The sequence below is a fragment of the Nicotiana sylvestris genome, chromosome 7 (assembly GCF_000393655.2).
Source record: "Nicotiana sylvestris chromosome 7, ASM39365v2, whole genome shotgun sequence".
NCBI lineage: Eukaryota > Viridiplantae > Streptophyta > Magnoliopsida > Solanales > Solanaceae > Nicotiana > Nicotiana sylvestris.
Window position 1 is genome coordinate 69,038,237 of NC_091063.1, and position 72,089 is coordinate 69,110,325.

General features: G+C 38.5%; 2 protein-coding genes across 4 annotated transcripts; both read left to right on the forward strand.

Annotated features, from left to right (window-relative positions):
• The first annotated feature begins 27,959 nt into the window (after positions 1 to 27,959).
• On the forward strand, positions 27,960 to 39,449 carry LOC104246361 (uncharacterized). The gene is made up of 14 exons (XM_070150644.1): positions 27,960 to 28,238; positions 28,375 to 28,488; positions 28,920 to 29,030; positions 29,121 to 29,183; positions 29,315 to 29,428; positions 29,519 to 29,668; positions 29,966 to 30,043; positions 30,117 to 30,338; positions 30,429 to 30,515; positions 30,800 to 30,919; positions 31,528 to 31,620; positions 31,782 to 31,972; positions 32,178 to 32,301; positions 38,034 to 39,449. Exons 1-12 carry the CDS (start codon positions 28,098 to 28,100, stop codon positions 31,839 to 31,841), a joined length of 1,353 nt encoding a protein of 450 aa, XP_070006745.1. The 5' UTR covers positions 27,960 to 28,097; the 3' UTR covers positions 31,842 to 31,972; positions 32,178 to 32,301; positions 38,034 to 39,449.
• A 904-nt stretch (positions 39,450 to 40,353) lies between these two features.
• On the forward strand, positions 40,354 to 43,774 carry LOC104245575 (uncharacterized). 3 transcript variants are annotated; one of them, XM_009801196.2, is made up of 5 exons: positions 40,354 to 40,482; positions 41,797 to 42,148; positions 42,246 to 42,368; positions 42,721 to 43,011; positions 43,314 to 43,774. In XM_009801196.2, exons 2-5 carry the CDS (start codon positions 41,834 to 41,836, stop codon positions 43,518 to 43,520), a joined length of 936 nt encoding a protein of 311 aa, XP_009799498.1. In that variant the 5' UTR covers positions 40,354 to 40,482; positions 41,797 to 41,833; the 3' UTR covers positions 43,521 to 43,774. The 3 variants fall into 3 exon arrangements, with proteins under 3 accessions (XP_009799498.1, XP_009799499.1, XP_070006746.1); XM_009801197.2 differs by lacking the exon at positions 40,354 to 40,482 and adding an exon at positions 40,493 to 40,802; XM_070150645.1 differs by lacking the exon at positions 40,354 to 40,482 and adding an exon at positions 40,545 to 40,785.
• The last annotated feature ends 28,315 nt before the right edge of the window (positions 43,775 to 72,089 follow it).

A 72,089-nucleotide genomic window follows, 5' to 3' on the forward strand; every position in this document is an offset into this window, starting at 1 on the left:
CCCATGTCTCGGAATCTGATAAAAATTACATCAATAGACTCTTTATCACTCCCCGAGTTCATTCATATCAAAAGCACCAAAATCCAACCATAAATGACCCCTCAAATCCCTAATTTTAAGTCTCTAATTACAAGCCCTGGTTCTTCAATATTTAGGCTTAAATTCTACAAATTCCATGATTAATTAGGTAGAAATAACATTAGGATTGAGTATTAAGTCCATAAATCTTACCTTCAAGTGTTCTCCCTTGATTCCCTCTTCAATCCTCTTCAAAAAGCTTCAAAATTGCCTAAAAATGGAGGAACTTAGGCTAAAAATCGCGGATATGGCCTTTTAAATCATTCTGCCCAGCTATTTCAAATCCTTCTTTGCGAACGCGGTCAAAGGCTCGCGTTCGCGAAGCACAAACTTAAGTTGACCAGAATTCCTCATACACGAACGCGGCGACCCATCGCAAACGCGATGCCTCAGCAACTCAGACCATCGCGAACACGTTTGCTCTATCGCGAACGTGAAGCTTCCTGACTCCAACCCTTTACGAACGTGGGACCTCCATCGCGAATGCGAAGGACCAACCTCCAGCCTCTCATCCTAACCCTTTGCGAACGCGAGGGTCCATTCGCGAGTGCGAAGGCCAAAAGTCTGCAACACTCACAGCAGATTTTCTGCAATTTTTCTAAACTTGAAATGATCCATTTAACCACCCGAAACTCACCCGAGGCCCTCGAGACCTCAACCAAATATGTCAACCTATCCCATAACATCATTAAAACTTGATCCAACCTTCGGAACACTCAAAAAAACATCAAAACACCAAATTTGCATTGGATTCAAGCCTAAGAATTCCAAAATCTTCCAAATTCCGCTTTCAATCAAAAAGTCTATCAAACCACGTCCGAATGACCTGAAATTTTGCACACATCCCAAATGACACAACGGACCTACTGCAACTCCCGGAATTTCATTCAGACCCCGATATCAAAATCTCACCATTTAACCAAAAAATGCCCTCCTTACCTCCAAAACACATTCCGATCACGCTCCTAAGTCCCGAATCACCTCCCGAAGCTATCCAAACCATCGAAACTCACATCCGAGCCCTTTATCACATAAGTCAACATTCAGTTAACTTTTTCAACTTAAGCCTACTCAAAAGAGACTAAGTGTCGCAAACCTTACCAAAACCTCTCCGAACCCGAGCCAACCAACCTAATAACACATAATACAGCTGAACAAGACAATAGGAAGCAGAAATGGGGGAAACGGAGCGGTAACTCATGAAATGACCGGTCGGGTCATTACATCTCCCCCTCTTAAATAAACGTTCATCCTCGAATGGGTCAAGAAACATACTTGAAGCCTCAAATAGGTGAGGATATCTTCTCTGCATCTCTCGCTCGGTCTCCCAGGTAGCCTCCTCCACAGGCTGACCTCTCCACTGTACCTTCACTAAAGCTATATACTTTGACCTCAACTTCCGAACCTGACGCTCCAAATTAGCTATTGGCTCCATATCATAAGTCAAATCATCATCTAACTGAACCGTGCTGAAATCCTAAATATGAGACGGATTGCCAATATACTTCTAGAGCATAGAAACATGAAATACCGGATGCACACTTGACAAGCTGGGTGACAAAGCAAGCTCATAAGCCACCTCCCCAATCCTTATGAAGCACCTCAAAAGGCCCAATGAATCGAGGACTCAATTTACCCTTCTTCCCAAATCTCATAACACCCTTTAGGGTGAAACCTTCAACAGAACCTTCTCACTAACCATGTAGGACACATCCCTAACCTTCCTGTCAGCATAACTCTTTTGTCTCGACTGCGCTGTACGAAGCCTCTCCTGAATCACCTTCACCTTGTCTAAAGCATCATGCACCAAGTCTGTAACCAATAGCCTAGCCTCACCCGGATCAAACTAACCAACTGGAGATCTACACCGCCTCCCATACAAAGCCTCATATGGATTCATCTGAATACTCGACTGGTAGCTGTTGTTATAAGCAAACTTTGTGAGTGGCAAAAACTGATCCCATGACCCTCCAAAATCAATGACGCAAGCACGTAACATATCCTCCAATATCTGAATAGTGCACTTAGACTGCCCGTCCATCTGAGGATGAAAAGTTGTGCTCAACTCAACCTGAGTACCCAACTCTCACTACAAAGACCTCCAAAACTGCGAAGTAAACTGAGTGCCCCTATCTGAAATGATGGAAACTAGGACACCATGCAAATGAACAATCTCCCGGATATAGATCTCTGCCAACCGCCCTGAAGAATAGGTAGTACATACAGGAATGAAGTGCGCGAACTTGGTCAGCCGATCCATAATCACCCAAATAGCATCGAACTTATTCAAAGTCCGTGGGAGCCCAACAACAAAGTCCATGGTGATTCGCTCCCACTTCCACTCTAAAAAATCCATCTGCTGAAGTAAGCCACCCGGTCTCTGATGCTCATATTTCACCTACTAACAATTGAAACACCGAGCTACAAATCCCACAATGTCCTTATTCATTCTCCTCTACCAATAATGTTGTCTCAGATCCTAATACATCTTCGCGACACCCGGATGAATAGAATACCGCGAGCTATGGGCCTCCTCCAGAATCAACTCCCATCTACATTGGGCACACATATCTGGCCCTGCATCCTTAACACCCCATCATCACCAATAGTCACATCTCTGGCATCATCATAGTGAAATCTGTCCTTAAGGACAAGCAAATGAGGATCATCATACTGGCGCTCTCTGATGCGATCATATAAGGAAGACCGAGAATTCACACAACCCAATACCCGACTGGGCTCTGAAATATCCAACCTCACAAACCGATTGGCCAAGGCCTGAACATCAACTGCAAGAGGTCTCTCCCTAACTGGAATATATTCCAAACTCCCCATACTCACCGCCTTCCTACTCAAGGCAATGTCCACCACATTGGCCTTTGCCGGATGGTAAAAAATAGTAATATCATAATCCTTTAACAACTCCAACCATCTTCGCTGCCTCAAATTAAGATCCTTCTGCTTGAACAAGTGCTGGAGGCTACGATGATCAGTAAACATCTCACAAGACACACCATACAAATAATGCCTCTAAATCTTCAGTGCGTGAACAATGGCAGCCAACTCCAAATCATGAACATGGTAGTTCTTCTCATGAGTCTTCAACTAACGAGAAGAATAAGCAATAACTCTACCCTTCTGCATCAATACACACCCAATACCAACTCTCGAAGCATCACAATATATAGTATATGAACTTGAAGCTGATGGCAAAACTAACACTGGAGTTGTGGTCAAGGCAGTCTTGAGCTTCCGAAAGCTCTCCTCACACTCATCCGACCACCTGAATAGAGCACCCTTTTGAGTCAACTTGGTTAAAGGCGATGCGATAGATGAGAATCCCTAAACAAACCGTCGGTAATAACCCACCAAACTAAGAAAGTTGCGAATCTCGGTAGCTGAGGACGGTCTGGGCCAACTCTGAACAGCCTCTATCTTCTTCGGATCAACCTGAATACCCTCGCTGGACACCACGTGCCCCAAGAAAGCCATTAAACTGAGCCAAAACTTACACTTGGAGAACTTTGCATAAATCTTCTCATCCCTCAATCTCTGCAACACAACTCTCAAATGCTCTGCGTGCTCCTCTTGACTACTTGAATACACTAGAATATCATCAATGAAAACTATGACAAATAAGTCGAGATAGGGGCAAAACACGATGTTCATCAGATGCATGAACGTTGTTGGGGCATTGGTCAGCCCAAAAGACATCACCAAAAACTCATAATGACCATATCGGATCCTGAAACCTGTCTTAAGAATATCTGAGTCCCTAATCTTCAACTGGTGATAACCTGAACGGAGATCAATCTTGGAGAACACTCTCGCTCCCTGAAGCTGGTCAAACAAACCATCGATACGAGGCAAAAGATACTTGTTCTTGATTGTTACTTTGTTCAACTACTTGTAATCAATGCACATCCTCATCATGCCATCCTTCTTCTTCACAAATAGAACTGGCGCACCCCAAAGCAACATACTAGGCCGAATAAATCCCTTATCAAGGAACTCCTTAAGCTGCTCCTTCAACTCATTCAACTCTGCTGGTGCTATACGATACGGTGGAATAGAAATGGGCTGAGTTCCCGGCACCAGATCAATACCAAAATCAATATCCATGTCCGGTGGTATGCCCGACAGGTTTGTAGGAAACACATCGAGGAAATCCCTCACAACAGGAACAGAATCAATACTAGGAGTCTCTCCACCAACATCCCTCACAAAGGCTAAGTACGAAAGGAAACCCTTACCAACCATACGTTGGGCCTTCAAGAATGAAATTACCCTACTAGGAACATAATCAGTCGAACCTCGCCACTCAATCCATGGCACACCCGGCATAGCCAATGTCATTGTCTTATCATGACAGTCCAAATAGCACGACACAGAGATAGCCAATCCATGCCCAATATAACATCAAAGTCTACCATACATAACAACAACAGATCCACTCGGGTCTTCAGACCCCCAATAATCACCACACATGACCGGCACACATGGTCTACAATAACAGTATCATCCACCAGAGTAGATACACGAACAAATGAAACAAGAGACTCACGGGGCATATCCAAATAACGAGCAAAGTATGATAACACATAAGAATAAGTGGAATCAGGATCAAATAATACAGAGGCATCTCTATGGCAGACTAAGACAATACTTGTGATCACGGCGTCTGAAGCAATAGCATCGAGTTTAGCTAGGAGTGCATAGAAACGAGCCTGACCGCCACCTGATCAACCTACCCCTCTAGGGCGACCCCTAGCTGACTGACCTTCACCCCTAGCTGGCTGGGTGGGTGGTGGTGAAGTAACTGGCACTGAAGCCAATGGCTGACTTCTCTACTGAGATGAACCTCCAAGACGATGAGGACACTACCTATACATATGACCCATCTCTTCACACTCATAGTAACTCCCGGGTGCTGGAGACGGGGACTGAAGGGAACCCCTAGCACCAGAATGACTAGCAGATGCACCTGACATAGAAGAGCCCTGAACTGATGGAGCACGGGACGAACTCTGAGTTGGAAGGGCACTGAGTGATGACTGGCCCTGATGAGAACTATGAGAACCATGACCCGATGACGCCCCACGATAACTTGGGCAAGCTGGCTGAGCATGCCTGAATGGACGGCCTCTATCGTGCTGAAACTGACCTCTCGAAGGAGCACCACCATAACTACCAGATCCTTGAGGCCTCTTGGCCTCCCTCTCATCTTGCTCCTGGCGACGAACTGACTCAATATTACGAGCAATGTCTACAACCTCCTCAAAAGTAGCACCAGACACCCTCTCCCTAGTCATGAGAATACGAAGCTAATAAGTGAGGCCATCAATGAACCTCTTAATCCTCTCTATATCTGTTGGAACCAACCAAACAACATAATGCGCTAACTCTGAGAACCTTATCTCATACTGTATCACAGTCAAATATCCCTGACGCAACCACTCGAACTGCCTGCGCAGCTCCTCTCTGCGAGACTGTGGCACATACTTCTCCAAAAAGAGAACGGAGAACTGCTGTCAAGTAAAGGGTGCTGCACCAACAGGCCTATGCCTCTCATAAGCCTCTCACCAAGTGAAGGCTGCTCTAGAAAAGTGAAAAGTAGTGAAAGCGACCCCGCTGGTCTCTAGAATACCCATTGTATGAAGAATCCTCTAACACTTGTCCAAGAAACCCTGGGCATCCTCGCCCTCTGCACCACTGAAGGTCGGAGGCTGAAGTCTACCAAACCTCTCCAACCTGCATTGTCTGTCCTCTATCATGGTAGGAGCTACATAGTCCTGAGCAGCTATAACCGGCTGGGCGGGATGTGCCCCAGTGTCTGAAGCCCTTGCACGACCTGCTCGGGTGTGCGAGCGGCGGGAGTCTGAGTGTCTCCCCCGGCCTGAGAAGTAGCTACAGCTGTAGTAACTGAGACCACCTGAGCTAGGCTAGTGCATACTGATAGAATCTGAGCCAGGGCCTCTTGAAGACCCGGAATCACAATGGGCACAGCTGGTGCTTGAGTTGGTGCTGCTGGAGCGTCCACCACTGGGACATGATCCTGAACTGGGGCGGCTGGTGGATCTGCAGGTGCTGCCCTAGCTGCTGTGCGGGCCACACTCCTGCCCCTACTACGGCCTTGACCACGTCCTCAGCCTCTAGTGGCCACAGTTGGTGGTACTGGTGGTCATCCATCCTGACTGGTCGCTCTGTCCTCACCATTTGTGAGAGAATAAAATAACAGAAGTTTAGTACTCAGATCAACAGATTCGCACGACAAGAATTTCAAGAATATGAAATTTTTCCTAAAGGTTTTGCAGCCTCTCTAAGATAAATACAGACGTCTCCGTACCGATCCGCGAGACTCTAATAAACTTGCTCATGACTTTTGAGACCTAAACCTAGGCTCTCATACTAACTTGTCACGACCCTAAACTCGGATCCGGTCGTGATGGCACCTATCGTAAAATAAGACCAACCGACACAACTCCCAATCCATTTTTTTACAGTTATAATAATTCAATTTAAAACATAAACAGATGATAAATCCCAAAATGAAGTGAAATAGAACAACGCGGAAATAAACATAGCCCGACATCGGGGTGTCACCAGTCATGAGCATCTAACATAAGTTTAAGAATATGGAAAATAACTACACAGTCTATTACAGAATCAAGTACAATGGAAAATAAATAGGAGGGAGAAACACTAGGCTGCGAATGCCGATCAGCTACCTAGTGAACTCCGAATAGCCCGCTGGAAGAAATCAGCCCTCGCTAACAGGACCCGAGACTCCTGAATCTGCACACAAGGTGCAAGGAGTGATGTGAGTACGCCAACTCAGTGAGTAATAAAAGTAAAGGTATCTGAGCGATAAGAAAACATGTAAAACACAGCAAAATGCTACAAAGAGACAGTATAAAATCAATGCAATGCAATAGAACAGTGAAAACTTGTAAAAACACATCGGTTTAGTAAAACCTCTTTAAAACATCTTTTAACAATTGAACAAGTGAATGAAAAGCAACGAGAAAAGATAAACACATAAATTCAGCTCATCGGGCACAATATCAACAGAAACCAGCCCCTCGGGCAATAACATGGAATAACATCAGCCCCTCGGGCTATATCACATATCACACTGGGTACTCGCGCTCACTGGGGGTGTACAGACTCCTGGAGGGGCCCCTTACGGCCTAAGCGCAATATCAAGCCATCTCGTGGCATAATCAATAGGCTCTCGCCCTTATATCAAGCCACCTTGTGGCATACAACTAAGGCCCTCAGCCTCATAATTATGAATCAGCTCAGTATCGTTGTGGCGTGCAGCCCGATCCCATAATAACCTCACAACACAGACCCTCGACCCTACTCAGTCAGAAATCTCTAAAAGTCACTCGGGTATAGTGAAACATGATGCTCAACTCAAAATATCATTTAAGATATCAAAACAGAGTAAACATGGCTGAGTTATAAAAACAGTAGGGTATAGCATGACTGAGTACATGTATAAAGTCAAAACAGTGAGGAAAAGTAGTAAAAATCCCCTAAGGGTCCAAAACAATTGGCACGAGACTCAAATATGGCATTCAGCTCAAAACATGATGATAGCAAATAGTTTTTAATGAAATACGCAGTTAAACACTCATACAAGTTGGACTAAGTCACAATCCCTAACGGTGCATGACCCCACGCTCGTCATCTAGCGTGTTTATCACCTTAATATAGCACAACGATGTGAAATCCGGGGTTTTATACCCTCAGGACAATATTTACAATCATTACTCACCTCTATCCGGTCCAATTTCTAGCCCGCGATGACTTTGCCTCTCGAATCAGCCTCCGGGTGCTCTAAATCTAACCAAAATCAATGCACAACTATCAAAATATGCTAAAGGAACAAAGCCCACTCGAAAGAAATCGAATTACAACACAAATCTCGAAATTAGCCAAACTCGACCCCCGGGCCCACATCTCAGAATCTGATAAAAATTATATCAATAGACTCCTTATCACTCCCCGAGTACATTCATATCGAAAGCACCAAAATCCAACCACAAATGACACCTCAAATCCCTAATTTTAGGTCTCCAATTACAAACCATAGTTCTTCAATATTTAGGCTTAAATTCTACAAAATCCATGATTAAGTAGGTAAAAATCACATTAGAATTGAGTATTAAGTCCATAAATCTTACCTCCAAGTGTTCCCCCTTGATTCCCTCTTCAGTCTTCTTCAAAAAGCTTCAAAGTCGCCCAAAAATGGAGGAATTTAGGCTAAAAATTGCGGATATGGCTTTTAAATCATTCTGGCCAGCTATTTCAAATCCTTGTTCGCGAACGCGGTCAAAGCTTTGCGTTCGTGAAGCATAAAGTTAAGTTGACCAGAATTCCCCATACGCAAACGGGGCGACCCCTCACGAACGCGATGTCTCAGCAACTCAGACCATCGCGAATGCATCTGCTCTCTCGGTAACGCTAAGCTTCCTGACTCCAACCCTTCGCGAACGCGGGACCTCCATCGCGAATGCAAAGGACCAACCTCCAGCCTCTCATCCTAACCCTTCGCGAATGCGAAGGCCCACTCGCGAACACGAAGGCCAAAAGTTTGCAACACTTACAACAGATTTTCTGCAATTTTTCTCAATTTGAAATGATTTGTTTAACCACCTGAAACTCACCCGAGGCCCTTAGGACCTTAACCAAACATGTCAACCTATCCCATAACATCATTCAAACTTTTTCCAACCTCCGGAACACTCAAAACAACATCAAAACACCAAATTTGCATTGGATTCAAGCCTAAGAATTGCAAAATCTTCCAAATTCTGCTTTCGATCAAAAAGTCTACCAAACCACGTCCGAATGACCTAAAGTTTTGCACACACATCCCAAATGACATAACGGACCTACTGCAACTCCCAGAATTCCATTCCGACCCCTATATCAAAATCTCACTTATTAACCGGAAAAAGCCAAAATCCCAATTTCGCCAATTCAAGCCTAAATCTACTCCGTACCTCTAAAACACATTCCAATCACGCTCCTAAGTCCCAAATCACCTCCCGAAGATATCTGAACCATTGGAACTCACATCTAAGCCCTTTATCACATAAGTCAATATCCGGTTGACTTTTCCAACTTAAGCTTACTCAAAAGAGACTAAGTGTCTCAAACCTTATCAAAACCTCTCTGAACCCGAGCCAACCAATTCAATAACACATAATACAGCTGAACAAGACAATAAGAAGTAGAAATAGGGAAAACGGAGCGGTAACTCATGTAACGACCGACCGGGTCGTTATAGTAGGCAAATCTAGAAGCTTCCAATTGAAGAGGAATGGAAGTCCATCCTGTGTAGCCTTTATGCGTAGCCTACGCAGGAAGGTACGTAGTTTCAAAGGTCATTTTAAAGAGCTGAAAACATGGGTTTAGAGAGAGAATGTATTAGTTCTTCAACTTGGAATTATTCTAGAGAGAAGGAGGAGCTCTTTCACCATGGATACACTTCAAGGTAAGTTATATTAGTACAAGGATGATTATATAACATCATCTAGTAATAACACTAACATTATTATGGATCAAATCCATAGAAAATGGGTTGAATCTTCAGGAATACCAAAAAGAGAAAAAGTGAGATTCTTCCACCAAAAGGTAATCTCTTCACTTTAGCTTCATAAGATGTATAGTGAGTTTATGAGTTTTATTTGAAGTTGTAATGGGATATTGTATGAATCCTAAGGGTGGGTCTTGAGAATGCCATTTTGGGTAAAGAATAAGATGTATAGTGATGCATTGATATAAATGGAATTGTTTTGAGTTTCTAATGATTCCAATAGACTTGATAACTTAATTGATGAATGAATTGAATTGGGAATCACCATTTGGATAAGATACAACACTAGTTCTTGAAATGGATGTTCTTGAACCTAGAGTTTTGTTGGAGAAGGCAATGAATAATGACTTGATGATGTTGGGTAATTAACGTAGTTAATGGCTCCAAATGGGTATTAAATGATAAGAATGGAATTGAATAGGCTAATGGGTAAACCTATTGGATAATTTGGGATGATTGAATTCTTGTGGTCAGATTGTGAAGCCTAATGGATATTGATGAATCTTTTCATATTTGTTTTGATGTAGTTGGGATATCTAATGGTAGATACTGAATTGTAGGCAATATTTGGGCATTTTAATCAATTGGAGCATTGTAGTATTTTTGGATCTTGAAGGTTGAGGTAAGTTGATTAATACATACTCCTCTTGAAGGATTTTCTCTAAAATCATATTTGAGTTACTATGTGAGCTGGTTTGTAACTGTGCATCCATACTTGTAGGTAAAAGCGGGAAAGGATGACACCATGTATTTTGAATTGTGTTGCATAAAGTAAGTTTTGTTGTTTTACAATTTAAAATTCTTATTTTTAAAGATTTGATGTCAAATTATGTTTGAAGAAAATGTTATAAGTTTAATTCAAACTTGAGCATTGGAAAGAATATAAATATTTGAGGGTTAAAGATGTATTTTATGAAGAGTATTTCTTGTGAAACTTGATTAATGGATAGCACTCTTTGTATATTTGAAGGATGAATGTCAAATTGTTAAAGGCTTTAATATGAAGAAGATCATATATTTGATTGTTTTTATTCAAAATGGTTTAGTTGGCCATGAACAATGCTTTGATAAAAATAGATCCTTTGAGGCTAATATGTCATGAATCTATTTTTGAAATATCCAATGTTTTGGGAGTTACTAGTGGAGACCACCGAGATTGGTTCAAATATTGAGTTCGTTACCATGGAACTACACATGGCGGTGTAGGGAATTCTAAGGTTAAGCCGAGGTTTGTAGGATAAGGTCCCCCATTGAGAGGGAAAATGATCATTACTTAAAGTAATGAGGTTAAGTTGACTCGTATGGCACTACGGGAAGCCGCCCAGACAAGTAGGGTCAAATACTTGTTACTAGGTCGATCACCTAGTAGTTGTTTATTATATCGGTGTCGGTATAGTACTCCCGGTGAAAGGTAAAAAAGAACTTTCTTATATTTAGGCCTAAGGAGCTGAAAATAATTTTGATGACTTAATGAGATTGAAATTGATTTATATGATTTTTATTAAATCTTGGGTTAATAGAGATGTTCTAAAATTTTATAGCATGACTTACATTTCATTTGTCTTTTATTTAAAATGATAAAGAGCATAATTTCTATAATTGTTTATCACTTTATGTCCAATATTGGTTGCATAGGTTTTTATAAAAATTTGTCCTAGGAACTTGAGTTAGAGAGAGTCTATGATACTTATTGAGTATCGTTGTGGTGTACTTAGCCCTTAGCCCCCAGGGGCCCACGTACTTTACAAATTTTAGGATGAGGTATGATACGTGGCATACGTACATGGCTAGGATGCCTCTCTTTCTAAGGTATATGGCGAGGCAGCACTCCTATTTCGTGGTAGTTATCATGTTATTTCTTAATTTATGTTAGTCAGGCATTAGCCCAAATGTTTAGTTCTATCTCTTGGTATAGAGGTTCCACTTGTGAAAAGTTGTAGTAATGGGGTTGTACGCGACATACATGAAAGCATATTTATTTTACTTGGTCTCATTGATATGATTATGAGAGGCTTCATGTATGATTTTGAATTGAAAAATTGTTCTATGGTTTAACTTGGAAATATATAAAATTTTCAAAGAGCTTCCGCAATTAAATTGGTTTTCATGCGTATGGTTTGGGTGTATCATATGGGTTGGTTCGGTCGGGTAAGACAGTATGTCGAGTGCTGGTCATGTGGATTTGGGTCGTGACAGGCATCTACCAACAACATTGACATTCCAATATCAACTAATGTTTCTGTTTAGGAAATTGATTATAAGTCACAAACAATAAGATTATTAGAACTCAATGCTTTGTGTCTTCCCGAGCATATTTCAAACATAAACTCGTCTGCTTCGTCATTTACTTATTATCAGAAATCAGATGGTGGCTTCACTTTATTTAATTGTTCCTCAAACAAAAAGTACTTGGCGTCTTCTAAGCGGATCAACTGCCTTAGCTGCCCTCAATATGACATTCTTGTCTTTCGATATTACAATAGTATCTCTCAGTTCTATCTCCATGAAACTCGAAATTGAAGTAAAATGTTCAACGTATCCACCTCCGTCAATATAGCACCAACAGCAACAACACTAGAAACTCGATGATATAAATTTGTATGGTACAACAACATATGAATTAAAAATAAACTTCATACAAATTTGATACATCTACAAAAATATATAACCTAAAATTAAATTTTTTACAACTAATCTACAACTTTCAAATATTATTTTTATCCATTTAAATACATGTAAAACATCATACAACTTACATACAATTTTCATGCAAAATTTATACAATATGTCTTTTGTATATGAATTGTATATATTTTGTATGTGGTGTGTTCTTCTTCCTCTCTAAACTTCCAATCAAAACTTCCTCTCTTAATACAATTTTGATACATATCAACAACTTTATGTAAAAAGATAGTATTTATAATTTAAATACAAATTTCTTTTAATGATTCATATATTACACAACTATTTTTCAACTTTCATACAATATTCAAATAAAAAAATAGCTACAATATAATACAACTTAAATACAATTTACATACAACTTTAATATAATTTCGTAAGTATATTGTATGTCATGTGTTCTTCTTCTTCGATTTTCAATCTGAAATTCGGTCAAAATCAAGTCTAATTTTCATCAAACACCCTCAAAATTGAGATATAAACTCCAAAGAATATTCTCAATTGTTTGCAACAACACCCAATCCAAACAAATAATAATTTTTAAAAACTCAAATTCGAATTCAAAGCTTCGAAACTTTTTAATGGCTGTCAATGGTGGAGAATCAAACACTTTCAAAATTTATTGATTGACAATTTTAATTTGAACATCAATTGTGCAACATGAAAAAAATTGCTAAGTTAAAACTCTTTAGTAAAACAATTGAAATCCATTGGCGAATTCCATTAAAACTCTATACAACAAGAAAGCATAAAAAAAACAAAGAACATCGAAGGAAGAAAAATTGGCAAAAATAAATAAATATATATATATATATATATATATATATATATATATAGAGAGAGAGAGAGAGAGAGAGAGAGAGAGAGACAGAGAGAGAGAGAGAGAGAGAGAGGGGGCGGTATAAAGGGATGGAAAAATAACTAATATTCCTTATTCAATTCCTAATATAAAGGGATACTCATTTAAAACTTATTTGTATAAAATTGATAAATTGTATATGTTCATGAAATTAAGTTAAAATTTGATTAAGGAGGGTAATAAAGTTTCATATGTATTATAGGACGGTAAAGAGAAATTTTCATAAAGCACTATCTTTTGGTAGTAATTAGTCATCTATAGATATCATTTGTTATATTACGAATTATAGATACCTTTTGTGTGGTTATAAGATGTATTTGATGTATTTAAGTTATTGTATTCATGAATACAGTAGCAAAAATAGGCGTGAATCAGGGAAGTCCAACTAATCAGTTGTTGTATTCGAGTATATTCGACTGTATTCATGGAGTGAAACATGGGATTACAGCTAGACAGATTATTGTATTCGACTGTATTTGACTGTATTCACGGTGTGAAATAGGGGATTACACTATTTTTAAAACGGAAAGTGAATCAATTAACATAATAGACTCCTAATATAACTCAACAAACTCAATTATAACACACAAATTTTGTATTTTCAGTTATAAAAAAGATTCTCAACCGAAAATACTCCAAAAACATAGCAATCTTCAGAGAAATTAAATAATACATTTGAATACATAAATTATATTAATTCAAAAAAATTTATGAATACATTCATGGCATATAGCGAGACAGTGGTGTCACGACCCAAACTGAAGGGCCATGATTAGCACCCGACCACACTTGTCGAGCACCAACGTACATTTCATCTAACCTTCATTATTATCTTTTAGGGCTGACGAGATCAATATAAATGGTAGACCTGGATCATGGACAACCAGCAATAAAATATGACGGCATGAACATACAAAGCAGGGGATGACTAGACAATCAAGAAACTACATATAAGGTATGAGCTACCACGCTACTATGAAAGACTATACAACAAAAACTAGCCGACAAGGCATACCAAACTATACATGAGTCGACACCTGTCTATGAGCCTCTAAAAGAACATAAGTGTTGCAACATAGCCGGAACAGGGCCCCGACATACCCATAATGTCTATAACAAAAATTGCATACCAAGACCAAGGCAAGTCCGGAGAAGGGATCTCGCCAATCACCGCTGAACTGGACAGTCTACTGTGGTGGGGGAGCTGCACCTGCCTGTCTATCAGGACCTGCAGCACGACATGCAGCGTCCACAAATAAAAGGACGTCAGTACGAATAAAGTACTGAGTATGTAAGGCAGGGAACCATAAATACGATCAGTAATGTAAGCAAGGATAGAGAATATACAACCTGTAACATCTTAGTACCTCTGAGGGCTACTTACATGAAATGCATGATACATATGTATAAATACATAAACCTTTAAAGCATTCGCCTCTGTGGGCATCATCATCATCATATCGTACCCGGCCATAATAGGCTCGGTAGAATCGTACCCGGCCACGTGGAGCTCGGTAAAACCCAACTGATCAGTGGTTGCACAATAGGTGCCGTACCCGGCCAACTATAGCGTGGCTCGGTAGAGTAAAATAGATACATATATATAATGCATGCTCGACTCATGGAATCACATTCTAAACCTTTTGGAGTGACGTAAGGTCGGTATCCTCTGTACACGTTATTAGGACTAACTCTTCACTATGAACCTTATAAGATTTAGGAAGTACGAACAACATTGATAACATAAGAATAAGAGAAGCAACATTAACATCAATCGTTCCATAAGAGGGAAAACAATGTAAGTACTGCTAGCTTCTAAGAGTAGAGTATCTTTGGAAGCTCGTTCATTACATTATGTACAATCGGAGTCGTGCAAAAGAAGGAAAGGGATAGCCTCACATACCTTGTATATACTGCCCCAATCTCAAGCTATGCAATTGTCAAAACTCCTTAGTCTACAATAAGAGAAACGATACTATCGTTATCATTTAAGCGTCATAACTATTATGTATCGACCACAACCTATTTTACGATGAAACGGACATCACCTCCCCTATATATATGACCTCACACCATTCAAAACAGTCACCAAATAGACCAAACAACATCAATAATAAACATATTGAGCCTCCCAAAATAGTCCACACACAGCCTAATCACTCCATACATACGACGACCACCGTAGTCGTGTCAAACAACCTGGAAATGTTACGAATAACTATCAGCCCATAACCCTACATATATATGGTGTTTCTCCACACCCTTCCTCCTCCAAAACTCCACAAGATAGTAGTAAAATACGCAGCCCAACAACAACGCAAAACAGTCCACAAAACAATAACATTACTACCAAGCCTTTCGATATATATCTCACAAGTTCTAGCTTCAATGGCTTAGCCGCAACTTGGATAATCTTAAATACATATAGAGTAAGAGGTTCCTTACCTTTATACAGAAAGAAAAACTCCAATTTGACCTTAAATTTCCATGAAATATCCCTCCAATGCTGCCACAACAACAAAAAAGCGAAACTAGCGATCAATTAGTGTTTTTCGGCACTAGAATCACTTTAGAAGGCTTGAAATCACCTAGGATTGATATTAAGAACATGAGGGAGTATTTACAGAACATAAACCCTTTAAAACAACCTCCCACACGAGCTGGAACGACACAAAAATGAGCAACAACAAGAAGAACAAGAGACTTACTAGCGCCACGGAATTCCCGACACTTGATTTGTGTTGTTTGCCCTTTTTTGGGTCTTGAATCTTGAGAGAACCTTGAGAGGATGTTACTAGGGTTATAAGGTCTGAAATTAGTGAGAAGAAATGACTTAAAACGGGTTGGAGGCATCCTATATAGGTCCAAATATCTTAAACCGCCTTAGTGGGCCCCATAGAGAGGTGCTTGGCGCAGTCTCGCGAAAACGCAAATATCTCTCTACTCCGAGATCGTATCGATGAACGGTTTAATGCGTTGGAAACTAGACTCATAGATATTTAATTTGGTTGATCACCCCATAATTCCTTGTAAATTATGAGAAAATATTAGAAACATTTGACCTAATGTTTAAGTAAAATTATGAACCTAAGTTGCGACAACTTTTGTCGACTTTTGTTTCATAACTCGTTTGACTTCAAGACTTATGATACGGATATTATATGATTAAAATACCTTAATAAATTACCTCTTGAGTGTATTAAGCACCGCTAGATTACCTGAAAATACGAGTTACAACATCCTTGATTCGTTTAACTTCTAATACTGGTTAATCACCCTTATACACTCTTGTATCACTTAAGACCAATAGGATTGACTTCTTATCATCTCAAAGATAATTCCTTCTTGGATTTATGTTAACTAATATATGGCATGAACTAACACATGTGGATATGGGTTGTAACACCCTCCCCCCTTAGGAACATTCGTCCTCGAATGTAAGGGTTTATGGGGAGTTTAAATCATCGTGGATTCCAATGGAAATTTCCGATCAATTTTCCCCTATAAAATGGTCACTAGCAAAACTTGCAAGTAATTAAGCCCAACATATGGCTTCACAAGGCTACACAAAGCATTATGCGTATTTACATTATCTACATATCACCATTTTGTATTAAGGAGGAGTATTCTCAAATTATTGCTTACCTCATAGAGCCGTTTCACCTTCCAATGTATCCTGTCTTCCACCAGCATCCTTGTTATATTCATTCTGGAATAAGTAAGGGTATTTAGACTTCATCTCCTCTTCTGCTTCCCATGTCATTTCTTCCATATTTTTGTTCCTCCACAATACTTTGACGGAAGCTACATCTTTTGTTCTCAGCTTGCGGACTTGCCGATCTAATATCGCCACTGGCACTTCTTCATATGATAGGTCCTCTGTAACTTGTACATCTTTGATAGGGATGACTCGAGAAGGGTCTCCAATACATTTTCTCAACATAGATACATGGAATACCGGGTGGACAAATTCCAATTCGGATGGCAATTCTAACTCATAAGCAACCTGTCCAATCCGTCGAAGAATTTTATACGGCCCGATATACCTTGGACTCAGCTTACCTTTCTTCCCAAAACGCATAATACCCTTCATTGGTGAGATCCTCAGGAAAACCCAATCACCAACCTCAAACTCTAGATCACGACGTCGGACATCAGAATAAGATTTTTGCCTGCTTTGTGCCGTCCTCAATCGCTCCTGTATCACTTTCACCTTCTCAATAGCTTGGTGAATCAAATCTGGCCCATATAATTCTGTTTCACCGACTTCGAACCATCCAACTGGTGATCTACATCTCCTCCCGTATAGTGCCTCGTATGGGGCCATTTTAATACTGGAATGGTAGCTATTGTTATAGGCGAATTCTATGAGTGGAAGATGATCATCCCAATTCCCCTTAAAATCTAGAACACATGCTCGTAGCATATCTTCCAGTGTCTGAATGGTACGTTCAGCCTGTCCGTCAGTCTGCGGATGAAATGCAGTGCTGAGATTTACTTGTGTGCCTAAACCCTTCTGGAAAGACCTCCAAAAGTTAGCCGTAAATTGAGCTCCTCGGTCTGATATAATAGATATGGGCACACCATGAAGCCTAACAATCTCCTTGATATACAACTTTGCATAATCTTCAGCCGTGTAAGTTGTCTTCACTGGCAGAAAATGGGCACATTTTGTAAGTCGATCAATTATCACCCAGATGGAGTCAAACTTATGATAAGAGCGAGGTAATCCAATAATGAAGTCCATATTAATCACCTCCCACTTCCAGGTCGGAATCTCTATATTTTGAAGCAATCCACCGGGTTTCTGATGTTCTATCTTTACTTGTTGACAATTGGGACACTGGGCTACAAATTCTGCAATAGACTTCTTCATATTATCCCACCAATACTGCTCCTTGACATCATGATACATCTTTGTCGAGCCGGGATGGATGGAATATCGGGATTGATGAATCTCATTCATAATCTTCTCTCGCAACCCTGCCACATTAGGCACACACAATCGGCTCTGGTATCTCAGTGCCCCGTCTTTTCCGATCCCAAAAGCCATACTTTTACACTGTTGAATGCTTTCTCTTAATCGTACTAAGATAGGATCTTCATATTGTCGTGCTTTTACCTCGGCTACCAAAGATGATTCTGATGTATTCTGTACAGTAACACCTCCGTCATCAGAGTCTAACAATCTGATTCTCATATTGGCTAGCTGATGAAGCTCTTTAATCAACCCCCATCTACCTGCCTCAATATGTACTAAGCTTCCCATTGATTTACGGCTGAGAGCGTCTGCCACAACATTGGCTTTACCGGGATGATACAATATCTCGACGTCGTAGTCTTTCAATAATTCAAGCCACCTACGCTGCCTCAAATTCAACTCTTTCTGCTTGAAGATGTATTGTAAACTCTTGTGATCTGTGTAGATGTCAACATGGACGCCGTATAAGTAGTGCCGCCATATCTTCAAAGCATATATTACTGCAGCCAATTCCAAATCATGGGTTGGATAATTCTTTTCATGCTTCTTCAATTGTCTTGATGCATAAGCAATCACATTCCCACGCTGCATCAATACGCACCCCAAACCTATACCTGAGGCATCACAATATACCACATAACCTTCTGTTCCTTCAGGAAGAGTGAGCACTGGTGCAGATGTCAATCGATTCTTCAGCTCCTGAAAACTACGTTCACAAGTGTCAGACCACTGGAATTTGGTAGCTTTTTGTGTTAACTTAGTCAATGGTGATGATATAGAGGAAAATCCTTCTACAAACCGCCTATAATATCCTGCTAGCCCTAGGAAGCTGCGGACTTCTGATGGTGTTGTAGGTCTCGGCCAATTCTTTACTGCATCGATCTTCTGAGTGTCGACACTAATACCCTCATCAGATATCACATGGCCAAGGAATGCTACTGAGTTCAGCCAGAATTCACATTTGGAGAGCTTAGCATATAACTTACGATCCTGAAGCGTCTGTAATACTATCCGCAAGTGGCCCGCATGTTCCGCCTCCGAACGAGAATACACTAGAATGTCATCAATGAATACAATCACGAACACATCAAGATAGGGCCTGAATATAGTATTCATGAGATCCATAAAAGCTGCTGGGGCATTTGTTAGCCCGAACGACATCACCAAGAACTCAAAGTGCCCATATCTTGTCCGGAAGGCCGTCTTTGGAATATCCTTCTCCCTAACCCTCACCTGATGATACCCTGAACGTAAATCAATCTTAGAGAAATACTTGGCACCCTGGAGTTGGTCAAACAGGTCATCAATTCTTGGAAGTGGATACTTGTTCTTTATAGTAGACTTATTCAACTGTCGATAGTCGATACACATCCGTAACGACCCGTCTTTCTTCCGCACGAATAGGACTGGTGCACCCCAAGGTGAAGTGCTAGGCCTAATAAAGCCCTTATCCAGCAAGTCCTTCAACTGCACCTTCAACTCTCGCAACTCTGCCGGGGCCATTCTGTATGGAGGAATAGAGATCGGTTGAGTGTCAGGCAACACATCAATGCTAAACTCAATCTCCCTTTCAGGAGGAAGGCCTGGGAGTTCATCTGGGAAAACATCTGGGAATTCGTTGACCACAGGGATTGATTGTAAAGTAGGCGGTTTCGCCTCCGCATCCCTAACGCGAACGAGATGATAAATGTAACCTTTTGAGATCATTTTCCTTGCCTTAAGATAGGAAATAAACCTACCTTTCGGTGTAGCAATGTTCCCTTTCCATTCAATGACGGGTTCACCCGGAAATTGGAACCTAACCATCTTCGTACGACAGTCAACATTTGCATAGCATGAGGCCAACCAGTCCATTCCCATTATCACATCAAAATCAACCATTTCTAACTCAAATAAATTTGTCGAGGTTTGACGACTACAAATCATCACAGTGCAACCTCTATATACCCTTCTAGCAATCACAGAATCTCCTATCGGAGTAGATACCGCGAGGGGTTTACTTATCAATTCAGGTTCAATGCCAAACTTATTAGCCACAAAGGGTGTAACATATGATAATGTAGATCCCGGATCAATCAACGCATATACATCATAAGAAAACACAGATATAATACCTGTAACAACATCTGGAGACGACTCGAGATCCTGTCGACCTACTAGAGCATAGGTTCGATTTTGAGCACCACTCGAACTCGGCACTGCACCTCTACCCCTACCACGACCTGTCGACTGCTGAAAACCCCGTGCTGGAGGTCGAACTGATGAGGAAGAACCAGACACAGATCCAGTCGGCTGAGCCATACCATCACCTCCTCTATTAGGACAATCCCGCATCATATGGCCAGGCTGTCCGCACGAATAGCATGCATCAGAACCTCGACGACACAGTCCAAAGTGGGCCTTGCCGCACTGATCACAATGTGGTGTTGGGGGTCTCATCTGAATAGTATCCCTGTGATGTTGCGAGCCAGATGCCCGTGAACTCTGACCTGGACCAGAATAGGATCGATCATATCGAGGCCTCTGAAACTGTGGAGGAGCACTAGCTACAGGTGGCGCCGAACTCCTCGAAAACTGTGGCCTGATGCGGCCTCTGAAGTCATCAGAATACCCTGCAAATCTCGCCCTCTTATGCTGGCCCCTATCCTGCTCCCTAACTGCCCTCTGCTGGCGCTTACGATCCTCTAGGGTCTGGGCATAAGCTTGAATACGGGAAATATCCATGCCCTCCACCAAGGAGGCTGTCGTACACTCATTTATCAGATGTGGTCCCAACCCATTCACGAACATATGCACCCTATCACTCATCTCGGCCACCATATGGGGAGCATACCTTGCCAAAGAATCAAACTGCATATTGTACTCTCGCACACTCATATTACCTTGTCTAAGGTTCAAGAACTTATCAGCTCTAGCTCGTCGTATCTCAACTGGCAAGTAGTGACGAAGAAAGGCCTCAGAAAATTCCTTCCACACAGCTGGAGGAGGGTTCGGACCCCTGGATCTCTCCCAACTATCATACCAGAGAACCGCTAAATCCCGTAACCGATAAGAAGCCAACTCTACTGCCTCTGTATCACTAACATGCATAACCCGAAGTGTACGATGAACCTGGTCAATAAAAGTCTGTGGGTCCTCCTTGGGGTCTGATCCGGTAAACACTGGAGGGTCTAAATTAATAAAATCACGAACTCTTGTACTAACTGGTTTCTCAGCAGCACCTGTATTCTGCCTCTGAGCCTGAGCAGCTACCAAGCTAGTCAATAACTGCAAAGCACTCCGCATATCCTGGTCTGGAGTGCCAGACGGAGGAACTGGAGGCGCTGGGTGCCTTCTAATATCCTCTGGAGGAGATGGAGTAGATGAGGTATGAGAGGGCATCTCACTTTGAGCCTCACTTTGTCCTGCTCTGACTTGGGGCACCTGACTGGTACCCTCTCCCGCTGCTGTATCAAGCCGTCTACTAATCGTTTGCTTCCTAGTCGAAGGCATCACTGAAAAAACAAGGTGAATATTAGAGACGAACACTTACGACTCAACTCTACGCACGATCTAGATTCAGGAAGAAGGTAACAACCCTAGATGTCATGTAGCCTCCTGATTATAAATGTGGCGCGCTACACATCCATAATCAAGACTCTACTAGACACGGCTCATAGACAACCCCTAGGACAGACTTGCTCTGATACCAAGTTTGTCACGACCCAAACTGAAGGGCCATGACTAGCACCCGACCACACTTGCCGAGCACCAACGTACATTTCATCTAACCTTCATTATTATCTTTTAGGGCTGACGAGATCAATATAAATGGTAGACCTAGATCATGGACAACCAGCAATAAAATATGACGGCATGAACATACATAGCAGGGGATGACCAGACAATCAAGAAACTACATATAAGGTATGAGCTACCACGCTACTATGAAAGACTATACAACAAAACTAGCCGACAAGGCATACCAAACTATACATGAGTCGACACCTGTCTATGAGCCTCTAAAGGAACATAAGTGCTGCAACATAGCCGGAACAGGGCCCCGACATACCCATAATGTCTATAACAAAAATGCATACCAAGACCAAGGCAAGTCCGGAGAAGGGATCTCGCCAATCACCGCTGAACTGGACAGCCTACTGTGGTGGGGGAGCTGCACCTGCCTGTCTATCAGGACCTGCAGCACGACATGCAGCGTCCACAAATAAAAGGACGTCAGTACGAATAAAGTACTGAGTATGTAAGGCAGGGAACCATAAATACGATCAGTAATGTAAGCAAGGATAGAGAATATACAACCTGTAACATCTTAGTACCTCTGAGGGCTACTTACATGAAATGCATGATACATATGTATAAATACATAAACCCTTAAAACATTCGCCTCTGTGGGCATCATCATCATCATATCGTACCCGGCCATAATAGGCTCGGTAAAAAAACGTACCCGGCCATCATAAGGCTCGGTAGAATCGTACCCGGCCACGTGGAGCTCGGTAAAACCCAACTGATCAGTGGTTGCACAATAGGTGCCGTACCCGGCCAACTATAGCGTGGCTCGGTAGAGTAAAATAGATACATATATATAATGCATGCTCGACTCATGGAATCACATTCTAAACCTTTTGGAGTGACGTAAGGTCGGTATCCTCTGTACACGTTATTAGGACTAACTCTTCACTATGAACCTTATAAGATTTAGGAAGTACGAACAACATTGATAACATAAGAATAAGAGAAGCAACATTAACATCAATCGTTCCATAAGAGGGAAAACAATGTAAGTACTGCTAGCTTCTAAGAGTAGAGTATCTTTGGAAGCTCGTTCATTACATTATGTACAATCAGAGTCGTGCAAAAGAAGGAAAGGGATAGCCTCACATACCTTGTATATACTGCCCCAATCTCAAGCTATGCAATTGTCAAAACTCCTTAGTCTACAATAAGAGAAACGATACTATCGTTATCATTTAAGCGTCATAACTATTATGTATCGACCACAACCTATTTTACGATGAAACGGACAACACCTCCCCTATATATATGACCTCACACCATTCAAAATAGTCACCAAACAGCCCAAACAACATCAATAATAAACATATTGAGCCTCCCAAAATAGTCCATACACAGCCTAATCACTCCATACATACGACGACCACCGTAGTCGTGTCAAACAACCTGGAAATGTTATGAATAACTATCAGCCCATAACCCTACATATATATGGTGTTTCTCCACACCCTTCCTCCTCCAAAACTCCACAAGATAGTAGTAAAATACGCAGCCCAACAACAACGCAAAACAGTCCACAAAACAATAACATTACTACCAAGCCTTTCGATATATATCTCACAAGTTCTAGCTTCAATGGCTTAGCCGCAACTTGGATAATCTTAAATACATATAGAGTAAGAGGTTCCTTACCTTTATACAGAAAGAACAACTCCAATTTGACCTTAAATTTCCATGAAATATCCCTCCAATGCTGCCACAACAACAAAAAAGCGAAACTAGCGATCAATTAGTGTTTTTCGGCACTAGAATCACTTTAGAAGGCTTGAAATCACCTAGGATTGATATTAAGAACATGAGGGAGTATTTACAGAACATAAACCCTTTAAAACAACCTCCCACACGAGCTGGAACGACACAAAAATGAGCAACAACAAGAAGAACAAGAGACTTACTAGCGCCACGGAATTCCCGACACTTGATTTGTGTTGTTTGCCCTTTTTTTGGGTCTTGAATCTTGAGAGAACCTTGAGAGGATGTTACTAGGGTTCTAAGGTCTGAAAATAGTGAGAAGAAATGACTTAAAACGGGTTGGAGGCATCCTATATAGGTCCAAATATCTTAAACCGCCTTAGTGGGCCCCATAGAGAGGTGCTTGGCGCAGTCTCGCGAAAACGCAAATATCTCTCTACTCCGAGATCGTATCGATGAACGGTTTAATGCATTGGAACTAGACTCATAGATATTTAATTTGGTTGGTAGATAACCCCGTAATTCCTTGTAAATTATGAGAAAAGATTAGAAATATTTGACCTAATGTTTAAGTAAAATTATGAACCTAAGTTGCGACAACTTTTGACGACTTTTGTTTTATAACTCGTTTGACTTCAAGACTTATGATACGGATATTATATGATTAAAATAGCTTAATAAATGACCTCTTGAGTGTATTAAGCACCGCTAGATTACCTGAAAATACGAGTTACAACATCCTTGGTTCGTTTAACTTCTAATACTGGTTAATCACCCTTATACACTCCTGTATCACTTAAGACCAATAGGATTGACTTCTTATCATCTCAAAGATAATTCCTTCTTGGATTTATGTTAACTAATATATGGCATGAACTAACACATGTGGATATGGGTTGTAACAAGTGGATACAATGAAATATATATAATACAGCGGGATACATTGAAATACAATGAGAAAAAAAGAAAGTGAATACAATGAAATACATGGAATACAACGAGACACATTGAATTACAATGTAAAGGGAACGAGAAAGATGGGCAGTAAGGGCGGAGAGGGACGCGGTGGTGGTACGATGGTCAACGGAGACGACACGGTTGTCACTGCCGGCGTAGCAAAGGGATTTATCGTGGGGGCGTTGAACTATATGCCCACCGCTTGCTAATATGCATATACTCTGAAAACCGAATTGAGGTCGGGGACTTAGAGAGGAAGTGTTTGTGCAAAGTTTATGACTTTGACAAGGAAATCACCATTGTAGCACTCATAAATAGAACCTACATGACTCAAACTAGGTAAGACTCTGTGTATAGATTTTCCATATAGATTCTTAATAAGCATTCTTTATGGAAGATCATACAGTCTTGGTCATTGAATCGCATCAATGAAGCGTCGATAATACCTTCCTAGACCTTGTTGTTTATACTAAAAGAGAACGCCAGGGGAAGGAGGAATAAATACATAATTGGAGGGGATCCGTGGTGGTAGACGACAGAGGTGGGTCAATTTAGGCGTAAATGGTGGCGGGGATCTGGTATGTTAGGGAACAAAGTGTGAGAGAGGAAGTATGGGATTTTATTTACACTGAGAAATTTTAATGGGATGGGGGAAGAGAATGGGATGTATCAAAGTAGAGAGAGAAAGAAAATAGTGTAACTGATTAGCGTATTTAGTGGCTTAGGGCTAGGAGGCAACCAAAACTAAATATTTTGTTATAAACCTTAAAAGGTATCTATAGAATATATCTTTTTTAAATGGTATTTATTTAAAATAAATAAGGTGTTAACCTTTGCTATATGAGGTAAAAATTCCAAGGTAAAAATCGGGGCATTTACATCTATACCCGCTTTTTGTGTCACGTTTTAACTTGTGCTCGCTTTGCAAACAAAATTGCAAGCGTACCCGCTTTTTTGCATAACTTCAGCATACGGGGCTGAAGTAGCAAAGGCAATCACACAAAACTTCAGCATTCTAGTAGCCGGGCCTGAAGTTCAGCTCTAGAGCTAAAGTTTTTATTTTGTAACTGGCGAACTTCAGCTCTAGAGCTGAAGTTTTTGTTTTGTGTAATGGGCGAACTTCAGCTCTAGATCTGAAGTTTTTGTTTTGTGGAATGGGCGAACTTCAGCTCTAGAGCTGAAGTTTTTGTTTGTAACTGGCGAGTTTTTGTTTTGTAACTGAGGCTGAAGTTTTTGTTTTTGTAGCTGGGGAACTTCAGCTTTAGAGCTGAAGTTTTTGTTTTAAAACAGGGGAACTTCAGCTCTAGAGCTGAAGTTTTTGGTTGTAACTCGCGAGTTTTTGTTTTGTAACTGGGGCTGAAGTTTTTGTTTTTGTAGCTGGGGAACTTCAGCTTTAGAGCTAAAGTTTGTGTTTTAAAACTGGGGAACTTCAGCTCTAGAGCTGAAGTTTTTGTTTGTAACTGACGAACTTCAGCCTTCTTAGAGTTGAACTTGAGCCTGTAGATCAAGATTCAGTGGCTAGAACTTAGTTTATGTGATAGTAACAGAAAAAGTTGCAGCTTTTTTTTCCAGAAAATGCAATATGTTTTGTTGGATTACATGGAAGATATTATACTTTATTCAATTAAATCCTTTATCCATTGTTTGGAGTGTTTGGTTGGGTCTGTATCTGAAATTTTATGGAGCAAACCGTACCGAATATTGCTTCTAAGTAACTGTTATTGTATAAATAACCGCCAAAACTGCTAAGTAAAGAGCAGAGCCAAATTATCAAATATTTGATGTATGAAGATTAATCCTCGACATTGCAGATTCTGAATAAAAAGATTTACTTGTGATAAACAGTCCAAGCTGAGTCATGGTCAATCTATAAAGGACTTTTTCTTGGTTCGGGTTTTTGGTCTAATGGTAAAAGCGCAACGTCATGACGTCGACAAAAGTCTGATATTTAGGTGGATACTAAGGCACAACATCCAAACTCAAAATCCTTCTCAATCCAATTAGTCTCTCAACCAAATCTGCTGCAGGAGAAGACAAAGAAAAAAGCTGAAAAGCTTTGAATTTCTTCTAATGGAACTATCGGATTGAGGGCGGATATAATTTTGAGGAGGAGAAGGAAGAAGAGAAAGAGGGCTGAAGTTGTTTAAAAAGTGGGTATAAGTTAAAAGTTTTTTAAAAAAATGGGTATAAGTTAAATGTGGGCGACCAAATAGGGCGCGGGGTGCAATTTTTACGTAAAAATCCCTATATATATTTGGATAAGCCCAATAATTCTAGTCCTAAATAAGCCCAATAAACGTTTTATTTGGATAAGCCCAACAAGAGTATTCCTATTTGGATAGGAGAATTTGGCATTGCATAACAACTTAGTCCAATAATTGGCGGAAAATGATCTATGTTTTAGCATTTGGCACACGTAGCCTAAATTTAACATTTAATGATCTTCTTTCTTTTCTAATGGTCCAACCATCAAAAATAGGCTTTTATTTCCTTTTTGTTTAGAATTCGAAAATCTTTCAAGATTTTCTCCCAAATCTCTACAATCTTTTTTCTAGATTTTTTAAATTATTTCTCACAAGCATTAAAAATGTTAAAAATTATAAATATAGTTTGTATATCCAAGTGTATAACACAAATAAATTTTATTTTTTGTATATCATACTGTATAACATGTTAAATAACATGTATACCAATATATACATCACAACTTTATTTTTCTTCTTTGTGTATATCAAAAATTATTTTCCTTCGGTAGTTGTCGATAATTTATTATTATCTTTATATCCAAGTGTATAACACAAAACTAATTATATTATTTGTATATCACATTGTATAATACATAATAAAATGCGTATAGCAAAATATATATCACAAATTTATTATCCTTCTTTGTATATATTAAAATGTATATCAAAAAATTGCTTTCCTTCTTGCATATACCAGTGTATAATATATAATTTCTTATGAATACATATATATGTTTGGACCTCGAAGAATTGTATGCCCATGTTAATTTGTCGCTCTATATTAGAGCTTCGCTCCTCTGTAGTTGATGGGTAATACTAGAGTTAATTCATCTGACAAAAATTGCTTAATTTGTGGAATTGTATGCACATGTAAACCAATGGTAAAGTTAATCCACCATTTTAATCTCATTTGGAATAGGGAGGGAGGGAGGGAGGGGGGACCAGGGAACAATAGAGGGAGGTAGCAAACAGTTAGGAGAATAAATAATAAAATATGGTAGTTTTTAGGATTTAGCTATATAAAATTTGGGGCTGCTTTTGCCAAAACCTAATATAAGGCTAAAAATTTACCAATTCAGTGTTGTCATCAGGTGTCATTTTTTCTTTGGATAGACCCAATAAGCCAAGTCCTATTTGGATTAGTTTCACTCCATCGCTCTGTCTCGCCACATCTATTTCCCTCCCCGCAGTGCGAAAATGGCGGTGTTATGCAATGCCATCCCTGCGTGTCCTGTTACGCATACTCTGAGAGTAACATCATCTAAAGTTGCAGTGTGTTCGAGCTCTCGAGTCTCAGTTCCTCAGCTTCATCTTTCCGATTCTCCCTTTGTCCCTGAGGTAGAATGTAACACCCCAAATGCTCCCTTGATTTCTCCGAGAAGAAAATAGTACTATTAAATTTAACGTTTGACATTGTTAGACTCTGAGAAATAAATGAAACATGATTACTTTTGGTTTTTCTGTGGATGTGTAGGTTAACAAGGCAGTTGATTCTTTGTCGAAAGAGTTCAGAGAAGTTGACAATTTAGTGGCTCGCAATACTGCCCGAGTTTTGAGAGCTTTCCAAAGGGTCAGGGTTGGGTCTCATGTAAGTTCTTATTTTCTAAAATTTCCTAAATTGTACTCACTCCGTCCCAGTCCCATTTTATGTGATCTTTTGATTTGGAAGTAATTTTTATGAAACTTATGGTATAAAAATAAGTCATAGATATTTGTGTGGCTATACATTACCTTAAAATAAATGAGAAGTTTAACAAACGTGAATAAACATGGCCTCTATTTTCAAAAGTGTGCTGAACTACATTATATTATTTACACTGCCCAGATTTCTAGAACTTGAGTTCATGTGGAATGCATTTCTATATTCTAAGTGCTCAGTGGAACACAGTTCTTTTACTGAACACAGGTGAAGAGAGAACATGGTCTCAACTAGTGAAATAACATTTAGTAGGTCTAAATGTAATAGTGGCAATAAGTAGGCACTCTATTTTGTCAGTACTAAAAATGTACCTGCATCAGCACTTTGGTGGTAGCACGGGCTATGGTCATGAAGAAGCTGGTGGACGTGAAGCCTTGGACGATGCTTTTGCAGAAATTTTTGGTGCTGAGTCTGCAATCGTTCGAGCACAGGTTCACAACTTTTTCTTCTTCTTTTTTTCCTCCTTTCATTTCCATGAAAAGGATGTGTTTTCTTAATATACTTACCCACTTCACCTTCAGTTCTTCTCAGGTACTCATGCTATCACTTGTGCGTTATTCGCTTTCTTAAGACCAGGGGATGAGGTACACTTATTTTATTCTTATTATCACCACAATGTTCTGTTTCATGAATTATTGTAGTCCAGAATACTGGTTAATGTTTCAAATGTTGGCAAGTCTTTTTATGAAAATGACGTGAAATCAACTTGCTTCAGCTGTTGGCGGTGGCTGGTGCACCTTATGATACTCTGGAGGAAGTTATTGGAAAAAGGGATTCTGGTGGATTGGGTTCCTTAAAAGACTTTGGAGTAGAATACCGGGAAGTCCCCGTAAGTTGCATTTATATGTTCGATATTAGCTCCACATGGTTTAACTGTTCCGAATTTAAGAATTTCCAACTTTGTTTGGACATTTCACAGCTTGCAGAGGATGGCGGGCTTGACTGGGATGCACTTAAAACATCTTTAAGACCTCATACGAAGTGTGCACTCATACAGAGATCATGTGGTTATTCCTGGCGTCGCAGTTTGAGTGTAACTGAGATAGGTCAGGCCATCAATATAATCAAGGTAAATCTCTCCACATCATGGCACTGATGGTAATGTTATTCTAAAACAACTCTCAAATATCTGGAAACAAAAAGGAGGATGCTGGAGAATTACAAGTTATTCATAGTATACTCTTTCTCAGGCATAAGATGCTCTGTCCTTATAATTGATCTTTGCCTGATGCTTGATGGTTTGTGTTTGTAGCGCTGGCATAGTTAGTTATTGATTTTTCTGCTCCACTTATCGGTGTTTGTGTATGCCTTTACATTTGCTATTTGTAAAGATAGTTCTACCTTCAATCTATTTTCTTTGATGCAGATGCAGAACCCAAGCTGCCTGGTCATGGTAGATAACTGCTATGGTGAATTTGTTGACGACATCGAACCTCCTATGGTGGTATATAAACTATTCTTATCCTTAAAGTTCTATTGCATGTTAGAAATGTCAGAAGTTGATTTTGACTGAGCAGGGTGCTGACCTAATTGCGGGCAGTTTAATAAAAAATCCTGGTGGGACAATTGCACCATGCGGTGGATATGTTGCAGGAAGAAAAAGATGGGTGGAAGCAGCAGCTGCCCGTCTCTCGGCTCCAGGACTTGGAGTTGATTGTGGCTCGATCCCTGGTGATATAATGAGAACTTTCTTTCAGGGTTTATACCTCTCACCTCAAATGGTTGGTGAAGCAATAAAGGTATCTCATTTCTGCTCCAGTTCCAATATGGTCATAATCTTTTCTTCTACCTCGCCTTGATATATGCATCTTGCAAACTCCTGTTGCAAGGGAAGCTTTCTGATAGCTGAAGTCATGGCAGCTAGGGGATATAAAGTGCAGCCACTTTGTCGGGTCAAGCGTCATGACACTGTGCAGGTTTGTCTGTGACAGCTTGCATTAGTCAAGGCATATACACGTCGTTGTGTTCCTAACTGGCGATTAATACCCTCTGTTTGCACACGAGGATATTCAATTTACTCCCACCATTCAATCTCACTTCCTTTCACTGAGCAATTAGAACAATCTTCATGTTTTATCTATAAAGTATATCCCATTGTCTAGTACATATTGGTGCTCTCAGAAGTGTGCCCATATTTTAAGGCACAGCTGAATTTTATTCATAAACGTGAAAGTGGACTAAGTTTTATTATGTTTCTCAGGCAGTACAACTTGGAAGCCGTGAGCATCTACTTTCCTTTTGCGAGGCTGTTCAGAGAAGTTCTCCTGTCAGTTCTTTTATCAGGCCTGTTGCAGGTGCGACTGCTGGCTATGCATCTGAGGTATGACCAGTTTTTTGGGAATGACAGTATGCTGTACTTGAAGGAAACTCTTCGACTTATTGTTAACACTGTACTGGAAATAAAATTATTGAACATGATAATTACTAATGTTATGACACAGGAACCAATATGTAACCATCATGGCTGAAAGCTCACAGAGAATTAGTTGTGGTAGGAATCTAATATGAGCACATACATACTTTTTGTAGCAGGAAACAATTTTGTCTTCTTGTATCTGCTTGGGTTCGTGGGGATCGTGGAAGATTAGAGAGATGTGACAATGAACCTTAAGCAAGCTCATCTCTATCCTAACTTTTGAGCTTGGGTAGTCTGTTTAATTTTGGGTCTCGGTTGATGTCTTCAATTATGTGGCACAAACTGTTGCTTGTATGATCTTTCAAATTGTGGTTTGGTGTGACTACTTGATTGTCTTGGTCTATCTACCTTATTTACCAGCTTGATTTCTCTTTTTTTCTTCTTCCCTGTGCTTCATTTGGATGCTTATGGTCTAGTTGATATATGAAGCACATGTAATGGGTTGTTTAGCAGAGTTTATAATCTTGAGCAACTCATCTCAGCCTATTTTTGAAATGTTATTCATGGAGTAGGTAATTTTTGCTGATGGAACCTTCATCGATGGAAGTACTAGCGAGCTCTCATGTGATGGGCCGCTAAGAGAGCCTTTCTCTGTTTTTTGTCAGGTAATACTCTGTCATTTCTTCCACCATTAATTAGTTTGCTATAGGAGTAATTAGTTATATGTTTGCTTATGTAGCTTATCATGTGGGAAAGAGGGAATTCGTCTTTTCAATGAATTCTAGGGAAGACTTAATTTTGATGTCACTTGAATTTCTAATTGCAGGGTGGCACTCATTGGACGCAGTGGGGACTAGTTTTGGGGGAGGTTTTGAAATCTCTATGAAACTTGGAAAGATTGTGCATTGGTGAAATACCCTTGGCAAAACTTCTTTGTTTTCACCAAGTTCCTCAAAGTCTTACCGACATGATGAATTGTGGCCTAAAGAGAATACATCAATTTTCTCTCATTTAGAGGTAATGATAACAATTTCCGATTTGCACAGCAGAAAAGCCTTGGTCTGCCAATGATGATAATTACTGGTTTGGTCTTCTATGAACTACGAATATGTGAAAGTCTGGAAAGATAACTATGATCATATGTACCCCTTGACTATGATATTTTCATGGCTTCACTGAGTATGATTATTCTATTTAAAAGATTGCCTTTAATGATTGTCAGATTATGGACACTCATCCCATCAAGCCAGAGAATGATAACATGTGGTCCACATTGTCTTATCGTATGCAAGACGCAAAGGAGGTGAAGTCTGTTGCTCCGCCATGGAAATTAGAACAAATCTGGCGTAAGCACTTGTTAGTCTCAGTATTAATGTTTTGGTCAATACTGTTGAAATGTCAAATATTTCAGCTTCCCACATCGGTGGGTTAGCAATAGTTGGGGGATTTTCCCCTATAAAAGAAGGCTTAATGTTTAGGATTCAAACACACCTCTCATTTGCCTTCTCATTTGTTTAAGGCATTTGTATCTTCTCTCTTTAGTATTATTTCACTTGTATTTTTGAAGTGAAATAAAATATTGGTTGTGTCCGAGGAGTAGGCAAAATTAGCCGAACCTCGTAAATTCTGGTGTTCCCTTTATTATTACTTTATTGTCTTATTTATTATTTGGTGGCTGTCATAATTTTTGGTATAGTAGTTGTGACTTATTCACACTATATACATTTGGCTTCCGCAACAATTGGTATCAGAGCCAAGGTACTGTCTAAGTATGCTCTGTGGTTGCAGCATAGTCTGATCTTCCACATCAGAAAAGATTTATCTTGGTAACTGAGTCAAGGTTCTGTCTGAGTATGCTCTGTGGTTGCAGCTTAGTCTGATCTTCTACATCAGAAAGGAAATAATCTTGATTTGTGTCGTCAGCTATTAAATAATATTTGTGTCAAATATGGGAGACAATAAACAAGAAGAATCTACATCAAGTGTCAACAATACGTCATCATTGGCATCTTCGCTTATGACAAGAATTGTGTCAAATGCGAAATTTGCGGTAGAAATTTTTGACGGGTCCGGACATTTTGGGATGTGGCAAGGCGAGGTTCTAGATGTCCTTTTTCAACAAGGGCTAGATCTGGCCATTGAAGAAAAGAAACCAGATGTTATTGGAGAAGAAGATTGGAAGATTCTCAACCGTGTTGCTTGCGGTACCATTCGATCCTACCTTGCTAGAGAGCAGAAATATCCATACACAAAGGAAACTTCTGCAAGTAAATTATGGAAAGCACTGGAGGATAAATTTTTGAAGAAAAACAGTCAAAATAAATTGTACATGAAGAAGAGACTGTTTCACTTCACCTATGTTCCTGGTACCACGATGAATGAACATATCACCAGTTTCAATAAGTTGGTCACAGATTTGCAAAATATGGATACAACTTATGATGATGGTGACTTGGCCTTGATGTTGTTGGCGTCACTTCCTGATGAGTACGAGCACCTTGAAACTACTCTACTCCATGGAAATGACGAAGTTTCTCTCAGAGAAGTTTGTTCGGCTTTGTACAGCTATGAACAAAGAAAGCGAGAAAAACAGAAGGGCGGAGAAGGAGAAGCACTATTTGTGAGGGGTCGTCCTCAAAATCAAACGAGGACAAAGAAGGGAAGATCCAAGTCAAGATCCAGACCCAGCAAAGATGAATGTGCCTTTTGTCGAGAAAAAGGGCACTGGAAGAAAGACTGTCCGAAGTTGAAGAATAAGGCCAAACATAACAATGGAAAGGCCATTATGGATTCAAATGTAGCTGATTGTGATGATTCAGACTTCTCATTAGTTACAACAGAGTCATCAACATCATCAGACATATGGTTGATGGACTCGGCTTGTAGCTATCATATGTGTCCCAACAGGGACTGGTTCGTGGAATTTCAAGAAGGAGAATATGGAGTCATCCACACAGCGGATAACAGCCCTCTTACCTCATATGGCATTGGTTCAATACGATTAAGGAACCATGATGGAATGATCAGAACATTGATAGATGTTCGATTTGTACCGGATTTGAAGAAGAATCTCATCTCTGTAGGAGCCCTAGAATCAAAAGGGTTCAAAATCATTGCAGAAAATGGAGTGATGAGAGTATGCTCCGGTGCACTAGTGGTAATGAAGGCTAATCGGAAGAATAATAATATGTACTCGCTATCGTGGCAGTACAGTTATTGGGACAACGACAGTGACATCCAGTGACGACAAAGAGGCAGAAGCAACCAAGCTATGGCACATGCGCTTGGGACATGCTGGAGGAAAATCCTTGAAAACTCTATCAGATCAAGGATTGTTAAAAGGAGTAAAGACTTGCAACTTGGAGTTTTGTGAGCATTGTGTCAAAGGGAAACAGACAAGGGTTAAATTTGGTACAGCGATCCATAATACTAAAGGCATTTTGGATTATGTACACTCTGATGTTTGGGGTCCTTCCAAAACACCTTCATTGGGTGGGAAACACTATTTTGTAACCTTTGTTGATGATTTTTCCCGAAGAGTGTGGGTGTATACAATGAAAAGCAAAGATGAAGTGCTGAGAATTTTTCTCAAATGGAAGACGATGGTGGAGAATCAAACAGGCAGGAGGATCAAGTGTATTCGCACAGACAATGGAGGTGAATACAAAAATGATCATTTCAATAAGGTCTGTGAAAATGATGGCATCGTCCGACACTTCACTGTTAGACATACACCACAACAGAATGGAGTGGCAGAACGTATGAACCGGACCTTGCTGGAGAAGGTACGGTGTATGTTGTCCAATGCTGGCTTGGGCAAAGAATTTTGGGCTGAGGCAATTACATATGCATGCCACCTCATTAATCGTCTACCATCTGCTGCTATTGATGGCAAGACACCATTTGAAAAATGGTATGGAAAGCCTGCTGTAGATTATGACTCTTTGCACGTGTTTGGCTCAACTGCATATTATCATGTGACAGAGTCAAAATTGGATCCAAGGGCAAAGAAGGCTATTTTTATGGGAATTACTTCTGGAGTCAAAGGATATCGCTTATGGTGTCCTATGACAAAGAAAGTAATATTCAGCAGGGATGTTACCTTTGATGAATCTGCTATGGTAAATAAGGTAACAGAAGATACCAAACAAAATGAAGGTGCTTCTAAGCAGGTGGAGTTTGAGGGAAAATTTATTTTTCCTACACAAGAAGCAGAGGAGGAAACAAATGAAGATTACCCTCTGGAAGGAGAGCCAGTAGAGGAGATTCCAACTCAGGAACCTCAACAACAACTTGAATCAATAGCAACCAGCAGGCCAAAAAGAACAATAACGAAACCTGTTCGTCTCATAGAGACGGTTGCTTGTGCAACCTCAATTGTAGCTGATGATGTTCCTACTACTTATAAAGACGCTGTCCAAAGTTCAGAAGAAGATAAGTGGAGGATTGCCATGAATGATGAAATACAGTCCCTTCATCAGAATCATACATGGAGATTGGCCAATCTCCCGAAGGGAAAGAAAGCAATTGGGTGCAAATGGGTATTTGCAAAGAAAGAAGGATTTCCTAACCAAGTAAATGTTCGCTACAAAGCAAGATTGGTGGCCAAAGGATATGCTCAAAAGGAGGGAATTGATTACAATGAAGTGTTTTCTCCAGTTGTAAAACATTCCTCCATTAGAATTATGTTGGCTTTGGTAGCACAATTGGATTTGGAACTAGTTCAGATGGATGTAAAAACTGCATTTTTACATGGAAACTTGGAGGAGGAAATCTACATGACTCAGCCAGAAGGATTCAAAGTTGCTGGAAAAGAAAATATGGTATGCAAACTTGAAAAATCGTTGTACGGATTGAAACAATCTTCTAGACAATGGTACAAGCGATTTGACGAGTTTATGTTGCGGCAAGGGTACAAGAGAAGCAAATACGATCATTGTGTGTATTTGCACAAGCTTAAAGATGGTTCCTTTGTATATCTTCTCCTATATGTTGATGATATGTTGATAGCTTCCAAGAATTCGGAAGAAATTGATAAGTTGAAGATTCAACTGAAGAAGGAGTTCGAGATGAAGGATCTGGGTGAGGCAAAGAAAATTCTTGGCATGGAGATAATTAGAGATAGACGTTCAAAGAAACTCTGTTTATCTCAGAAAGAATATTTGAAGAGAGTACTACAACGTTTTGGCATAGATGACAAGACTAAGCCAGTTAGTACTCCACTTGCTCCCCATTTTAAGCTAAGTACTACTATGTCGCCAATGGATGAAGCTGAACGAGAGTATATGTCAAAGGTACCATACGCAAATGCTGTTGGTAGCTTGATGTATGCAATGGTTTGCACAAGGCCTGACATTTCACAAGCTGTTGGAGTTATTAGCAGATATATGCACAATCCAGGGAAGGAGCATTGGCAAGCTGTGAAGTGGATTCTACGGTATATTCATAATACTGTAGATGTCGGGTTAGTTTTTGAGCAGGAAGACAATCAGTCTGTAGTTGGATATTGTGACTCAGATTTTGCGGGTGATCTGGACAAACGAAGATCAACTACTGGTTATGTGTTTACTTTTGCAAAGGCACCAGTTAGTTGGAAGTCTACTTTGCAGTCAACAGTTGCTTTGTCTACAACAGAGGCAGAGTACATGGCTATTACAGAGGCTGTGAAAGAGGCAATTTGGCTTCAAGGATTGCTAAAGGAGCTTGGTGTTGAACAAAAAGGTATCACAATTTTTTGTGATAGTCAAAGTGCTATTCAATTAGCGAAGAACCAAGTTTATCATGCAAGGACGAAGCACATTGATGTTCGGTATCATTTTGTACGAGAAATCATAGAAGAAGGTGGAGTCACGGTGAAGAAAATTCATACTACGGAGAATCCTGCTGATATGCTGACAAAGGTGGTGACTGCGGTCAAGTTTCAACATTGTTTGGATTTGATCAACATTGTTGAACACTGAAGATTGAAGATGAAGACACAACCAAAATTTGTTATAGAGAGAAAATTGAAGACGTGGAATTTTTGCCAAGGTGGAGATTTGTTGAAATGTCAAATATTTCAGCTTCCCACATCGGTGGGTTAGCAATAGTTGGGGGATTTTCCCCTATAAAAGAAGGCTTAATGTTTAGGATTCAAACACACCTCTCATTTGCCTTCTCATTTGTTTAAGGCATTTGTATCTTCTCTCTTTAGTATTATTTCACTTGTATTTTTGAAGTGAAATAAAATATTGGTTGTGTCCGAGGAGTAGGCAAAATTAGCCGAACCTCGTAAATTCTGGTGTTCCCTTTATTATTACTTTATTGTCTTATTTATTATTTGGTGGCTGTCATAATTTTTGGTATAGTAGTTGTGACTTATTCACACTATATACATTTGGCTTCCGCAACAAGCCAGAGAATGATAACATGTGGTCCACATTTTCTTATCGTATGCAAGACGCAAAGGAGGTGAAGTCTGTTGCTCCGCCATGGAAATTAGAACAAATCTGGCTTGATGGACACTCATCCCATCAAGCCAGAGAATGATAACATGTGGTCCACATTGTCTTATCGTATGCAAGACGCAAAGGAGGTGAAGTCTGTTGCTCTGCCATGGAAATTAGAACAAATCTGGCGTAAGCACTTGTTAGTCTCAGTATTAATGTTTTGGTCAATACAAGTTGTTTCTCAGAAAAGGAATGAAAAAAATTGCATGGAATTTCAGAGGCACAACCATGAGTTTCAAAGAGGAAAATGAGGGTAGGTTTCCCCTCTTTCGATGTGCACGAGAAGATATGGTTAGAAAATTCTGTAGATTCCTGAAAGTAATAAATTATATTCTTCCTGACAAAACATGCATGATTTTACTAGGTGCTCAAATACTTGCAATGATTTTCAATTCATTGTTTATGGGTAATCCTAAAAGGATAATGAGAAATGATTAGCAGAGCTAGGAGCACTGGTGTTGTTTATCATACTGTTATAATTTAATTACTCTGTACCATGTTTAGCTCATTATGCTTTCACGTGACTGCTACTTTAAAGGTTTCACCTACTTCCTTCCGTGTAATTATTTCTTTTGGTCCTATATCCAAAGGTTGGGCTTGTAGCATGAAGCAAAGCAAATGGACTATGGAAATGGAGCCGTGGTCAAGTTTTGCCCAGAACATCATAACATCCACTTAATCACACATTGATGTAAATTTCTCTCTCATCAATATGCTCAAATGTTGGTGTCACTTGGATGGAGGAATTCATAAACTTGTTCACAGGAAAGATGATCAATTTTATTGTCTAGCTTGCTGTTCATGTTTTGTATGTTCTTTGGTGTAAATCACGCATCGTGGTGTTTTTGCTCTAGCTTCCTGCATCAATGACTGCCTATTTTCCGCCTAGTAAATATAGATGAACATGAGTTTAGTTCAAGATTCATTTTTTTTTAAAAGTATTAGTCTTTCTTATTTGGAGCTATTATGGAAGCTTCTTATTTTGTATTGTAGTCCAGTCTAAAATTGTTGAGCTGATGCCTAGAGATACCCTACTTAGTCCGATGTCGTGTATTCCTATGAATTGGCTTTGTTGATTAGGTATTATGGTAATCGGCAGGTCAATTTTAGAGTTGTCTCCGAAGCTGTTCTGGAATGTGAAATCAACGTGACAAGTGTTTTAAAGTTTCTTCTTTGTCACTAGGTTCAGTTTGGCACTACCACGTATTTATTAAATTTTGGTATGTCATTGTCTCGGAGGTGTATCCTTCTGCCATTATGGGCACTAGCGACCATTGATTGCTAGGCATTTACTGCTGCACAGGACACTGAATTTAGCGATGTTAAAGGCGTGGAAGATACTCCAATAACCCAATCAATCCTTTTTGTTTTTCCAACCCATAACCCATTCCTTCACTATAGGATGATCATGTCCATTTCTCTTACTAGTACTTAATATCTCCCTCCTCATCCATCCCCCCACACATACACAAATTTCTTTGGGTCTCCATATGAAATATTGGATTTTAGTAAAGTTCACCACAAAGATGCGGTTGGCCGTGTGGATGACAAGATGCGGGAAGCGAGGCTCAGATGGTTCGGGCACGTGCAGAGGAGAAGTATCGATGCTCCAGTGAGGAGGTGTGAGCGGTTGGCCGTGGTGGGCACGAGAAGAGGTAGAGGGTGACCTAAGAAGTATTGAGGAGAGGTGATCAGGCAGGACATGGTTCGTCTGCGGATTTCCGAGGACATGACCCTTGATAGGAAGGAATGGAGGACTAGCATTAGAGTTGTAGGATAGGGGTAGTGGAGCTTTCCTTACTGCATGCCGGGGGTGAGGCGGGGTTGGATTAGGGTTGATCTTAGATGATTTACAGTTTATGTTGAACCCACACTATTCTTGTTGTTTATCTTAGATTCCTTAGACTCTGGTTACTGTTATTGCATGTCATTCATCTTTTGATTTTTATGCTTCTGTTACTATAATGGTTTTTACTGGAGTTACTAATGAATTCTCTTTTCTTTTCTTGTTTTCCTTGTTTTTCTTTATTTTCGTCGTTCTGAGCCGAGGGTCTATCGGAAACAACATCTCTGTCCTACCGGGGCAGGGGTAAGGTCTGCGTACACATTACACTCCACAGATTCCACTATGTGGGATTTTACTGTGTAGCTGTTGTTGTAAAGTTCACCACAAAGAGCAAAAGCCAAAATCCTTTGGAATTGCAGTAAATGAACAATACAACGAGCCAACCTCCCCTCAGAAAAAAGTAAATTACAAAACGCTTTACGTGTGTCAGAACCGTGGGGGTCGGCAACTATGGACCCTCCGACAAGGTCGGATCGGACCGTGCATGACCACGTGGTTTGTTGAGAATTTCTATGCCGCGTGTTAAACGTTCTTCTAGTATTGGACCCATTAGTTCCAAGCAAATTCGATTAAACTCGCTCTGTTCAGAAAAAAAGGTATAGAGTAGGCATTTTAACCAATCATTGAACACGTAAATATTATTTTGACATATAAAAATTAATGTTCATATTCACATTGAATATTCAATATGTTGATATTACTGGTCTCAGCTGTATCATAGTTTCATGGGGCTAGTTTTCTCATCTTTTCTAAAGTTTTGAAAATTAGGAAAGGCAGGTAGCCCACAAATTGAGAAAATTTGAGGTAACTTTTTATAACTTTGTCAAAGGAAAATGGCATTTAGAAAGAGTTAACCATATTGAGTATTTACTCCAAATAAATAAATGTAAGATATATGTTTTATTATTTAATCATGATTAAGCGATAGCATGTGATTTTACTTTAATTTTTAACTATTAGGGTCAAATTGGAATAAATATTTATTTACTAGCCGCGCAGGAGGAGAGTGAATTAATTTTTAGCATCATAATATGAGAAACTCAACGTGGCGACTGGTGTGTGAATAAGTAGTCGTGTACTCGTTAACAGACTTGTACGATTTACAGGGTCTGTTTTGGTTGGTGGTGTCCAATTTAATTCACTCTCCAAGAATCCCAACTAGTTCTTCATTGCATTTGACGCCCACAAACTCGGTAAGTACTTGTCCCTCTCTTTCTTCTCTCTTCTTTAGCTCCCTCCTTTACATTCATTGGTTATGGGGTACCTTTTTTAATGTTGAAATCATTATGTATTTTGTTCGATAATCATAAAAAGTCACTTATGTGGAGAATATTACGTACTTGTTTAGATCACAATATTATTGAAAGAACATATATTTACCTAAATGCTGTTTCAGTTCTTCAGTGGAGCAGCTGCTTCTTAATGTTTGAAGCCTCAAATATCAGAAGCAAATACATGATTGTAACTTCATCTTGTTCTTGAGCCAAAGACCCAAAGTTAATCATCCGTACTAGTAATACTACGATGCTTTGGATTCCCCCTCTTTTTTTCCTTTTTTGTAGTTAGGACTAAGTGGTGATATCAACAAGTAATCTTTCTTTTTATCTTTCCCCTTACCTTTAACTCTTATGCTTAAGCTAAGTAACAGATTTATTATAGAACTGGGGCCTTTTTGAAAGCAAAGCTGGGTAGTTCCTGCAATTAATTCTCAGTTTAATTTCCATCATAAGTTCATCTGGGAATAAGGAGTGACAGTATAATTGTGTTAAAACCTGACTGGTATGAGAAGTCAGATTGGTTGTTTGGGTTTGTTAATTGTTGCAAGTGTGAAACGTCCCTTTATTTCGACAAGGAGTGAAGGTCGAGGAATAGAAATGGAAGTTGGTGGATTGAATTGAATAATGGTGGTTGATCAATAGTATCAGCATATATAAATGAATTCTGGGTAACTTTGAAAATTACAATTTTGTATATTAATGAAATTGATTCAGGAACATGCTTTATTATTAACTGATATTACCCATAACTCAAAAGTACTTGATTTCATTAATTTCTTAATGACAACCGAAATTTCAGACTCGGACATTCTTCATCGTCAAAAGATCCAGCATAAGCTCCTGACATTTACTTGTCTTTTGTTTGTTGGACGTATTGTTAAGTGAGATGGGATCTGTAGATAATGAGTATAGACCACAATAGGACTATAGGAGTCTGTATATTCCGTTTGTTTGGTGTTTGCATATTCGTCTGATTTAGTATGACATGAATATTAAGGACTATTTTGTCCACCTCAATTTCTACACTATTTTGCTTTAAACCTGAAATCACCTGTGTACTTCAGAGGATTTTTTCACTTGAGGATTCCCATGAAAAAGTCATAATGCTCCAAATCATATTTCATACAAAGCACCTCCATTTTATGTGAACCAAAAATAAGAAGTCACAGAGGATATCCTTTTTATTCTCAGACAGTCACAGTCCTGATAAGTCTTAACAACACCGTGCAGGTCTTGATCTTGATATTCTCATTGGCTAGCTACGAAGATGGAATTAGATCTTGGGCAAGTCACACTGATAGGATCCACTGATTGGCTAGCTAAAAAGATGGAATTAGATCGTGGGAAAGTCACACTGATAGGATGCACTATATGTCTCATGCTGACTATGCATTTCAGTATACAGCTAGTGACAGAGCATTTTATGTCATGGAAGAAGCCTAAAGAGCAAAAGGCCATAATCATCATCGTCCTCATGGCACCCTTGTATGCTATTGACTCCTTCATTGGGCTGATTGATTTCATGGGAAGCAAACCCTTTTTCACTTTCTTGGATTCTGTCAAAGAATGTTATGAAGCAATTGTAAGTCAATATGTAGCTAACTTACCCACTGAGCTCTGTTCTTATCAGTTGTATAATACTAGAGATTCTTTACTCACTTCTGTTCTAAGTGATACAGGTGATGGCTAAGTTCCTGGCATTGATGTACACTTACTTGAACATATCCATAAGCAAAAACATAGTCCCTGATGAAATTAAGGGAAGACAGATTCACCACTCATTCCCAATGACACTCTTCCAGGTAAAATATGTAAACTTGGTGTAGTGAAAATTAACACTGCATTCTCATGAGAGAAAATTTGTGATATTGCTGGCTAAAATCACGAACTTTTTATTCTGCAAGCTGTATTAGTTGAGTATACTGTTAAGCACAAAGTTCACTATTTCAACTATTTGCGCCTACAGCTAGGTGAGATTTAGTTGCTTAGTAATATTACAAAGCCAAATTATTGTTACTGTATGCTAAGCTCACAGACTCAGAGGATAGGCATATAAGTGTGCTGCCTCATTTTTTGCCCCCTTTCAAAAGTATCATGCCTCTCTGTATATGTTTTCTTGTACCCAGTCACTAGCTAACTGTTTTATCACTGCAGCCTCACACTGCTCATTTGAACCATCATACGTTGAAGCTTCTCAAGAACTGGACATGGCAGTTTGTTGTGATTCGTCCTGTATGCTCCATCTTAATGATTGTTCTACAACTTCTCGGAGTGTACCCTAGTTGGGTTAGCTGGACCTTTACCATGATCTTAAACATATCCGTTTCACTGGCTTTGTATTCTCTTGTGATTTTCTACCATGTCTTTGCAAAAGAGTTGGCACCTCACAAGCCACTAGCCAAGTTCCTGTGTGTCAAAGGAATTGTCTTTTTCGTTTTCTGGCAGGTACTCCTCTCATCTTTTCTTACAGCCTTATCTTTTGCTTTCTTGTAAATTACATATTGGAGTTCAGTTTTGCTGTTACTTTCTTATTGAAAGGATATTGTTCATGCCTGTGGGACCCTGAATTGTTGATTAGACATGTTCTATATTTTCAATATCCTAATGGTATTAAAATCAAACCATTAGTAAGTTTCAAAAAAAAAAAAAATCAAACCATTAGCGCGCAATTACTTTATGGAGTGGCTTTTACATTAAATTTTCTTATGCTTAGTCTTGAAAATATTAAACTTCATACCACTTTGCAGGGTATTCTGCTTGACATTCTTGTAGCACTAGGCATAATCCGATCTCAACATTTCTGGCTTGATGTGGAGCATATTCAGGAAGGTATTCAGAATGTACTAGTGATTGTGGAGATGGTTTTCTTTGCTATTTTTATGCGTCATGCATACAGTGCTGCACCATATCGCCAAGAAGCTGTTACAAGTTCAGGAGATAAAAAGAAAGAGTGATAATGCAACATGTATCGTTGTGAAAATCATCTTCAGATATCTGTCTCTTCTTCCTATTCCTTGTATGTCATCTTGAACTTGCTTGTTGATGTACACTAGATTCTTCTATTAAATAAAATGTATCCTCAATGGAGTCATAAGCATGCAGAAATTGATGGAGTATGTAGAACTAGTGTTTTATCATCAGGCAGTATAGTTGTACCTTACACCTATTTCAAGATATGTAGAAATGGAAAAAGATCTTATTAGAGCTAGACAGATCGACTAGAATATATTGTGAGACAGACTTAGAACAGAGAAGCATATGAGCTGGTAATTCTTTTCTTGTCAAGAAGACTATAAAAGCCAAAATAAACCTGATATTCTAAATTTCTCGTGCAATATAAAATCTTGTGATAAACAAGTCAAAAAGGTAAATATATCTCATCATTGCGATGCTCTTTATGCGCGCATTATGTCAAGAATGGTAACCGTTTATTTCATACTATTCTTAAATACAATGAATTAAAGATGTTGTTTATATAACATATACAAAGGATCTATACTTGGAAGGTAATAACTACTGTACATAAGTTTAGTCTATGATCTTGGAATCTGTAATTGGAGACAAATAAGAAGGAATCCCTGTCATCTCTCCCTAAAATTGCTGCACAAATCTTTTGTTACAACTCATGCCAGCATCCCCCTCAAGTTGGTGCATAGATGTCTTCAATACCCAACTTGTCTAATGAGTTGTAGAAAACCTTGCTTGATACTGCCTTGTAAGAATGTCAGCCAACTGATCTTCTCACTTTACAAATGGGAATTGAATTATTTTATCTTCGAGCTTTTCCTTGAGAAAATGTCGGTCCACTTGGACATGTTTTGTCCTGTCATGTTGAATTGGATTCTCTGCAATCTCTATGGCTGTTTTTTTTTTTTTTTTTTTTTTTTTTTTTGAGAAGGTAACAAGTTTTATAAATTAAGTAGAAAAACCTTTAGCATAAAGATTATGCTGAAGGTTAAAGATAGTTACAAGACCCTCGAAAAAGAGCAAAAACGCAAACCCAGACTTGTGGTAGTTACAAAGACCCAATAATATCCACTATAGACTCTACATCCTCTACCAAAGCTTCTTTACGCCAAAAGTGAAACAAAAATATACAATTTGTCTTGATCTTCTGTTCAGTGTTAGCTCTATCTTCAAAGCATCTTCAATTTCTCCCCAACCAAATTGTTCACCAAATACATGCTGGGATCAACCTCCACCAATGCTTCTGCCTCAGTAGAATACTTGGGTCATTTCAGCAAGCTAACATTTCTGCAGTTGTCCTAGGTATTGCCCATTTCACATCTTTCATACTCATGAAAAGATACCACATCATTCCAGAAAGAAGTTTTATTGCCATTCCCCACTTTGATACTAACATTGCTGATAAATCCTGGCCATAAATTTCTAATTGACTTCCATACACTTACACCATAGGGTCCAGAAGCTCCTGCTGTACACTACAGCACCTTCCATCTGCCCCATATTTTTCACAGATAACCTTCCTCCATAAAGCTTGATCCTCCAGAGAATATTCTCCATAGCCACTTCATAAGTAAACTCTTGTTATGTTGTCTCAAATTTTTGATTCCCAAACCTCCATCCCTCTTGCATTTTAGCAAAGTGCTCCATTTTACCAAATTGTAGGCATTCTTCTCCTTTTTCCCTTGTATGAATTTCCTCCTTTAAAGCATCCAGTCTTTTCTCAATTTTTACAAGAATTGGGAAAAGAGACATCATGTAAGTAGGAAGAGCATCTAGCACACTATTGACTAAAGTAATCCTCCCTCCCAGAGAAAGATAATTTCCTTTTCATAGAGCAAGTTTCTTTTCACACCTCTCCAGCACCTCATTCCATAACTCCTGGGATCTATTTTTTGCTCCCAAGGGCATCCCCAAATATGTTGTTGGGAGATTTCCCACTTGACAGCCTAGCATGGCTGCTTTGTTATCGCAAACAGAGTCATTGTTGAACCAGATGAATAACCAATCTCTTTTATTAACTCTTTCAACCAAAGAAGCTCACAAAGTCCTCTAGCCACGCCTCTAGATTCAGCCTCTGCACTAGACAATGGACTACCTTTTGCTTCTTACTTCTCCAAGAGACTAAGTTTCCACCAACAAAAGTGAAATATCCTGATGTTGATTTTCTGTCAGTGATACTTACAGCCCAATCGGCATCCGTATAACCATTAATATTTAAATGGTTATACTTCCTAAGCATGAGTCATTTCCCTGGAGAAGACTTTAAGTACCGTAGAATTTGAAGTACAACATCCATATGTTCCTCACTGGTGTTATGCATGAATTGACTAACCAAGCTCACCGCATATCTTGTCAAGAAGACTATAAAAGCCAACATAAACCTGATATTCTAAATTTCTCGTGCAATATAGAATCTTGTGATAAACAAGTCAAAAAGGTAAATATATCTCACCATTGCGATGCTCTTTATGTGTACATTATGTCTAGAATGGTAACCTTTTATTTCATACGATTCTTAAATACAATGAATACAAGATGTTGTTTATATAACATATACAAAGGATCTATACTTGGAAGGTAATAACTCTTGTACTTAAGTTTAGTCTATGATCTTGGAATCTATAATTGGAGACAAATAAGAAGGAATCCCTATCATCTCTCCCTAAAATGGCTGCACAAATCAACATTCCCCTCAAGTTGGTGCATAGATGTCTTCAATACCCAACTTGTCTAATGAGCTATAGAAAGCCTTGCTTGATACTGCCTTTGTAAGAATGTCAGCCAACTGATCTTCTCACTTTACAAATGAGAATTGGATTATTTTATCTTCGAGCTTTTCCTTGATAAAATGACGGTCCACTTGGACATGTTTTGTCCTGTCATGTTGAATTGGATTCTCTGCAATCTCTATGGCCGCTTTGTTATCGCAAAACAAATTCGTTGTTGAACCAGGTGAATAATCACTCTCTTTCAGTAACTCTTTCAACCAAAGAAGCACACAAAGTCCTCTAGCCATGCCTCTAAATTCAGCCTCTGCACTAGACAATAGTTCCTGATGTTGATTTTCTGTCAGTGATACTTCCAGCCCAATCGGCATCCGTATAACCATTAATATTTAAATAGTTATATTTCCTAAATATGAGTCCTTTCCTGTGGAGAAGACTTTAAGTTCCATAGAATTCGAAGTACAAGATCCATATGTTCCTCACTAGGGTTATGCATGAATTGACTAACCAAGCTTACCGCATAGGCAATATTCGGCCGTGTATGAGATAGGTAAATCAATTTTCCCACCAGCCGTTGGTACCTTTCTCTATTTGTAGGTATCTGGTTTGAGTGCACTCCGAGTCCACAGTTTTGAACTATTGTAGTGCTAGCAGGCTTACATTCAAGCATTCCCGTTTCAGCTAGCAAATCAAGTAAATATTTCCTTTGTGAGAGAAAAATGCCTTGACTTGATCGAGCTACCTCGATTCCCAAAAAATATTTTAGTCCTCCAAGATTCTTCACCTCGAATTATGTTTCCAAATGCTTCTGCAAATTTGAGATCTCCTCCTTGTTATTCGATGTAACCATCATGTCATCAACATAAATAATTAAAGCAGTTACCATCCCTTTCCGATGCTTCAAGAATAGAGTATGATCCGAATTGCTCTGTTTGAATCCATGCTTCCTCATAGCCAAGCTAAATCGTTCAAACCACACCCTCGGTGATTGTTTTAGTCCATATGGTGCCTTCTGCATTTGCATACAACTCCACCTTGTGAGGTAGTAAAGCCCGGTGGAATAGTCATGTATACTTCTTCTGCAAGGTTCCCATGAAGAAACACATTCTTTACATCAAACTGATGTAGTGGCCAATCCAAGTTTGCGGCAAGAGACAACAATACTCTTATCGTATTCAACTTTGCTACTGGTGAAAATGTCTCATGATAGTCTATACCATATGACTGCGTAAATCCCTTAGCTACAAGTCTTGCCTTATAGTGATCTATTGACTCATCTGCCTTGTATTTAATGGAGAATACCCATTTACATTGTTCTGTTTTCTTTCCTCCAGGCAGCGGCATAAGCTTCCATGTATCATTCTTCTGTAGAGTTGCCATTTGTTCAGATATTGCTTTGATCCATTCTGGATCATTGTGTGCCTCTGTACTGTACTTGGAATATAATCTGAAGATAACTTATGCACGAATGCTTTGAGGGGTTGTGATAGTCTTTGGGTACATGCATGATTAGCAATCAGATACTTTGCCTTGTTTTTTTCATGAACTGGTGAGTACCGATTTGGTTGCTTACCACGATTATGTCTGAAAGATAATATGTAACCAACAGAAGCATCAATAGCATTTTTGAGGGAGGAGTCAAGAGATTGTACCTCAGGAGTATTCTCAGGAGAGTGGTCATTTGGTACTAAAGTATGAGAGATGATTTGTCCTTGTTGGATGAGATCCTCCTGCATACTCCTTGCCTGATCATAATTACTATTTTCTTCCGAACTTGTCATTTCCATTGGTGGTTGCTTAACCAGGTCACCTTGAATTTCTTCAGGGATTGGTTGAGTCTCAACTAGAACAGGTGTTAGCAATTGAACTTCATCTGATTTAGTTGCACCATCAGTGTCATTTTTTTTTCATGTTTGTATCTTCAAAGCATGGCTAGTTTTCCCAACCATTCACATTCTTCTCTTCACTAAGAAGCTTCTCCTTAAGAGAATAATGTGAATCTAAATTTCCAAAAAAAGTTTCAGATTCAAGAAATGTAACATCCATTATAACATAGAGGCGCTTGGTAGTAGGATCATAGCATCTATAGCGTTTCTTTTGAGTCGCACATCCGAGAAACACACAACGGACAACACATGGATCAAGCTTGGTCCGCTGATCTTTATGAAGATGAACATAAGCAACACAACCAAATATGCGAGGTGGAAGCATTAAGACAGATGGCAATGGTACACGATGAACAAGAGTTTGTAATGGAGTTTCAAATTTCAATGCTCCAGATGGCATTTGATTCAACAAATAAACAGCAGCAACAATTGCATTTACCCAATAACGTCGAGGTACATGTGCTGTTGTTAAGGGCGCTCGAGCTGTTTCAAGGATATGTCTATTTTTCTGCTCCGCAATACCATTTTGTTGTGGCGTTTGAGAGCAAGTAGTTTCATGATACATGCCATATTCTTTAAAATATTCCCGTAGCTCATTACTATCATATTCCCCACCATTATCAGACCGAAGAATTTGAAGTTTAGCAGAGAATTGAGTCTTGACCATGTTATGGAAAGAGCAAAAAATTGCAAATACCTTATTCTTATTTTCAATCAAATAAAGTAAAGTCATACGTGTACAATCATCTATGAAGGTTACAAACCATCTATAACCTGATGAAATCGATATAGGAGCTGGTCCCCAAACATCCGAGTGGATCAATATAAAGGGTATCTAAACAATTTTTTGAACTTATTGGATAAGAAACACGATGACTTTTGGCCATGATACAAGGTTCACACCTAAAATCAGATTCACATATGTTAGAAAACAAACTTGAAAACAAATGCCTTAAGTAAGAAAATGATGGATGTCCCAGTCGATGATGCCACAATCAAATCTGCCATTCTTTTTCACCGGTCCCTCGTCCAATATTTGCCCAGCCAAGGCTGAAATCATCCATGTAGTAAAGCCCACATGTTTTAGTACCAAGATCAATAATCTCCTTGGTGAGAATATCCTGAAACAAACAAAACTCAGGGTAAATTAGTGTACAACAGTTCATTTCCTCGGTAGCTTGGCCAACAGATATCAATTTAGTTAAAAGAGATGGAACTAAAAGAGTGTTTGGTAGTGAAAAAGAGGGCGAGAGTGCGACTTTTTCAGCCCCTATAACTGGACATGTCACTCCATTAGCATTAGCAATGCACGTTCTTTTTGGTTGACTGGATTCAATAAAGTCTCTTGAATCAAACGTCATATCAGTCGCCCCTGAATCAATAATCCAATCAAGGTTACCTGAATCATTAAGAGCCATAGATATGTTCGCTGCAGCAGGAGAATAGTCTGTTTGTGGAATAAGTTGAGAATCAATGTTTGTCGTAGCATTAGGAGAGTCTCTGGTGTTCGCTAATGAAGCTCGACCAGCATCTAGAACCTCGCCTTGCCACATCCCAAAATGTCCGGACCCGTCAAAAATTTCTACCGCAAATTTCGCATTTGACACAATTCTTGTCATAAGCGAAGATGCCAATGATGACGTATTGTTGACACTTGATGTAGATTCTTCTTGTTTATTGTCTCCCATATTTGACACAAATATTATTTAATAGCTGACGACACAAATCAAGATTATTTCCTTTCTGATGTAGAAGATCAGACTAAGCTGCAACCACAGAGCATACTCAGACAGAACCTTGACTCAGTTACCAAGATAAATCTTTTCTGATGTGGAAGATCAGACTATGCTGCAACCACAGAGCATACTTAGACAGTACCTTGGCTCTGATACCAATTGTTGCGGAAGCCAAATGTATATAGTGTGAATAAGTCACAACTACTATACCAAAAATTATGACAGCCACCAAATAATAAATAAGACAATAAAGCAACAATAAAGGGAACACCAGAATTTACGAGGTTCGGCTAATTTTGCCTACTCCTCGGACACAACCAATATTTTATTTCACTCCAAAAATACAAGTGAAATAATACTAAAGAGAGAAGATACAAATGCCTTAAACAGATGAGAAGGCAAATGAGAGGTGTGTTTAAATCCTAAACATTAGGCCTTCTTTTATAGGGAAAATTTCCCAACCAAATGGCTAACCCACCGATGTGGGACTTTGCCAAATTCAACAAATCTCCACCTTGGCAAAATTCCACATCTTCAATCTTCTCTCAATAACAAATTTTGGTTGTGTCTTCATCTTCAATCTTCAGTGTTCAACAATGTTGATCAAATCCAAACAATGTTGAAACTTGACCGCAGTCACCACTTTTGTCAGCATATCAGCAGGATTCTCTGTAGTATGAATTTTCTTCATCGTGACTCCACCTTCTTCTATGTTTTCTCGTACAAAATGATACCGAACATCAATGTGCTTCGTCCTTGCATGATAAACTTGGTTCTTCGCTAATTGAATAACACTTTGACTATCACAAAAAATTGTGATACCTTTTTGTTCAACACCAAGCTCCTTTAGCAATCCTTGAAGCCAAATTGCCTCCTTCACAGCCTCTGTAATAGCCATATACTCTGCCTCTGTTGTAGACAAAGCAACTGTTGACTGCAAAGTAGACTTCCAACTAACTGGTGCCTTTGCAAAAGTAAACACATAACCAGTAGTTGATCTTCGTTTGTCCCATATCACCCGCAAAATCTGAGTCACAATATCCAATTACAGACTGATTATCTTCCTGCTCAAAAACTAACCCGACATCTACAGTATTATGAATATACCGTAGAATCCACTTCACAGCTTGTCAATGCTCCTTTCCTGGATTATGCGTATATCTGCTAATAACTCCAACAGCTTGTGAAATGTCAGGCCTTGTGCAAACCATTGCATACATCAAGCTACCAACAGCATTTGCGTATGGTACCTTTGACATATACTCTCGTTCAGCTTCATCCATTGGCGACATAGTAGTACTTAGCTTAAAATGGGAAGCAAGTGGAGTACTAACTGGCTTAGTCTTGTCATCTATGCCAAAACGTTGAAGTACTCTCTTCAAATATTCCTTTTGAGATAAACAGAGTTTCTTTGAACGTCTATCTCTAATTATCTCCATGCCAAGAATTTTCTTTGCCTCACCCAAATCCTTCATCTCGAACTCCTTCTTCAGTTGAATCTTCAACTTATCAATTTCTTCCGAATTCTTGGAAGCTATCAACATATCATCAACATATAGGAGAAGATATACAAAGGAACCATCTTTAAGCTTGTGCAAATACACACAATGATCGTATTTGCTTCTCTTGTACCCTTGCCGCAACATAAACTCGTCAAATCGCTTGTACCATTGTCTAGAAGATTGTTTCAATCCGTACAATGATTTTTCAAGTTTGCACACCATATTTTCTTTTCCAGCAACTTTGAATCCTTCTGGCTGAGTCATGTAGATTTCCTCCTCCAAGTTTCCATGTAAAAACGCAGTTTTTACATCCATCTGAACTAGTTCCAAATCCAATTGTGCTACCAAAGCCAACATAATTCTAATGGAGGAATGTTTTACAACTGGAGAAAACACTTCATTGTAATCAATTCCCTCCTTTTGAGCATATCCTTTGGCCACCAATCTTGCTTTGTAGCGAACATCTACTTGGTTAGGAAATCCTTCCTTCTTTGCAAATACCCATTTGCACCCAATTGCTTTCTTTCCCTTCGGGAGATTGGCCAATCTCCATGTATGATTCTGATAAAGGGACTGTATTTCATCATTCATGGCAATCCTCCACTTATCTTCTTCTGAACTTTGGACAACGTCTTTATAAGTAGTAGGAACATCATCAGCTACAATTGAGGTTGCACAAGCAACCGTCTCTATGAGACGAACAGGTTTCGTTATTGTTCTTTTTGGCCTGCTGGTTGCTATTGATTCAAGTTGTTGTTGAGGTTCCTGAGTTGGAATCTCCTCTACTGGCTCTCCTTCCAGAGGGTAATCTTCATTTGTTTCCTCCTCTGCTTCTTGTGTAGGAAAAATAAATTTTCCCTCAAACTCCACCTGCTTAGAAGCACCTTTATTTTGTTTGGTATCTTCTGTTACCTTATTTACCATAGCAGATTCATCAAAGGTAACATCCCTGCTGAATATTACTTTCTTTGTCATAGGACACCATAAGCGATATCCTTTGACTCCAGAAGTAATTCCCATAAAAATAGCCTTCTTTGCCCTTGGATCCAATTTTGACTCTGTCACATGATAATATGCAGTTGAGCCAAACACGTGCAAAGAGTCATAATCTACAGCAGGCTTTCCATACCATTTTTCAAATGGTGTCTTGCCATCAATAGCAGCAGATGGTAGACGATTAATGAGGTGGCATGCATATGTAATTGCCTCAGCCCAAAATTCTTTGCCCAAGCCAGCATTGGACAACATACACCGTACCTTCTCCAGCAAGGTCCGGTTCATACGTTCTGCCACTCCATTCTGTTGTGGTGTATGTCTAACAGTGAAGTGTCGGACGATGCCATCATTTTCACAGACCTTATTGAAATGATCATTTTTGTATTCACCTCCATTGTCTGTGCGAATACACTTGATCCTCTTGCCTGTTTGATTCTCCACCATCGTCTTCCATTTGAGAAAAATTCCCAACACTTCATCTTTGCTCTTCATTGTATACACCCATACTCTTCGGGAAAAATCATCAACAAAGGTTACAAAATAGTGCTTCCCACCCAATGAAGGTGTTTTGGAAGGACCCCAAACATCAGAGTGTACATAATCCAAAATGCCTTTAGTATTATGGATCGCTGTACCAAATTTAACCCTTGTCTGTTTCCCTTTAACACAATGCTCACAAAACTCCAAGTTGCAAGCCTTGACTCCTTTTAACAATCCTTGATCTGATAGAGTTTTCAAGGATTTTCCTCCAGCATGTCCCAAGCGCATGTGCCATAGCTTGGTTGCTTCTGCCTCTTTGTCGTCACTAGATGTCACTGTCGCTGTCCCAATAACTGTACTGCCAACGATAGCGGTACATATTATTATTCTTCCGATTAGCCTTCATTACCACTAGTGCACCGGAGCATACTCTCATCACTCCATTTTCTGCAATGATTTTGAACCCTTTTGATTCAAGGGCTCCCACAGAGATGAGATTCTTCTTCAAATCTGGTACATATCGAACATCTGTTAATGTTCTGATCATTCCATCGTGGTTCCTTAATCGTATTGAACCAATCCCATATGAGGTAAGAGGGCTGTTATCCGCTGTGTGAATAATTCCATATTCTCCTTCTTGAAAATCCACGAACCAGTCCCTGTTGGGACACATATGATAGCTACAAGCCGAGTCCATCAACCATATGTCTGATGATGTTGATGACTCTGTTGTAACTAATGAGAAGTCTGAATCATCACAATCAGCTACATTTGAATCCATAATGGCCTTTCCATTATTATATTTGGCCTTATTCTTCAACTTCGGACAGTCTTTCTTCCAGTGCCCTTTTTCTCGACAAAAGGCACATTCATCTTTGCTGGGTCTGGATCTTGACTTGGATCTTCCCTTCTTTGTCCTCGTTTGATTTTGAGGATGACCCCTCACAAATAGTGCTTCTCCTTCTCCGCCCTTCTGTTTTTCTCGCTTTCTTTGTTCATAGCTGTACAAAGCTGAACAAACTTCTCTGAGAGAAACTTCGTCATTTCCATGGAGTAGGGTAGTTTCAAGGTGCCTGTACTCATCAGGAAGTGAGACCAACAACATCAAGGCCAAGTCACCATCATCATAAGTTGTATCCATATTTTGCAAATTTGTGACCAACTTATTGAAACTGGTGATATGTTCATTCATCGTGGTACCAGGAACATAGGTGAAGTGAAACAGTCTCTTCTTCATGTACAATTTATTTTGACTGTTTTTCTTCAAAAATTTATCCTCCAGTGCTTTCCATAATTTACTTGCAGAAGTTTCCTTTGTGTATGGATATTTCTGCTCTCTAGCAAGGTAGGATCGAATGGTACCGCAAGCAACACGGTTGATAATTCTCCAATCTTCTTCTCCAATAACATCTGGTTTCTTTTCTTCAATGGCCAGATCTAGCCCTTGTTGAAAAAGGACATCTAGAACCTCGCCTTGCCACATCCCAAAATGTCCGGACCCGTCAAAAATTTCTACCGCAAATTTCGCATTTGACACAATTCTTGTCATAAGCGAAGATGCCAATGATGACGTATTGTTGACACTTGATGTAGATTCTTCTTGTTTATTGTCTCCCATATTTGACACAAATATTATTTAATAGCTGACGACACAAATCAAGATTATTTCCTTTCTGATGTAGAAGATCAGACTAAGCTGCAACCACATAGCATACTCAGACAGAACCTTGACTCAGTTACCAAGATAAATCTTTTCTGATGTGGAAGATCAGACTATGCTGCAACCATAGAGCATACTTAGACAGTACCTTGGCTCTGATACCAATTGTTGCGGAAGCCAAATGTATATAGTGTGAATAAGTCACAACTACTATACCAAAAATTATGACAGCCACCAAATAATAAATAAGACAATAAAGCAACAATAAAGGGAACACCAGAATTTACGAGGTTCGGCTAATTTTGCCTACTCCTCGGACACAACCAATATTTTATTTCACTCCAAAAATACAAGTGAAATAATACTAAAGAGAGAAGATACAAATGCCTTAAACAGATGAGAAGGCAAATGAGAGGTGTGTTTAAATCCTAAACATTAGGCCTTCTTTTATAGGGAAAATTTTCCAACCAAATGGCTAACCCACCGATGTGGGACTTTGCCAAATTCAACAAATTTCTCTCCATAGACCTTACAGGTTGTTATAATAGGTTTCAATAGATCCTCCACTTTGTTTGAGCCTTGTCACCTTCCTCTTAAGATCATAAACCTGTACTGTAAAGTGTTGCTACCAATAAAATATGTTATAGCAATAGCATCTTTCACAGCTTTTGCTGTTGGAAATCTGATGTAATTACCAATTAGACTTGGATCCATAGAGTTGATCAACCGTCTCTTCACCCCTGCATTTTTGGTTCTCCACTTCCTGAAACTTCAAGAGGTTGTGGGAGATCTCCATTTGTGTATCCCAACTTGTTTTTTTCTGAGATGTACATCTCTACAACTTGGGACCAAATTCCATAATTGGTGTCATTTAACTTGACGCCAATTGGTGCTGATATAGGTTCATGACTAGTTATGATTGGTGTTTGACTTAACATCTGTGATATAAGTCGACAAGGATTGAGTTTTCACCTCAGGAGTCTTCTGTTGAGGGAGTAGATTCTCTCATTGCTTTAGTCTCTTGTCTCTCTTTTTTTTCCCTTCTTGTTATTCCACAAAAGATGCCTCATATCCTAGAGCATACACCTACTCTGATACCATGTCAAGAATGGTAACCTTTTATTTCATACTATTCTTAAATACAATGAATACAAGATGCTGTTTATATAACATATACAAAGGATCTATACTTTGAAGGTAATAACTACTGTACATAAGTTTAGGCTATCATCTTGGAATCAATAATTGTAGACAAATAATAAGGAATCCCTAATCTCTCCCAAAAATTGTTGCGCAAATCTTCTGTTATAGCTCATGCCAACACATTATATAACTAGTGACGACGTGCTTGTGCTACACCCGGGCCCAATCTTAATATGAAACAGCCGAATATTTTGTATATAAGAATGACCGAATGAAAATTTTTTGCCAACTAAAATAATAGTTGTAATGTGTATACATTTACTAATTCATGATCTCTTATGTATTCTTAAGCTAATTGATTAATTACATACCATATATATTTGAATTCATACGTGCATGGTGATAAATTGAATTTCATTTAGCTGCAAATGTCTAACAAAAAGAGCATGGAAATCACAGAAATACAGTCTTTTCCCTTTGTAGTGAGCTTCGAAAACCTAAAGGTTTTCTTACTGTGGTATTTGTTTGCTATTCAATTTATGTACAAGTAGGTTTCCAAGATGTTAATAGTTACATGAAGTGCATGAGTATTGTATATCTAAATTTTAATAATTACTGATTGATTAATTATGTGATCTTTTGGGAGTTCTTTTTATACATAACATTCAACTATATGCTTTCTAATGAAAGTTTTTATAAGCTTACATCTCTTACTTTAGGCTTCTCTTTTATAGTCTATAATTACAAACATGCATAGTGTTTTATAAAAGCAGATTCCCTTCAATAATGGAGAGACCCTTTACTTTATCAAAATTGTTTTTATTACCCCAATAATTCATTGTATGGGGAATTAATACAGATCCTAGCATTAAGTTTACTGAAATAGATAATATTGCTAGTACTTCAAAAAAAAATACTGCTAGTACTTTATTGGCAGTAATGGATTTTCCTGAAGATGAATTTTTAGAAAAATTACAATATTTTATCAGTCAAAAAAGGTTGCTTGGCCACAACTAAAGGTCTCTGGTCTGGTATCGTTCTTCTCCTTCCCTCTTCTATTGTTGCAAGTACTGTTAGCCTAAATAATAGGCTAAACAGGTAAGTGTTAAAATTGGTTTTCGAAAGTTATTTACTATACATGCTTAGTAGTTAGGAGTTTACTGTGTCAACCCGATGGGGTTTTGGTTTAAGAACTATATAGACCAGGCAGTTACCAATCTCGATAGTAGACCATGGTTAGTCCAACCTAACCGGTGGGGCTCGGAGACCCATTTAGGCAGGTGGCCGTTGAAGGGTTGTGAGGAGCCTCGTGGTTTAAGGTTTACTGTAGAGGTTAGTAGCTGGCCAGGACTGGTGTTCTTGTAATTCATTCGTGAGCCCTATTCGGAAGCGATCCTGTACCCCCTTGGTAGAAACACTGGTAATATTGAGGTTACAGAAATAGAACAAACCTCAGATGGCACTATTAAAATCAGGTTAAATGAACCCGTACAAACTGATAATATCAGTTTATCATCTAGATTGACTAGATCAAACTCCTCATACATTTCTCCGATTGATTATGTGGTAGATTTTCCATCTAGAGCATCCACATCACAAATTAGAGAAAGCAATAGAATAAATGATATTAGCATCGACAGTGATAATATCGTCAAGATTAATACAGATCTTGAACCAACTGCTTCCAAAATGGATTTTTCAAATGGTGTTACTAATAGTTTAAAACCAAATAGATTTTAGTCCGGGATCACCGGCAAGAAAAATGATTTTAGAAGAATTTCTAAAACCCAGATGGGCTGTTTTCAGAAAATGGTTTCATGAAAACATGACTCCTGAATTGATACAATTTTTTAGACTTGACTTTTATACAGAAATTAGCAAGAAAAATAAAATTATTGCTTTTGTTCCATGGTTTATGTCTAAACATGTTTATAACTATATTTCCGTGTTAGAAAGAGATTATACGCTAACAAATGAAAATATTATCAATTTTATTTTTCCACCCCAACAATCTTTTCATATAGGGGAAAAGGATAAAATTATTTACTGCACTACTTTTTCAAAAATATTTGAAAACGATGTTGCTGCAATAACGACAAAGAACTTGAATACTATGCTTACTCAGAGCAATTATTGTAACGACCCGACCGGTCGTTTTGAACTTTTGCACTTTGATCGCCAGTTCTCGGGCATGACTTGCCCCGTGTAACGTATTATGACTGATGTAAATCGTTGGTTTTGGTTTTCAGGAAAAATCGGAATGAATTTGAAGGAACAGTCTCAGTTGAAAGCTTTGAATTTCAAAGGTTTGACTAAGAGTTGACTTATTTGTATATGAGCTCGGATCAGAAATTTTATGATTTGTATAGCTTCGTTGGGTGATCTATGATTTAGGAGCGCGATCGGAATGCATTTTGGAACTCCGTGGAAGGATTTGGCTTGAATGGGCAAAGTTAATATTTTGGCGAATTCCGGTTGATAGGTGAAATTTTGATCCGAGGGTCGGAATGGAATTCCGAGAGTTGCTGTAGCTTTTTTTTGTCATTTTTAATGTGTGTGCAAAATTTCAAGTCATTTGGACGTCGTTTGGTCGACTTTTTGATCGAATTCAGATTTCGGAAGTTTTGGAATTCTTAGGCTTGAATCCGAGGGTGATTTGATGTTTTGATGTTGTTTTGAGTGTTCCTAAGGTTGGAAAAAGTTTCAATTATGTTATGGGGTGTGTTGTCATGTTTGGTCGGGGTCCCATGAGTCTCAGATAAGTTTTGGAAGAGTTTTTGGAAGATTTTGCCGTTTTGAGCATAAGCATGTAATGATCCAAAGATCCATTTTTAGTTCCAGAGAACGAAATTTGATTTCGAGACTTCCGAAATTTTGATAATGAATTATAGGACTGATCTGGAAAGTTTGGTCTAATTTCATCAAGTCGCGATTGAGTTTTTGACACGAAATATGAGTTAATTGTTTAACGAGCGAAATGGGTATTGAACTGAGCAAATGAGCTCCGAATTGAGTTTCTATTGAAGGGATATGTTCGTATTATTATTTTTTGACTCATAGGAAAAAAAATCATTGAATTCCGAGTTTGTATGATGGAGTTAGAGCCTTTTTAGTGAAAAGAAAAGCTGCTGCAATTTTCTGGGCAGTTTCTGCATTTTTCGCACATGTGCACAGTGACCGCACCTGCGTGAACGATACCGTGTACAGTACTCCATGAACATTACCGTGTACAATACCCCGTGAACAGTACCCCGTGTACAATACCCCATGAACAGTTACCCCATGAACAATACCCCGTGAACACTCGTGAACAGTGTGAACATTACGGACAGAATGTTAAGTTTTGGAAAATGGGACGAATCCCATTTTTCATTTTTACCAAATTGGAGCTCGGGGAGAGGCGATTTTTGGGATATTTTCAGAGAAAACAATGGGGTAAGTGTTCTTAACTTAATTTTGGTTAGATTACCCGAATCTATTACTAGTTTTGGTATTTGATTGGTGATTTTAGTTGGGAAAATCTTCAAAACCCTCTTGGTTTAATTTGAAGATTTGAGGGTCAAGTTGATGTCTAATTTTAGTAAAATTGGTATGGTTGGACTCGTGGTTGGGTGAGGTTTCATATTCTGTAACTTTTGTCGGGTTCCGAGATGTGGGCCCCACGGGCGAATTTTGAGTGCAATTTCGGATTTTTAATGGAAAATGTAGAATTTCCTATGGAATTAATTCCTATAATTTTTATTAACTGAATCGAATTATTGTGGCTAGATTCGAGGCATTCGGAGGTCGATTTGAGAGATAAAGGCATCGCGAGCTAGAGAATTAGCCGGTTCGAGGTAAGTAATGATTGTAAATACTGTCCTGAGGGTTTGAAACCCCGGATTATACGTCGTTGTATTACTTTGAGGTGACTTGCACGCTGGATGACGAGCGTGGGGTAGAGCACCGCTGGGGATTGTAACCTAGTCCATCCCGAACGAATATTTTAATGCGTATTTGATAGTTAATTGTTTGACATTATTATATTTTTGGGTTGTATGCCATGTTTGGGGCCTTGTGCCGACTTGTGGAGACCCTTAAGGGCATTTTTACTATCTTTCCTCACTCTATTTGTTTGAAAGCATATTCTCAGTCATGTTTTACCTGTTTATTGCTCAAATCTAGCTTTATCACTATATTCTTAACATGTGGAAATTGTTTTGGACTGAGTTACCTATTTTACTGAGATAGACTGAGGGTCTGATTGTGAGATTTATGACTGAGATAGACTGAGAGTCTGATGGTGAGGTTAATGACTGAGAGAGGCCGAGGGCCTAGTTGTGAGGATTCTATATCTATGGATCGGGCTGCACGCCGCAACAATGTGTGTGTATATATATATATATATATATATATATATATATATATATATATATATGGATCGGGCTGCACGCCACAACGATACTTATATGGATCGGGCTGCGTGTCGCAGCAATATAGTACTTGGGCTGTAGGAGCCCCTCCGGAGTCTGCATACCCCCCAGTGAGCGCAGTCGACTATTATATGGATCGGGATGTGCGCCACAATGATGCATGGATCGGGATGCACGCCGCAGCGGTTACATTGATTTTAGTTATTGTGAGAGATATACGGATTGGGCTGCACGCCGCAACAATTACTATATGGTACCAATTGAGCGTGAATGCTGAGTGCGAGTACTGATTGGTAAGAGTTGAGTCACGAGCGACAGAGAGGCTATCCCAAGGGGCGATAGATATATACATTTATATGAGTGGTGTTTTGCCTGAGAGACCTGTTTATGGACTTATTGATTTCACTCCTTTTAAAATGAGTTTCTATCGAATATGTTGATTTATTGACTGTTTTCACTCATCTTTATATTGAGCCTCTATCGGAAAGTTGCACAAATGTTTTAAAACATTTTTTTATTTAAACTGGGGTTTATGAGATGTTCAAAAATTAATCACTGATTTGACATTGGTTATTTCCACTAAGATTTTCAAGTTATGAAGTGTTTGTGATTACTGTTTTGCTCGAGGAGCTGTTTTACGAACTATGCTTTGCCTGAGGGGCCGATTATGACTTTAATCTCTATTATTATTTGAAATGGTATTTAACCCCTACTGAAACTGTTCGAAGGTATTTCAAAGATGATTTTTACTAAAAGCTGGATTTTAAAAGGGAAGATTGGCTCATATTATGATTTGAAAGCCTGTTGTGTTTATTGAACCCAGCGTAAATGTGGATTCATTATTTCCTACTGCTCAGCCTTTATTTACTCTTATTACTTACTGGGTTGGAGTACTCACATTACTCCCTGCACCTCGTGTGCAGATTCAGGTATATCGGAACCCGGTAGCGGGTGTTGATAGCTCAGCCGCGGAGTCATCAAAGTTAGCAAAGTGGCTGCATGACGTTTACAGTACTGCTTCCTTCCCCTCATTGTTGTTACTGTATTTAGTACATTTTTTGACTTTTTTTGTATTCAGACCTTGATAGTTGCTCTTGACTAGTGACCCCCCGATGTCGGGCTTGTATTTTATTCCGCACTGTTATTCCAGGATTTTATTATGAAACATTGTTTAATTTAAAGACATAAAAATGACTCTTAATGCTTAAAGGGTTAAGGTGAGTGTTATGTTGGCTGGCTTTGTCTTCACGAGAGGCGCCATCATGACCGGGCCGGTTTGGGGTCGTGGCAAGTTGGTATCAAAGCCTAGGTTACATAGGTCTCATGAGTCATGAGCAGGTTTAGTAGAGTCTTACGGATCGGTACGAAGACGTCTGTATTTATCCTCGAGAGGTTGCAGAACCTTTAGGAAAACTTCACATTCTTGAATTCTTATCGTGCGTCCTTTGATTCAGCTTGAAATGTAACTCTTTGAATTCCTTCCACGTGTTTGTATGCGCGCATGATCGCTCAGTATCAGATGTGCCTTGATGGTTTGTGATTTCCCGATTGAGGGGCGAGGTGTGATCTCTGTAAGTTGATGTTGGGCTAGTCTGAAGGACTTGAGGCCGAATCTTTGCCTATGGCTTGAGCACCGAGGTGCTGATTGTGTGAGCAAGTGTTTTGAACTTATATGTTCGGTATTGTCCCTATTAGTAGAAGTGACGGTTGAGTTACTATGTGATGAGTATGTTAGTACTGCAAGATGTATTCATATGATTTGGAAACGACAAGAAGGGTCTGCTGGAGATAGAAGAACTATTAGGTGCTTGGATTCCATCTTGATTTGAGGTATAGCCCTGAGTTATAGGCGTGTGAAGAATCGTTTCATGTTTCCCAGTTGTGAGTGAATTAAAATAAAATTCATGTTGCGGTATGAGTTCAGACTCAGGAAGACTAAGTGACTGCGTACAGTTTATGATGGTGGAAGGTATACATAAATGTTAGTTAAGGCGGAGCAGGTGGGTTATCTCCTGCAAAGTATTCTGGAGTTGTGTGATCTTTATGTTGTCTGTTAGAAGATCCCATTTACAAGTAAAATATATATGTGAATTTAATTTGGGTCGCTTAAGAGAGTGGGTTTAATTGTTATGAGAGTAAATACGAGATTTGTAGAAGATATGAAGTAACAGATGGTCTGTGTTCCACGAGCTTATGAAGGATTGAGTTAATCTCACTATGGTATTATGGCTGCAATAAAGCGTATGTGTTATGAGTTATGGTGCGTGTTTGACCAATGGCTTTGAGCCAAGTGGGGGAGTCCGCTATTGAATAGTTGATTCCACGGTTATATGCTCTAATGGTCCCAGTTCGAGGCGCATTTGTGAATCAGTTATGGCTCGAGTAAAGGAAATTTCAATAAAGGCTATGTTATGCTTTATGGGTGTACGAGAATCGGGGAATGAGTTAGTCCTCTAAGTTTAGAGCATGCATCTACCAGCAATCTGAGAGTAGATGACGAGATTAATAAAATCTCTGAAAAGTATGCTCGGAAACCATACCAAAGAATGTTTTACTATCCAAGACCAACTCCTCAAGATGTCCTAATAGAGGAACAGGACAATGACCACTACCACCAAGGTTACAATGGGTCAGATATCTATGAATGGAATATAGATGGTCTTGCTGAAAGACAAATCTATACGACAGTACATAGGATGCTGATATATAGTACTATCTGTAAAGTTAATAAAAATACAGATAGAACAATATCAGAAATGATTATTGCTGGATTTACTGGTCAAATGAAAGGCTGGTGGGATAATTATCTCACCCAAGACCAGCGCTTTCAAATAATGCATGCAACCAAGACTGAAGATGATAAGATTGTTCAAAACTCAGTCTATTCTTTAGTCATGAATATCATTGAACACTTTTCTGGAAGATGGTCTGATAATAGTGAGACCATTAGAACAATGCTCCAGAATTTAAGGTGTAAAACCCTCACATCTTTTAGATGGTATAAAGATGTTTTCTTATCCAGAGTGATGGAATTACCAGAGAGTAATAGTACTCATTGGAAGTCTAAGTTCATAGATGGACTCTTACCCTTATTTGCTGAAAGGATTCGAAAAGTCCTTAGAGGCACTGGAATGAGTATTGATTATAATAACTACTCATATGGTAAACTATTTAGTGTATGCACTCAGGAAGGTTTAGCTCTGTGTAATGAGATCAAGCTAATTAAGAAACATTGTCTTAATTCAGGGTCTTTAATAACCCTTAGTAAATCAATAAAATTGTCATTAGACAAAACATTGATCTTTAAATCCCTAAATTGGGAGTAGATATTAAAAAGTTCATCGTCAGTATTACAACAATGATTTGAGCATTGTCCTTTATTACAGGAATCTTGCTCTTCTTCAGAAGATGAAGTATAACTTTCTTCTTGAAGGACCCTTAGGTTTTCACTTGTTGATGAAGATCCTTCATCAGTATCAGATATTTCTGGAGAAGAATTCAAAAGAATCTTTGATATGATCATCTAAATCCAGTTCTTTGATCTTATCTTTGATCTTGCAATCTTTTGCATAATGGCCTACTCTTCCACATTTATAGCAGGCCTGAGGATTTTTAGACTTTATGAAACCCTTTCTGGCTTTGTGAAAAGCCTTTCTTCTTTGGGTTTTTTCATGCCGTTTTTCCGGCGAACCCTTCTTATTTTTGAAATCCTTTTTATGGGATTTCTTTCTTTTGGATGGTATATCAATGGCGAATTGTTCATAGAATTCACCTAGTTGTTGTCTCTCAGTGAGACGATGTTTCTTAATTTATTGGTTTAGCTTGATCTCATTACACATAGCTAAACCTTCCTGAGTGCATACACTAAATAGTTTACCATATGAGTAGTTATTATAATCAATACTCATTTCAGTGCCTCTAAAGACTTTTCGAATCCTTTCAGCAAATAAGGGCGGGAGTCCATCTATGAACTTAGACTTCCAATGAGTACTATTACTCTCTGGTAATTCCATCACTCTAGATAAGAAAACATCTTTATACCATCTAAAAGATGTGAGGGTTTTACACCTCAAATTCTGGAGCATTGTTCTAATGGTCTCACTATTATCAGACCATCTTCCAGAAATGTGTTCAATGATATTCATGACTAAAGAAGGACTGAGTTTTGAACAATCTTATCATCTTCAGTCTTGGTTGCATGCATTATTTGAAAGTGCTGGTCTTGAGTGAGATAATTATCCCATCAGCCTTTCAGTTGACCAGTAAATCCAGCAATAATCATTTCTGCTATTGCTCTATCTGTATTTTTATTAACTTTACAGATAGTACTATACATCAGCATCCTATGTACTGTCGTATAGATTTATCTTTCAGCAAGACCATCTATATTCCATTCATAGATATCTAACACACTGTAACCTTGGTGGTAGTGGTCATTGTCCTGTTCCTCTATTAGGACATCTTGAGGAGTTGGTCTTGGATAGTAAAACATTCTTTGGTATGGTTTCCGAGTATACTTTTCAGAGATTTTATTAATCTCGTCATCTACTCTCAGATTGCTGGTAGATGCATGCTCTAAACTTAGAGGACTAACTCTAAATTCATCTAACTTCTTAACAAGAAGTTCTTCAATATTTTCTAGACTTACGTCATCCAGACTTTTTAATTTAAAGTCTTTTACCTCAAGAGGTGGTTGGATACTGGTAGTAGCGATCTTCTCTTTACCTTTAGTATCCTTTTGTTGGATTTTTTGGACTTCAGCTATAAGCTTGTCCAATTTCTCATGGATCTTAACAACCTGTTCACCCAGAATACTCACATACATGTTAGTATAATTGTTCTAAGTAAGCATAGTATTCAAGTTCTTTGCCGTTATTGCAGCAACATTGTTTTCAAATATTTTTGAAAAAGCAGCGCAGTAAATAATTTTATCCTTTTCCCCTATATGAAAAGATTGTTGGGGTGGAAAAATAGAATTGACAATATTTCCATTTGTGAGCGTATAATCTCTTTCTAACACGAAAATATAGTTATAAACATGTTTAGACATAAACCATGGAACAAAAGAAATAATTTTATTTTTCTTGCTAATGTCTGTATAAAAGTCATGTCTAAAAAATTGTATCAATTCAGGAGTCATGTTTTCATGAAATCATTTTCTGAAAACAGCCCATCTGGGTTTTAGAAATTCTTCTAAAATCATTTTTCTTGCCGGTGATCCCGGACTAAAATCTATTTGGTTTTCAACCATTATTAACACAATTTGAAAAATCCATTTCGGAAGCAGTTGGTTCAAGATCTGTATTAATCTTGACGATATTATCACTGCCGATGCTAATATCATTTATTCTATTGCTTTCTGTAATTTGTGATGTGGATGATCTAGATGGAAAATCTACCACATAATCAATCGGAGAAATGTATGAGGAGTTTGATCTAGTCAATCTTGATGATAAACTGATATTATCAGTTTGTACGGGTTCATTGAACCTAATTTTAATAGTGCCATCTGAGGTTTGTTTTATTTTTGTAACCTTAGTTTACCAGTGTTTTGAGGTGCAACAACTTCCTCTATGACCCATTCTTTAAGGAAATCGATTTTATCCCATTTAATAGGCCTTCTGGTAGTTACTTTGGATTTACCAAAGTTGGTTTCTATAAGAATAGTTTCATTTTTGAAGTCCATGATTTTGCACATAGGATTCAAAGTATACAATGGTTTATAATAAATCCTATAGCAGATATATATAACTTCTGTACCAGGCAAATAGTCATAACCATGCAATTTAATGCTAAGTATTAAAGAATTCTCATCATTAAGAGAAATTTGCAAATTGGGGTAAGCATTAAAGTAAACAGGGCCATAAGCCAAACTGGTTTGCACAGTCCCTATAAGAGACTTTTTCCAGTTCTGATTTCTGCCATCTCTGAGAGTTGTTATAAAGCTTTCAAGTAAGCCTCTTAAAGTAAGTGGCTTAAAGACGACTTGTATTAAGACTATGTGTATAAATCTATGTGAATCCATATAAGGGGCTAAATCACTTTCAGATAATAATCTGAACGTAGCATGATCACTATCTACGGTGGTCGTCTCTTCAGTAGTTTTAACTACTTGTTTTAAACCTATTCTTTCGAATGTTCCTAACTGGTATATTACCTTAGGCTTGACTAATGGCATAGCCCACTTATTAAGTAGATCTAATTGTTGAGGTAATTCATATTCCTCTTTTCTACTGTTTTTAACAGTAGTCTTTTTCCTAATGATATTCATTAAGAAAATAGTGTTAAACTTAGCTTCTAAGGTTTTCCACTAATATGGCTCTGATACCAAGGGGGGTACAAGATCGCTTCCGAATAGGGATCAGGAATGAATTACAAGAACACCAGTCCTGGCCAGCTACTAACCTTTACAGTAAACCTTAAACCACGAGGTTCCTCACAACCCTTCAACGGCCACCTGCCTAAACGGGTCTCCGAGCCCCACTAGTTAGGTTGGCCTAACCAAGGTCTACTGTCGATATTAATAACTGCCTAGTCTATATAAATCTTAACCCAAAACCCCATCGGGTTGACACAGTAAACTCCTAACTACCAAGCATGTATAGTAAATAACCTTCGAAAACCAAGTTTAACACTTACCTGTTTAGCCTATCATTTAGACTAACAGTACTTGCAAAAAGGTTATACCTGCAGATAAATGGGGTATGAGTACCCTTAAGGATCGAGAATATACTCATCTTGATCAGAAAGTCTCAGTTAAATTTAATTATTGGGACTATGTTGAAAGTTTTAATAAAACGTTTCTCTATGAGAATCCTAATAGGAAACACTCATGGTTCATTAAGCTATGTTCTAATATGAACAGTCAGCAAATTCCAAATTGGTTCTTTAAATGGTGGAAATCATATGGTCCATCATTAGAGATACTTCCTCCTCTATTTAAGAGTTTATATACTCAATGGGCAGATATATCTCCCAAAATTATTTCATTACAAAAAGATAATATCTTTTACGATGGAATTGCCGCTATGTATTTTTTTCATAGAATTTTCTATCCATTGGATTATGAAATGGGATGTAGAAGTTGGTTATACCAATGAAGGAGTTTTAAGGTGCCAATGGGCCAATATGAATGGAATGTTATGCCCTTTGGTTTGAAAAATGCTCCCTCTGAATTTCAAAAAATTATGAATGATATTTTCCTTCCTTATACGGATTTTATAATAGTTTATATTGATGATATTCTAGTATTTTCAAAAAATCTAGAAGCCCATTTCAAACATTTAGACTTATTCAAAAAGATTATTATTCAAAATGGTTTAGTAATATCAAAACCAAAAATGATGATTTTCCAAACTTCTATTAGATTTTTGGGTCATAACATTGAAAAAGGGAGGATTATTCCAATAAATAGAAATATTGAATTTGCTTCTAAATTCCCTGATATAATTACAGATAAAACTCAACTCCAGAGATTTTTAGGAAGTTTAAATTACATTTCTCCTTTTATAAAGGACCTTGCTATTCTTTATGAAAGATTAAAGAAGAACCTCAAAGCTTGGACTGACAGTCATACTGAAGCAGTTAAGAGAATTAAACAAAAGGTTAATAACCTTCCATGTTTAACTCTCGCCAATCCTACTTGGGCAAAGATTGTGAAAACTGATGCCTCTGATATTGGTTATGGAGGAATATTAAAAAAATGTTCTCCAATAGACAAACAAGAATATCTTGTTCAGTTTTATTCTGGTAAATGGAATAATTCCCAGAAAAATTATGCGAGTGTAGCTAAAGAAATTTTTGCTATGGTCAAATGTGTTATGAAATTTCAAACTGATTTGTATAATCAAAAATTTCTTATTAAGACTGACTCTGACAAGCGGCAAAGTTTATCTTTAATAAAGATTTTAAACATAATATATCTAAATAAATGTTTGCAAGGTGATTAATTATGTGATCTTTTGGGAGTTCTTTTTATCCATAACATTCAACTATATGCTTTCTAATGAAAGTTTTTATAAGCTTACATCTCTTACTTTAGGCCTCTTTTATGAAAATCTCTTATTTTGCTATTGTTGTATTTTATTTAGAATATAAACTATATCAATTTCTTAATATCAATTTTTTCTCAGAGCTAAATATTGAAAATTATATGTTATATTTGTTCTTTTACTAAGAAATATAGCATATAGAATAAAGTTAAAATTTTAAAATTTAAACATATAAATAATGTCTAAGATGTTTTCTGTCATATAAAATATATAGAAAATGAAAAGAATATTAGTTACTTTTCTTGATTTAAATTTTCTTCTTTTTTTCTACTAAAAATACATGTTAAATTACTTTTTCAATATTAGCATAATGTTATATAATGAAAGAGTAGGAGCTGAAAAAATATGACTTACAAAAGTACTGTGTTATATTACTATTATAACTATAAATTTTATTTTCAAAATGTTAAGAAATTATTTGAATGGATGTTTTAATTCATATAACATCGAAAATGAAGTATTCTATCATTTTCTAAAACTAAATAAAAAAATAACTAATTTCTTGTCCATTCCAACTTTTATTTTTAAAAAGCACTCATGAAATTATTTTTTGATTTATCAAATTTTGTTAGAACATCTTATCAAATAAGTTTAGTTTAATATACCAAAAATATTCATAAATAGTTAGGATTTGGAGGATAGCAATACACATGATGATGAATCAACGATAACCGTAACAGAAGATGTGAATAAGCCCACCTTTCAAAAAGAGAAACCACATCAAGTATATAAAAATTTAGGTGGAGCCCACATTTTAAAAAGATAATACATATCTCTCAATGTGTTTGTGTCAACTTATAGAAAAATTCAATTGTTGCACACTGTACAACAGCTTAAGCATGAGCTAAGCAGTATTCTTTTAGCTAAATGTCGAAGTTGCCCCTTTTGAGCATACATCTTATGCTGACATGTTGACCCTAAGCTGCTCTCGTTAGTGGCTTCTATATACGTGGTGAAGTAATAATTTTTTTTTTGGTAAACTGGATATAATAATATTATCAAAGCACTACAAAATTACAACATTAGTAAGGGAATTAGAGTTCCCTTGAGTAGTAGCAATACCAGTAAGTGTATCAATATTACAAACATTGATTTTCTTCCTAAAAACAGTTCCTAAGATGTCTTCCCACACTGTCTCATTAGCAAACACCGGAGGAACTGCCAAAAGCTGAGTATTTTCAAAGCTTCCTTTTTTTTGCTCCTTCCTTCGAGAGCAGGTCCGCCACTTGGTTCTGCTCCCTGTAGCTATGCCCTATGGTTGGATTCCCCAGTTGCTCCATCATTGACCTTCAATCATAGATTATGGGATTGTGGGTCAATTTGTCATTTTTTTATCATGTTTATTACCTCAATGGAGTTTGTATCAATCACAATTGGAGAGAGCATATGATCAATAACAATTCTTAAGCCTTACCAAAGAGCTTGAAGCTTCGTTGTAATACCACTTGTGTTAGTTAAACATTTTATGTAGCCCATAATCCATTCCCCTCTATTGTTCCTAAAGACACCCACTATACCCCCTTGCCCAGTTGAAGTACAAGCAACTCCATCAATGTTAAGCTTTAGTGTCCTAGCATCTGGTGGTTTCCATTTGAGGTTTAGAGTAACTTTTTTAGGGAGTGGATTCTGCCTAGTAGCTACATAGCGGTACTCAACTGCCATAGCAATTGCTTGTTGGATAGGGATGTGGTTATTTCTCTTTTCAAACACATTTGTGTTTCTGATTTTTCAGATGCTCTATAAACAAAAGGGGAGCAGCATTTTCCAGTCAATACAGACATTGAAAAGGATATGCTGAAATCTGTGCCATATATCCTCCCATTTTTGCATTGTGAAAGCATTTTGGGGGATGTTCTAACTATTGGTGCTTGCCTTAACCAGGTTAATCCTAAAAGCCTTAGCATTGGGACAATCAAAGAAGATGTGTTCGATGTACTCTACATGGCCACCACAGTAGGAGCAGTTAGGGGCTATATTCAGACCAATATGATGGATATAACTTCCAATAGGAAGTTTATTTTGATACATCAGCCATGTGAAGAATTTGATCTTATTAGGAATCTTCAGCTTCCATATCCAGTCATAGAGATCTTCCTGGGCAGAGTTACTGTTAAGATTTTTGGCAATGAAGCTATAGGCTAACCTAGAGGAAAGAATGTCAGTGCTGGTGACGTTCCAGGTGAGTATATCATTGTCCCTTGCATTAAGATGAATGAAAGTGTTTTGGATAATGGTAGAGATGTCGAGGGGAATGGGGTAGCTGATAGAGTTTAGGTCCCATATTCCATTATTGTGAATTGTACTAACTTTCCTATTTAAGTCTGTGAGTTGCCAAGGCCCTCTTAATATAGAGCTAAGAGGCTGTAAGTTGGGTAACCAATTGTCCTTCAGAAAGTTGACCCTGTTCCCTTTGTGGACAACCCATCTGGAGGCTTTAGTACAAATTCTCCAACCTTCTTGAATATATTGTCAGATTCTAGTCTTGGGCCTACCTCTCCTGCCACCTCCATTTTAATGATTACCCATGAGCACTCTAGCCCAGATGGAGCTGGTGTTATTATACATTCTCCATGCTAAGCTAGTATGGCAAGTTTTATTCTTCATATGAACTTGTTGCATCCCCAGGCCCCCTATGTTCTTAGATTTTGTAATGGTTTCCTGATTAACATAGATGGGAATGCTACTCAGGCTAGCTTTAGCTAGAGTAGTAAGGCCAGCTATTTTGAGGAACTTTGTTTTTCAACCATCCAGCTTGGTGTTAATGTTATCTAAGATGAATTGGAAGTCACTGCTTGTGGGTTTTTTGTGAAATATGAAAAATCTAAGGTATTTTTTAAAAGTTGAGCTAGTCTTAATGCCAAGGATTGAGCTACAGTGATTGGCCCAATCTTTTCTACAGTTGGCATCGAAAAACACCTTGGACTTTAAGAAGTTGACCCTCTGGCGGGAGGCATTATTGAAATCCCCTAGTGTCCTTAAGATAGTATGACAATGCTTATTGTTGGACCTAGAAAATAAGGTGAGATCATTAGCAAAAAGCAAGTGAGATATCTTGGTACCATTCATCTTGATGCTGATAGGAAACTAGGAGTTTTTCCTAATAACCTCATCTATATTTCTAGAGAGTCTTTTTATGCAAATGATGAAGAGGTGGGGGGGGGGGGAATGGAGTCCCCCTGTCTAATGCCCCTAGTTGGGTTGAAGAATTTGGACTTTTTACCATTAACAAGAATAGAGATGGAACTGGTAGTGATGTAAGACATAATCAAGGTGATTAGTCTATCAGGGAAATTGAAAAAGAGTAGGGAGTCCCTGATGAAAGACCATTCTAATCTATCAAATGCTTTCTCAAGGTCTACTTTTAAGATCATGTTAGCATTTTTTCCTTTCATCTTCTAAAAGTGGTTAATGTATTCCTGAATCACAATGGCATTATCAACAGCCCTTCTATTGGAGAGGAAGCTGGCTTGAGTGGAACCAATGATATTGTGAAGGATAAATTTAGTCCTATTAACAATGATTTTGATAATAATCTTGTACATGGTGTTGCACAGTCCTATAGGTCTGAAGTTTCTCAGCATAGTAGCATTCACAAACCAAAACTACGTGACCGACACCTGACACACTACCCAACCCGAGCGAACCAAACCATATGCATGAAAACCAATTTAACTGTGGAAGCTCCTAGAAAATCGTATACATTTTCAAGTTAAACGATAAAATATTTTTCAATTCGAAATCACCCATGATGCCTTTCATGATAATAACAATAAGACTAAGTAAAATAAATATATTTTCATGTATGCCGTGTACAACCCCGAATACAACCTATTCGCAACTATCTATGGAGCCTATATACAAAAGAATATAATTAAACACTTGGGCTAATATCCGACTAGCATAAATTAAGAAAATAACATGATAGCTACCACAAAAATAAGGGTGGTGCCTCACCATATACCTC

Bases quoted from the DNA above. Each gene is read 5' to 3' on its own strand.
- LOC104245575 (XM_009801196.2), top strand. From the start codon at position 41,834: ATGGAATTAGATCTTGGGCAAGTCACACTGATAGGATCCACTGATTGG. The intron at 42,149-42,245 runs GTAAGTCAATAT...TAAGTGATACAG, and splicing joins AAGAATGTTATGAAGCAATT to GTGATGGCTAAGTTCCTGGC. The intron at 42,369-42,720 runs GTAAAATATGTA...TTATCACTGCAG, and splicing joins TCCCAATGACACTCTTCCAG to CCTCACACTGCTCATTTGAA.
- LOC104246361 (XM_070150644.1), top strand. From the start codon at position 28,098: ATGGCGGTGTTATGCAATGCCATCCCTGCGTGTCCTGTTACGCATACT. The intron at 28,239-28,374 runs GTAGAATGTAAC...GTGGATGTGTAG, and splicing joins ATTCTCCCTTTGTCCCTGAG to GTTAACAAGGCAGTTGATTC. The intron at 30,339-30,428 runs GTATCTCATTTC...TCCTGTTGCAAG, and splicing joins TGGTTGGTGAAGCAATAAAG to GGAAGCTTTCTGATAGCTGA.